A 72,089-nucleotide genomic window follows, 5' to 3' on the forward strand; every position below is an offset into this window, starting at 1 on the left:
TGTTGAGCATCTTTCAGAAACTGTAGCCTCACACCTCCTGTCATAACTTATTGTTGTCTTACTGTCTGTAAGTGAAATGTCAGAAAGTTCTATTTATGTCAATGTTTTGCCAAGAAACTTTTCAAGTTCTGGTTGTACACACAGTTTGTACTATTGTGTCATCATTGTTGTTGCCACAAACAGAAATGTACGTGGTGCAATTATATTTGGAATTGTATTTGGATACGCAACCCAATGGTGATAGTTTGCCCCAGCACAACTTCAACTTTGTCACTGATTCCTGGACATTGTTCTCCAGAATCTGCTGATATTGCAGACTTTCTGTAAATCATATAAACTTTATTTCACTTCGCAAATATCACTGTGTTTGTCTCCTTATGATATATTTAACTGAAATGTCTTATAACCAATGATTTATAAAGGAAAATCATGAAAATTTACAGGGGTGCACAAACTTTTGTATACCACTGTATTTCCATCATCTGTTTTTGTTGTTTCATATAAAAAAAATATACTATATATACTTAAAGGAATACTTCACTGATTAGCATGTGGCTTTGTATTGCTAGAATAGCATTATTTTTTAGAAAGTGTGCTTCCCTCCCTCATTTTTCCCCTGATTTCTAAAATCTTTTATTTTTGCTTCCGATGACATCGTAACGCGTCATATTGCGTCATCAGAGGGAACGCACAACGTCAAGATTAGAACTACAACACTAGTTCTGCACTTTTTGGACTCACGAGAGGGGACGAGACTTCCCAGAATGGATGAGACTTCATTCCCAGAATGTAAACACAGTGTCCGCCATCTTTGCTAAAAGTTACCTGCTACCTCTCTTTAATTTGGCCTTGTTAACTGAGAAGATAATGACAGAATGCAGTTTTCAAACTGATATGGCTGCGAGGGAAAATACCTACCTAATATCCACAGACTGGGGAAAGACAATCGTCTTGTTTTACCTGCCTTTGTTGTTCAGAAGAACATACGCAGCTCATGAAAACAGTACTGTGTCTATGAAGACTGTTGATAATAAGTCTGATTTGTCTTTTTATGACTATTAATATTAAAAATGTAAATTCACATATGTTGTGGTTTATTTTCTAGCCCATAGTGTTCCTCCATTACAGTATTATTAGATGAAAAGTGATTTAATTTGGAGAAAAGGGTTGATAAACACTTCAGAATTAGAGCTACTTTGTTTACTGATGACAACTACATCATTTTTATTGTGTAACTCTAACTTGTCTAGTATAATAATATAATAAAATCAGTAACTATTCAGCCTCCTTCCACAAGTCTTTACTTTACACAAGTGTACAAATGCATGCAGGGTGTGAAGGTGAAAAAATAACTTTATTATTCACAAATGTTTTACCATCATATTGAAGAGTACAAATTACCCACTGGTGCTCTGTGTGTGGGCCTCTGTGATCTGCCTGGGTGTGGGGTGGCTCGGCCTCTGTCAGTGGTTTTGTTGACGTCTGCCCCCTCAGGCTGACCCTGGGTGGGGCGGCTTCTACGGGACAGCCACGCATCTCTTCTGCCCTGTGCGGCCAATGGTGTGCCCCAGGAAAATGGATGAGAATATGTCTGGACTGGATTTACCTTTATCTAATGAGACTGATGAGTTGAGCTTTTAAAGTAAAACCTGCTGGTGGACAGCTGAACTGGGGAAAAGATTTGTGGATATGTAAGAACATATGATGCATATTAAACTGACATCGAAAATATCAGCTCTCATTCTCAGTGAAGAACGTGTTGGCCCTGTTTCCACAACCATTTTGTCTTTCTGACTAATTTTCTCTGCTTTTGTTTTACCAATAGTGCAACTTGTCACTATGTCAGTGCAGAAGATTGATTGTGTGAACATTTGCACTGTCCAATCTGACTGGCTCATCCTATGTAGCCCTGTTCAATCAGTATCTGTAGATTGATTTTAATGGACGTCCACACTTGCTGTGGTAGAGGTAAAGACTTCACTGTACCAGCACATGGAAACACTTTTATCAGACGGTCAGGACACAAAAAACATAAATCATGTTGCAGAATATCATATATATAAACCTATTTATAGATATATTCATTAGATCTGAGGACAGACAATGCCTCTGCAGAGAGAATACACACAGCATGATTGGCAGGCTGTATTTACTTCCACATGATTGAGCCACGATTGACGTTCGATCAATCAGACCGGAAATCCCCTGGCCATCATTCAGTCTAGCTTCTCACTGGCAGAACTGGCTCTGCTCATCCTGCATCATTACTATCAGCTGTCAGTGATTTAAACTGATGGATTCTTGTCTGGTTATGCAACTCTTTTATCATTATGTTGTTGACAGTCAGTCTATCTGGGGCCTGTTTCACAAAGCAGGTTTAGTGAAAACTCTGAGTTAACCCTGAAATGAGGGAAACTCTGGTTTTTCGGTTTCAAAAAGCCAGTTCAGCTTAACTCTGAGTCAGTTACCCTGGCAACAAACGCCTTGAACCTAACCTGCTCGCTGGCAGGTTTTCTTCAACAAACCTTTAGTTTCTCTCTGTCTCCGCCCTCTTTCAGACACACACGGTATTTGACTTCCTCATTCATTCAGTCAGCAGGCGAGTTTTGGCGTAGTATAATTCTGCCGTCTAAATTAGAAGTTATATTAGGTGGAGACTATTTTCACTACCGTGTGCTTTTGACAGTGATCCCGTGGATGAAGGTGCAGCATTACTGTGCAGATAATTAAATATTCGTCAGGAGATGATTATCAGACCGCACATAGATTTCACTTATCTTTTCGAGCGGTACAGTTTCACGTCACAGTTCATCATTTACATACACAACCTAATCCGTCCTTACATTTCAACATTACCAACTAAAGTCATGCTCTCACATCACAGCAGAAATTGTGTGTTGCGCTGCGGGGTTTTTTTTTGTTTGTTTTTTTTGCAAATGGGAGTTTTTTATAGAACATCGGAGATGCAAAGAACTTGACCATGATATAAATGAGAAGTCATTTATGTGTGTGAAAATATAATTATGTTAAGATAAGATAAGATAAGATAGCTTTATTTATCCCACAGTGGGGAGAGAACAGGGTTTCAGCAGCTCCGTATACAGATTAACAATTACACAATGTTATAAAAACTGTACAAAGAAAGAAATAAGATAAGAGTGAATGTAAATAAGGTGCGTATTTGGTTCAGGTAAAAATAAGACAAATCTAGGCAGACAAGACAAACAGGACAACAACTGTAAACAATAACTAAACAGACCAGCTAAAGACAAGGAACAAAAACTGTAAACAATAACTTAACAGACCAGTAAAAAAACAAAAACTGTAAACAATAACTTAACAGACCAGGTAAAACAAGAAACTGAACTGTAAACAATAAACTTAACAGACCAGTTAAACAACAAAAAAACAAAAACTGTAATAATAACTTAACAGACCCGTTCAAAACAAAAACAACAAAACTGTAAACAATAGCTTAACAGACCAGTTAAAAAACGAAAAACTGTAAACAATAACATAACAGACCAGCTAAAAACGAGGAACAAAAACTGTAAACAATAACAGACTAATACAGCAGTGACACAAACATAGTTATTTGGTTTGCACACTGTTGTACAGACGGACAGCAGTAGGGATGAACGACCTGCGGAGCCGCTCCGTCCTGCACTTAGGGTGCATCAGTCTCTGACTGAAGGAGCTTCTCAAGGCCCCAACAGTCTCGTGCAGTGGGTGAGAGGTGTTGTCCATGATGGCCGATAGTTTGGCCAGTACCCTCCTCTCTTGGATGACCTCGATGGAGTCCAGGGGACAGCCACAGACCGAGCCGGCTTTTTTAATTATCCGATCTAGTCTGTTTTTGTCCCGCACAGAACAGCCCCCTCCCCAGCACACCACAGCAAACAGGACCACTGACGCAACCACAGTGTCGTAGAAAGTCCTCAGCAGTGTCCTGCTCACCCCAAAAGAGTGCAGTCTCCGCAAAAGATAAAGGCGACTCTGACCCTTCTTGTAGAGCGAGTCAGTGTTGTCAGTCCAGTCCAGTTTATTATTTAGGTGAACACCCAGGTACTTGTATGTTGTCACCCTCTCGATGTCCAGTCCCTGGATGTTCACCGGTGCAGTGATTTGCTTCTTTTTACTGAAGGTTACCACCATTTCTCTCGTCTTGCTGGCGTTGACAAGAAGGTGATTCTTCTCACACCAGCTGACAAAGTCCATGATAGTCCTCCTGTATTCCTGGTCGCCATCTCCTGACACACACCCCACAATGGCAGTGTCATCAGAGAACTTTTGGAGATGGCAGCTGTCTGTGGAATACCTGAAGTCCGATGTATATAGGGTGAAGAGGAAGGGTGAGAGCACAGTGCCTTGGGGGGCTCCCGTGCTGCAGACTAACGTGTCTGACACACAGTCCTGCAGCCTCACAAACTGGGGTCTGTCTGTGAGGTAGTTGGTGGTCCATGCAGCCAGCTGGTCGCTGACACCTGCTCTCTCCAGCTTCACCCTAAGCAGCGATGGTTGTATGGTGTTAAAGGCACTGGAGAAGTCAAAAAAGGTAATCCTCACGCTGTTTCCAGTGCCCTCCAGATGAGACAGGGACCTCTGCAGCAGGTAGATGATGGCATCATCCACCCCGATGCCAGGCTGGTACGCGAACTGCAGAGGGTCCATGTTTGGGCTCACCAGGGGGCGGAGGTGTTTGAGGATTATCCTCTCCAGTGTCTTCATGAGATGTGATGTTAGGGCCACGGGTCTGAAGTGGTTGGGTTCCTTGGGGCATGATGTCTTGGGGACAGGGACCACACAAGAAGTCTTCCACAGGGTGGGTACTCTCTCCAAGCTCAGACTCAGGTTGAAGATATAACAAACCACCTGGCAGAGCTGGTCTGCACAGTCCCTGAGGAGTCTGGGGCTGATGCCATCAGGACCCGTAGCTTTCCTGGCTTTTGTCTTTCTCAGCTGTGCTCTCACCTGATCCACTGTGGTCGTGAAGGGAGGAGAGGAGGGCAGCAGAGGTGGGGGAGGTGGTGGTGAGGGTCCTTGAGGTGGTGGTTGAGGTGTGGGAGGGGTGGGGGGTGTGAGCCTGAGAGGTGTTAATGGTGGTAGAGAGGGGAGGGGGACAGGAAGAAAAGGGGAGCTGGAAGTAGACAGGCTGGAGGGGGGAGGGATGAGACTGGTGTCAAACCTGTTGAAAAAGACATTAAGGTTGTTGGCCCAGTCTCTGTCACCAGGAGCAGGGTCCCTCGTCCTTACTTTGCCCTGTCCTGACATGGTTTTGAGTCCCCTCCAGACCTCCCTGGCGTTGTTATGTTCCAGGTGGTTCTCCATCTTCCTCCTATAAGTTGCCTTGCACTCCCTGATCTTCCTCTTCAGGTCCCTCTGCACTCTCCTCAGCTCCTCACGGTCTCCAGATCTAAAAGCTCTCCTCTTCTCCAGCAGCAGAGCTCTCATCTCAGAAGTTACCCAGGGCTTGTTGTTTGAAAAGCACCGCACCATTTTGGTAGGCACGGTGGTCTCCACACAGAAGTTTATGTACTCCGTGATGCAGTCAGTGACACTGTTTATGTCCTGTCCGTGTGGCTCACAGAGCACATTCCAGTCTGTGGTGTGAAAACAGTCCCTGAGTGCTTCACTTGTCTCCTCAGACCACAGCTTCACACTCCTTTTGGTGGGGGGGTGTTGTTTCACCATGGGGGTGTAGACAGGGTGTAGGTGGACGAGGTTGTGATCTGAGCGACCCAGCGGGGGGAGGGGGGAGGAGGTGTAGGCACCCGCTGTGTTTGCATACAGCAGGTCCAGGGTTTTATTTTCTCTGGTGGGACAGTCCACGTATTGATGAAAGTTAGGGAGAGTGGCAGATAGGGAAACATGATTAAAATCCCCAGTGATGATGAAAGGGTTAGGGTTAGGGTTAGGGTTGACCCTACAGTTGTTGGGGATAAAACAACTGTAGGGTCAAACAGCCACTTAATATTTACTCATTAATACAATGTAAAACATGATGTAAAAATGAGGTAATCCCATGAGATTATACCGAGGTCTTACCTGTTTGAACAATGTTTTTATGTTTCATCTTAAACTGCTGCCAAGTGCGCTTCTCCCCTGCGGGATTACACCTAAATAAATAAATTAATAGTCTACAACTCAAGCAGTTTCCCCCTGTAATATTATTGTGATTGTGCAAAGGCGGACATTTAAACGACGCCGTCTCCCTCTCTTTTGCTGCTGTGTTACACTTCCTTCTAAAAAGTTTCTCAAACTCACCGTATGAGCCCATTATATTATTTTATTATTTCATATTTTCAACTCCAGTGGGTGAAGAACGTCACCCTCCTCTTCCCTGTTTGACTCGTCAAAACGGGGCTCCATTAATTCTGTCCTTTTTATACTTGTGGTGCACGCGCTTAACTCGAGGTGAAACTACTCCGAGTTGAACAAACTAACTCAAATCAGCTGTTGTGGAACCGAAAACTCAGAGTTTCCTATCTCAAAGTAGATCAACTCAGAGTTCAGGGTTAGACTCAGAGTTTGTTGAACCTGCTTTGTGAAACAGGCCCCTGGACTTGTTGTTTGTGCAACACTGTAAAATGTCTAGTGGTAGATGCATTGTGATCTGCACTTCTCAGCCACCGTATCTTCCCCATAGATGGCAAAGTAACACACATCTGTGGAATCTCCTGTTAGCTCAGCTCAGATGGGCAGTGCTATTTGTGTTGACCTCACTCGACAGTAAAAAATATCCAAATATCTTCAATAGAATAGTATGTTGTGTCAAAGTAATTCAAACTTGATTCTTTGAAAAAGCAACAGCCCTTATGGGGAAAAAAGAATTAGAATAACAAGAATTAGAAACAGTTCACATTAACACAAATTCCAAGTCAGTTACAGTAAAGCTGCATCATTATTAATATTAAGGTTCATGTATAATTGTATGCGCTGTGGGATTTTTATTTGAAATCATAGCCAAGACTAGGGCTGCAACAACGAATCGATAAAAATCGATTACTAAAAGCTTGGCAACTAATTTAATTATCGATTCGTTGAGTCGCGCGATTCGTACGTCACTCCTAGGCACGGAACTGTTTACAGATGCCGACTGTTTCATGGCGGTTCGTGCACCCCCACAGCGAGCCTTGTGTGCACGTGAATAGTCGAGCGGTTAAGCGGTGCGGGAAAGTTTTAGAGTGAGCGACAACTTATATTTTAGACTTGAAACATGGCGGAGGCGGAGAAAACCGTTCGGCCAAAATCTTCTAAGATGTGGGAACACTTTACCATTCATGACCCCAAAAAGTGTGTTAGCTGCAATCTTTGCAAGAGCGAAATGGCACGGGAGAACCACAGTGATTAACCAGCACTCAAAAGAAAACATGTCGGAGTCCTCCATGACAAGGAAGGGAGTAAGGAAGTAAAGACATGTAAGCATTAGTCTCTCCTGTTTCTGTTTAGTGGCTTAATTTATTCATTATACAGCTTTACAAACATGAACAGTTCATTAAACTAACGTTAACAGCTGGTTAATTCAAGTGAGGTAGAACATTTTGTCCTCAGACAGGGTCAAAATCAACATATTAAATTAATTAATATTATAAAAATGCGTCTCGTCTGTAAATGTATGTTTATCATACGTTGTATGTTTTTTTGTGTGTTTTTGTTTTTTGTGATATATTACTTTTGATAGCTCAGAGACGTTGGAGCAATAACCTGTTGTTTTTACACTGCACTGTCACTTTAGTCTGCACTGTGAATTTGAAATGTTCTGTTTTTGAATAAAGATGCAGCAATTACAGATGTTTCATTTTTTTTTTACCGATTCATCGAAAAAATAATCGACCGATTAATCGACTATTAAAATAATCGTTAGTTGCAGCCAAAGCTAGGACTTTGCACTGACTTTGGACTGTGTTCCTCTGGTTTTGTGTGCACGTTTCATCAGACATATCATCCATATAAACCTCTTGAAGACAAAGAACGATGAGCCTTTAAGATTATCCCTCAGCTGGAGCACAATCCTCTTTGGAGGTGCTGAGCACAGGGTGGTGGAGGCATTTCAAAGTCTGGGTGCTGTCTAGACACGGCTGCTGCTGCTGCTGCTCCTTTTGCTGCTGCTGCTTTTGCTGCTGCTGCTGCTGCTGCTGCTTTTGCTGCTGCTCTGTGTGCAGGAACATGCTGTGCTGACACACTGGCTCAGGGAGTCACTGCTGGATCACACTTGTCTCCTAGAAAGGCATTGTGTATTCTCATGTCAGAGCACACACACACACACACACACACACTTTCTAAAGCTATCCTGATAAATATTTGCACCACCTACGCCATCTACCAAAGTGCATCTCCTCATCCTTCATCTTTCACAGGCTGTTAAATCACTGTGGTTACTGCATCATTTCCACTCTGCCAAAACCAGCAGAGCAAGGACCCACATAGCTCACCATGCTCTGGAATGTGGTAACCGAGCAACAGCGCTTTAGAGACAGATCAATGGGTTGGGTCAGTGATGGGCAGCCGTGCCTCATGCTTTGAGATAAATCCTGCTTCTGAGGTGCACATGTGATGCCACCTTCTGTGCACATGTGATGCCACCTTCTTGTCTGTTATATAATTACTCCTCTGCATCGAAAATGGCTTGATTTCCAACTTTAATTGGCCAAAGAGGGTGAGACAAAAAATGCAGCAGAACAAAAATCTAAGCAGAGTGCTGTAGGTTAAGAGAGTCGTGTTGGGTGGGACACACTGGAGTAGTCGTCAAGATTCAGTGGCAAAATCAGGCACCAATCAAAGCAAATAGTGTTGGTATAATCAAGGATGTTTGTGTGAATTCATTATTATTACTAGTATTATTATTGTTATTGTTATGATTGTTATTATTAATATTAACCATAATAATAATAATTGTAACTAGAATGCATTTCTGGGGGAACTGCAGAGTGTGCTTGCTCGGGTTTGTATACCATAATATCTACAGTAATTATAATGATTTAACTGTATTTAGATGTGAAATGTAACACAAAAGTGCCACCTATTGTATAAATGCATTAACATTAAAAGTGTGAGATGAACCTCTTTTTTTGCTATTGACAGGTTCAACATGTAATCTGAAATGTTGCCCAAACCATGTCTATGTATATATATATATATGTATATATACATATGTCTGTTTTACCCAGTGGATGCAAAGCAACTAAATAATGTTTGTATGGGTAATAGTAAGTTACAGCTTCAGTGAAAAGGCCACTGCCTACCCAGAATGCATTGCAAGTCTTTAAACACTGCAAAGCAACACAATAATACATAATCTTACGTAAATATATTAATTTGTATGCATTTATAGATGGAAACATTGGAATATTACTATCATCACAATGAAACAAGTTAGATTTGAACACCATGACTGTGAAATGTATTGAATTTGCTGAGTATATACAACACATGGTTCTACATCACTGTTATATGTCAGCTCATACAACCCCATGGCATGATCTCGATGATGCATGGCAAGGCAGAGCTGCACTTGTGTCAGGAAACGGTTAGATAGTGTAGGGGCAGTGACCAAGGTGTACAGTTACCTTGGTGTGGTCATGTAAATAAGTCTGTGAAATATCCATAAGATTTGAATGATTTTTTATTTTCAGATGTTGTGCTTATATTGAAGTCCCGAGTATCTCAAAGGTCTTGGAGCAGGAGCTGACCAAAAATCTGGCTGACAGGAATAAGAAAACTTATAATAGTGTGCTGCCTTTCAGCAAGCACACTAATAATAAGTTTAAATAAATATTTAATGTTTATGGTGACGTCTGGGTATAGGAGACAAACACAGTGATATTTGAGAAGTGAAATAAAGTTTATATGATTTTCAGAAAGTGTGCAATAATTATTTAAACAAAATTAGGCATGTGCATACATTTAGACACCCTTGTCATTTTAATGATTTCAATACCTTTAGCACTAATTATTGGAACTCAAATAAGGTTTGGTAACCTTATTTGCCCTTGACCTCCATACACAGGTGAATCCAATCATGAGAAAGTGTATTTAAGGAGGCCAATTGTAAATGTTTCTCCTCTTTGCATCTTCTCTGAAGAGTGGCAACATGGGAGCCTCAAAACAACTCTCACATGACCTGAAAACAATGATTGTTTAACATCATGGTTTAGGGGAAGGATACAGAAAGCTATCTCAGAGATTTAAGCTCTCAGTTTCAACTGTGAGGAACATTGTTAAGGAACTGGAAAACCACAGGCTAGGGTGACCACCCGTCCCGCGTAGCGCGTGCGCGCACATCGTTTGAAGCCCAATTCATGCGTCCCGCAAATTGAGACTGTGTCACGCATAATCAATGCTTGCTCAAAAAAAAGTTGGTCGCTCTATATCCTGGAACATTACTTGACAGTTCAGTGCAGTGTCAGATGCAGCGACAAAAGCTTTAACAAACACAGACATGCTGCCCACAGAAAGGTCAGAAACTCAACTAAAAGCTCCTATAAACCATTCATATGTTTGTATGCTTATTTCACTCTGCTTTATTTCAGCAGCATCAGACTTTGCACAGCTCATCTCCACATGTTGTTCCATGACCTCCATGTGTTTTTAAGCTCCTACTGCATATTTTAAAGGTGATATTTGCTTTAAAATGCCATATTTTTTTAGGCGAGAGAAAAAAATCATTCAGTTATGCTGTGTTCCATGTACATTCAGACTCTAATTAGAAACTATAGGAAGCGTTTAGAGGCTGTTATTTCTGTAAAAGGAGGATGCACAAATGTTTTCTTTTGTGGTGCCTAAACTTATGCACATGCCTAATTTTGTTTACACAATTCTTGCACACTTTGTGTGAATCATATAAACTTTATTTCATTTCTCAAATATCACTGTGTTTGTCTCCTATATGATATATTTAACTGAAATATCTTATTCAAACAACCAATGATTTAAAGGAAAATCATGAAAATTTGCCCAAACTTTTGCATACCACTGTATGAGGCTGTAGAGTAATACAACATGAATCTACTGTAAAGTGGAAGGCAGAGTAGTGAATGTGAAAGGCTGGGACAGACAGGTTGGAGCAGGGAGGATGGAGTCAAACCCCTGCGTATTTGGGGGAGGAGGCAGAGGAGGAGGCCCCCTCGTCCTATTTATAGAAGGACTGGTGGAGTAGGCTGCAAGTCACCTCATCAGTATGTCTGCCCTCCTCTGAGTGGAAGAAGTCTGCTGATTTTTGTCATATATTTACTCAGCCCTTGTGACATAATGTTTTCAGGGAGGTTAATGGAAACTTAACACATACTTCAAGGTGTATTTGAGGCTTCAAACCACATCCTGCAGACAGTTAAAATGATGATGCTGCTGCTGCGATAGTCTCTGCACATTTGCTGCAACCATAGGTTGAGAAAAACTCAGTTGGAGCAGAAGTTTGTCCATTCTGAGATTTGTTGCTTTTGGCAAATCGACTCCCAAGCTTTGGTATTGTCAGACTCTATCTGTAGTCTGCAGGCTGCATGTAAAAATGCCATTTTGTGTGACTTGCTCTGCTGTATGAGCATGTGTATTTAATACGGATGGCCCCCAGCAGTATGCAAGCTGCATCTGCTGCTACAGACTTCCATGAAATGATGAGTACACATTTCTAGTAATCTATCATTTAAAAACACTGCTAAACAGTGAGGACAGAAAAGGATGATAACAATGATCTGCTTACTGGGAAACTCAAATTAAAGCTGAACGTGTGCAGTTAAAGCATATCTCGTTCGTTTCATTTCAAATCCATTGTAGTGGTGTAAAATTGTTATGCATATTAATTACTTCAAATTCAAATTCAAATTACTTCATGTTAGCTTGTTACCTGATGCCAAAAATGATATGGAGTGAGCATGGCAAATTCTTACTTCTTTTATCATTTGCTCGTTCCAGTCGCTCCTCCTGATGTCTTGCAACCAAAGACATTTCCGGTTAGCCTTGAAAGGGGTGTAACTCGGTATCCGGTAAAACTTCAGGCTTTGGTCTTGTTTGTTAAAACGATTAGTGCAACCGACAGCACAACACGACATGCTGTTGTGTGGGTCTATTAACGGAAGGTCTGCTGTCAGCACACGTCTGCAGGGCTCACATCAAGCATCTCAAGCTGACATGTTTGTAACCTTGTAGGCCATTTAATGAAGGTTCACAATCCCCTTCATTTTACTTTCAGCTTGAATTTTTTTTCTGTTTCAATATAACAGAGCCAGCCTCAAAGAGCTAATAATCCACAGAGCATCTGGAACAACCTTTATTACCTCCTCATAAAAAAATAGATGTATAAGACATACAGGGCAAGGGCATACATCAACGTGGGAATCTTACAGAGCTACAACAAAAATAAGCTCCCCAATAAATAAATACAAAAATAAATTAATTAATATAAAACTAAATATACATATATATATATATATATATATATATATAAAAGCACAATAGTTGACTGGAGAAAAACACTAATATTTCACTTGAGTGAACTAAAAATCTTCTATAACTCAACATACAGTTCTTGGGATTTTTAGTAGTGCTGAGCACGTCAACGTTCTCAGCACATCTGCTCTCAGAAGAGCAGCTCCCCCCTCTGGAACGGTGGATGCACTGCTACTCATTATCAAAACATTGTTTTAACAGTGTTTAAAAATAGCTTCTTCACGACTCCCAGCTGCAGTCCCTTTTATGACTTTGACCCGGAGTCAGACCCAGAGTCAGAAGACACTGTCGCCAGTGAAACACCTCCACAACGGACGTTATCCTTCTTCTGCGGTTCAGTGTACACAACCGGATGTTCCCGGACTAAATCAAATCAAATCAAATTTATAGAGCCCACAATTACAAAACACTGTTTGGCTCACGGGGCTTCACAGGGTTGGTAACATCCTCTGTCCTTAGGGCTTCATAAATGAGGTAATGACGCAGATACACGCCAAAACAGTGTTAATGGAAACTTCCGGTCTTTGGGTGCTTTAAGGTTAAACACAAAAAACTGGCTAGTTTGGCTAATGCATTTGAAATCTATTTGATACATATTTCAATTTCATGTATCACACAGAATCTCATTTCATTCTCCAAATACGGGACTCCCTGATTCAGAACCTAAGATTTAAAAGTAATAATAACAAAATACACCAGTATGATCCAGCACTTAGTAGTTGTTTTAAGAATAAAGCCTTGTCTGGAACAGAGAAGAAGAACTAGACAAACGTTGAGCAGAAGATATTACTTATGTGCTATTCTTCAATACATTTGTCAGGTTGATGCAAGAGTAGGGATGCAACGGTACAGTTTTCCCACGGTTCGGTATGCATCACAGTTTTTGGACCACGGTAACGGTAAGGTTTCAATATCTTATATGAAACTAATATGAAACTGCTCAGACAAGCAAAGGCAATATTGCATTGTAAAAATAATTAAACGCAAAGATATAATCAAACCACAAACATTATTTAAACAATTGTGCACTATCAGATCAAATTAAACAGCAAACAAAACCACACAAATTAAAAAAAAAAAAACTTTAGTGCTATCCATTTAAAATAAAAAACATTTTAACACACTCACAGAAACTACAACTACAAATACACCATGCTGAGTGGATCTAATCACGCAGCATTGTCTATTTTAATAAATTTTAATGGACTGAAACGTACCGAAATACCGTTTTTTGACGTTGTGTATTGAACCGAACAGGGTGCACCAAACTGTTCGGTAAATACCGAATACCGTTGCATCCCTATGCAAGAGTATAATTTACCATTTAACATGACCTTTTTGTCACATTGGTGTGTGATATTCTAGTGGTTATGTGAAGATCCCACTTCCTGTACTATCATTGCTTTGATTTTCCTCGTGTTGTTTCCGTGCTGCTCACTCTCCACTCTCTGCAGAAGCCATGGTTGACCTACTTCCACTGAGGACACTGGTGATAAGCAACACCTGCGGTTCGGCTCCTCCTCACCTGCTCCTGATGAGCAATCAGGAGCCTTGTTAAACCTCTGCCGCAAAGTCACCAGTGTCAGATCGTTTTTGCACTTCCAGTGGTAATGTCGTTAAATTAATGGTTGTTTTAAACTCGGACTCCTCGGATACTTACCCGCTGCTTGCTCTGCTTCAGGTCGCCAAGTCTCCTGCTTTCTCTGTGAGCCACAGATCCTACTCTGTCTCAGGAGCTTCCCCAGTGTCCCTACATCTTCATTGTGAGTTCGTTCCAATTCCATCTGGACTTCCCCTGCTTCGCTACCCCCTCCCTGGACTGCATCGGACACCTCCTCCACCCCGCTTTCCCTCACTGCACCTCAATTTTTGATTATTAGAAGCTGTTAAAATCTACCTCTCGTCTCGTCTACATTTCGGGTCCTATTACTCTAACACGATCGTAACACCAGATCGTAACAGGATATTATAGGTTTATTACCCACACAAGCATGACAGCTTGCATGCCTCAATAACTCCAAGAGCTATGCCAGCCATGGACAGGTCAAGGGATAGAGGCCAGACAAAATGTTACAGAAGCACCGATGATAAGAATCCGAATGGAGGAATATCATCGACTATGCTCCGACAGGGGCAAAGGGCCTAAAGACGGATTTCCACATCTAATGTTACTTCCAATGATGTGGTTATCTGATATAGATGTTGAACAATACATCTGTTTTGCTCTATTTACTATTCATTTTATGTTCTGTTTATTTTTTCCATTCCTTTTTTCTTCTAGTATTTCTTATAAGTATTACAATAATTATATACTAAAAAGTATTAGCATGATCCCTTTTAATCCTTTGGTTAAAACACATAAACCCATGTTGAACAATACATTTTATACAATTTACCAGTGTCATTTTACAGTATGTTTATGGCAACAGATGAGCGCTTCCAGACGCAAGCTTTTATTTTGAAAATTGTTTTCCTTGGGGGCGTGGATTCATTTGACATCAAAGGAGAGACGAGATTTATTGCCTGTCGCGTCTACACTAATAAAATATGCAGTTATTGTCTTGCAGAGCAGTGATAACATAGTATTAATTCATTTGGGGATTTCACTGTAAACTATGTGAGGCTAATCGTGTGCTCTACTACGGTAGTGTTTTACTGCCATATCAGCAAAATAAAAACAGTCTTCTCTGACAGGACAGGGAATTTTGTTCCACTCTGTAAACCACTCTCCCCTCCACTCTCAGTTTTACATCACAGCTCATGGGAATTGTCCAAATGTTATATTTGGTGACTCAAGTGTTTGAAACCCTTCATTCAGAAAAAGTGAGGCAAACTTACTGAACAGGCGTGAATTTTGTGCAGCAGAGTGAGCAACACAAATTTCAATTCCTGTCAGTGAAGGCTAAGATTTAGCAGTGAACTATCACGCACGTAAGTTGATGTAAATGTTATTCTTTTTCTTAGTGGTTAAACAAACCATTATTTATTTGTATAAATTATATATACACATTATTATTTGTACATTGTACATTAAACCTCCTATGACCATCAAGATAATGAGGCTGCCTGGATTTATATTGATTTTATGGCTGTGGTATTGTTGAATAAGTGAGTGCTTCTGCTCCTTTCTTCTCCTTTTTCCAAGATAACTTTCACTTAGGATATCTGGCAGAAATTCAACCATTTAGGAATAAGCTGACATCACAAACGTGTGACGTGCTGGTGACTCTTGCCTGTGATTGGAAGATCGTTTCCGTGGAAGTCCTGAGGTTCTACCATAATTACCAGTATATGGGCGCAAAGCTCTATTTCTCTGCTTTCCGGTATCCATCCATCTTTGACCACTTTATCCTCATAATCTACTAATCTCTGCTGACATAGGATGAAAAGTGGGGTCACGCCCTGGCCACTCCATAGTTTTTGTATTTTGTAGATATCACAAACGGTCTTGAGTTATGGTAATGAGAAGTATGCATGCCAAATGCTCTCGGTGATGACAGAATGGTCACAGAAGGTTTAACCTGTTTTTTTGTATCATGCACTGCTCACAAAGCATGGATTTGTTTGAGTAAGTAGTGGCTTACTTATTTTTCATTTAAAATAAAAAAAATTTTGTATTATTTTTTTCCTCCCTAGAAAACAGCTTAACAATTTACTAGCTGGCTAATGAAAGTGTGCATAAATAGGCCCTCATGCCCTCAATCAGGCGCTTCTGCTGTCTCACTCTCTTTCTCTGTCAGCATCATCAAACTGCTATAAACCCAGACTTGGTAAAGAAAATTGATTTTATGAACAATAACTGTATCCTTAAGCAGAAAAACAAGCTCTCTTTTTGCTAGTATTTGGATTGTCAGCATTAACTTTGAGTCAGCACATCATACAACCTTTGAAATGAACATGGTAATGTTGAGGGCTGCTGTGCCTCCAGATGTCACTTCCCCTCTGATCAGCATCAGTGTGATAAAAACAACAAAGTTTTTCCTCTTAACTATGTGTGAGTCATCTGGAGACCAGGCTGTAAATGTAAAGCTAAGAAAAGGGTGCCTGCCTCCCACAGCAGAGAGCTAATCAGTGCTTGGGTGTCATCTGAAGAGAAAACGTTGTGAAGTGATAGCCTTTAGCAGAGTGCAGGCCTGTTTGTTGCACTGTGAAGGCCAGCTTTTTTATTTAACCTCTTTCGTCTTCCAGACATTATATTATTTATTCTTATCGATCCACCAGTCAAATTTTATAGGCTAAAGGTTGAATGCGTTCAGGCTCTGTTTGCCTTTTGTGTTTTCCATCCATCTTCTACCGCTTATCCGGGGCCGGGTCGCAGGGGCAGCAGTCTGAGAAGGGACGCCCAGACCTCCCTCTCGCAGGATACATTCTCCAGCTCTTCTGGGGGGACCCCAAGGCATTCCCAGGCCAGCCGAGCGACGTAGTCCTCTGGGTCTCCTCCCGGTGGGACATGCCCAGAACACCTCCCGAGGGAGGCGTCCAGGGGGCAGCCAATACAGATGCCCGAGCCACCTCAGCTGGCTCCTCATCGATGTGGAGGAGCAGCGGCTCTACTCCGAGCTCCTCCCGGTTGACAGAGCTCCTCGCCCTATCGCTAAGGGATCGCCCTGCCACCCTGCGGAGAAAACTAATTTCAGCCGCTTGTATCCGGGATCTTGTTCTTTCGGTCATAACCCAAAGTTCATGACCGTAGGTGAGGGTAGGAACGTAGATTGACCGGTAAATCGAGAGCGTTGACTTTCGGCTCAGCTCCTTCTTCACCACAACAGACCGATAAAACAACCGCATCCTCAAAGTGTTCCTTTCACCGCCCGAGAATGTCCCCAGTCGATCTGGTCAAAGCTCTCCCGGAGGTGGGAGTTGAAGACCTCCCTGACAGGTGATTCCCCCAGGCGTTCCCAGCAGACTCTCACAACGCGTTTGGGTCTGCCAAGTCTGTCCAACTTCCTCCCCCGCCTGCGGATCCAACTCACCACCAGGTGGTGATCGGTTGACAGCTCAGCCCCTCTCTTCACCCGAGTGTCCAAGACATGCGGTCGGAGGCCAGATGACACGACCACAAAGTCGATCATTGACCTCCAGCCTAGGGTGCCCTGGTGCCGTGTGCACTGATGAACACCCTTATGCCTGAACATGGTGTTCGTTATGGACAAACCGCGACTAGGAAAGAAGTCCAATAACAGAACACCACTCGGGTTCAGATCGGGGAGGCCATTCCTCCCAGTCACGCCCCTCCAGGTCACACTGTCATTGCCCACGTGGACGTTGAAGTCTCCCAACAGAACTATGGAGTCCCTGGTTGGAGCACTTTCCAGTACTCCTTCCAGGGACTCCAAAAAGGCCAGGTACTCTGCACTGCCATTCGGCCCGTAAGCGAAACAACAGTGAGAGACCTACCCCCCACCCGAAGGCGGAGGGATGCGACCCTTTCGTTATGCGGGGAGAACTCCAACACATGGCGGCTGAGCTGGGGAGCTATGAGCAAGCCCACACCATCTCTCCGCCTCTCACCTTGGGCGACTCCAGAGTAATAGAGAGTCCAGCCTCTCTCAAGGAGTTGGGTTCCAGAGCCCAGACTGTGCGTGGAGGTGAGCCCGACTATTTCTAGTCAGTACAGCTCCACCTCCCGCACCAGCTCAGGCTCTTTCCCCCCCAGCGAGGTGACATTCCATGTCCCCATAGCTAGAGTTGTTGTCCCGTGATTGGGCTGTCGGGGCCCCTGCCCAAGACTGCCACCCAAATCACATCGCACCGGCCCCTTATGGCCCTTCATGTGGGTGGTGAGCCCACTTGAAGAGGCGCCCACGTTGCTCCTTTGGGCTGAGCCCGGCAGGGTCCCGCGGGCAAAGACCCGGCCACCTGGCGCTCGCCTGCGAGCCTCACTCCCGGGCGTGGCTCCAGGGTGAGGCCCCGGTAACGCCAATCCAGGCGACGTTCACGACTTCATGTTTTTTGATCTCATTAGGGGTTAGTGAACTGCTCTTAGTCTGATCCGTCACCTAGGACCTGTTTGTCATGGGAGAACCTACCAGGGGCATTAGCTCCTAGGATAGCTCCTAGGATCATACGGATACTAAAACCCCTCCACCACGATAAGGTGGCAGTTCAAGGAGGGGCTTTTGTGTTTTATTCCTCCATTTTATTCTTCATTCTTCCTTCATTTTATTCATTTCTCTTCCACACAATCAGTTAACAGTGTATGGTCCATTTCCTCAACCTGGTCTCTTTTGTAGAATGAATGTGCTGTGATTTTTCAAACCACTTTCTCTTCAAGTCCCTTTTTTCCTCAAAAACAACCTAATGTTTTTGATGTCTTTTTGTCCTTTCAGATTATAGATAATGGGCTGTGTGCAATGCAAGGATAAGGAAACAAACAAACTCACAGATGAGCAAGATACAAACATCTCTCATGGACCTGGCTACCGCTATGGAGCTGACCCCACACCGCAGCACTACCCCAACTTTGGGGTCACTGCCATTCCCAACTACAACAACTTCCATGCTCCCGTCGCACAAGGAATGACTGTCTTTGGAGGGGTCAGCTCTTCTTCTCACACTGGCACCCTGAGGACCCGCGGTGGGTCGGGTAAGGGATATGTGTTGTTCAAAAGAACAGTGTGAATACCTCTGATAGTCTGAGTTAAAGCTGCTAAAACACAACATTTAAAAAATATATGTTTCATAGACTACAATGTTATTCCTCCCCTACTTGCACTAAGTGGAGGAATGTTAAGATTTCCTCATCAGTTCACACATTCACTCTCTCATCCACTGTTTCCCACATTTTTGCATCCTACATCACTGATATATATTAATTGAATTGATATATTGATCCGAATCAATCATCACTAATTCACCACATAGCGTCACTAATTCACCACATAGCGTCACTTATTAATATCTGCTTATTTAATATGCTTGTGGTCCGTACTGCAATATTTGTTCCATGATCATCGATTCAGTTAAGTTCTTAATATATAATAATAATGCATTTTATTTGGAGGTGCCTTTCATGGCTCTCAAGGTCACCTTACAACAACAAAATAATAACAACAACGGGTAGAGAGTTAGAGGGAGTAGGCCTGTTTAAAAAGGTGGGTTTTCAGATGGGATTTGAAGATGGGGAATTAAACAATGTTCCTGATGCCGGGGGGGGAGGGAGTTCCAGAGGCAGGAAGGCTCTGGCCCCCATGGTGGTCAGACGGGCAGGAGGTTCAATGAGGCTGATGGATGAGGCAGATCTGAGTGTCCGGGAAGGGGTGTTGATTTGAAGGAGGTCATTAGTGATTTTGAGGAGGGCTGTTTCTGTGCTGTGACGTGGGCGGAATCCAGACTGGAACTGTTAGGTTATTGTTATAAATCAAGTTCAAATTAATATTTCAGAATCAGAATACTTTATTGGGTTTGCCACATTTGCGCCTCCAGAATTAACATTACAGCAGATAAAATATTATATTATACTGGCGAACTGTCAAGGTTGTGACCCCGCCTATCGCCCTATGTCAGCTGAGATTGGCATAGCACCCCCCGCGACCCTCACGGAGGATTAAACGGTAGAAAATCGATGGATGAACATGGCATGAAATTTAAACATGACAAAAATATGTACCTTTCAAGTTATGACAATGAATATAATGGAATAATGCATAGCATGTGTAAATGTAAGTTCAAAGTCAAATAATGTAAAGATTGTAAATAAGTAAGCCTGTCCATAGACTTACTTATTTACCTATAAGCAGAAGAGACATATCGCACATGACATATTGCAAGTGGATAATTGCACAAGTGAGTTGAAGTGGGTATAGTGACAGTTGGCTCATAGAATTAGTCCATTCCAGTCTATTGTCTGGAGTGTTTGACACTCTGAGAGAAGAGTTCAATAGTTTTAAAGACATTTTTACAACAAAATGGCATGACATTTTACTTTTCAAAAGGACACATTTAAAATGGTCTAAGGCTGAGCTGCCTTTATTTGTTCGACTGAATCCAGGCTGCTCTGTAGAGGAACTATGTAGTGTCCTCTGCCTCCAAGTGTGGATTATTTTGTGTGCTTCGCAATCCTAATCCAAGTGGCAGTGGAGGCGAGAGGTTTAGCTTTTTTAATTTTCTATCAGCACGGTCATTTTACCAGCCTTCGCAACCTCTCATACAACACAGATGCTCATCTGGTTTTCCTACAATTACAGCTAATCAATGATTAATTTGATTACTAAATTAAAAAAAAATAATAATAATATTTTTTTTTAAATAAACCATGTTACCTGATTTTGCAGCTTCTTAAATGTGAATATGTTTTAGTTTCTTTGCTCCATATTAACAGAAATATTTGAAACTGAACATTTGAAAACAACACAATTTCCAGGTAATTTATTAAACACAAGATGACTCGATTAATCAAGAAAATAATCGACAGATTCATTGATTTTGAAAATAATGCAGACCCACTCTACAGTCTCATTGCAACTGCCCAAATCATACGGAATTCTTTTATTACATCTATTATAATATAATATCAGCATCAGACAGACACAATAGTTGTCTGAGATGATGACGTGACACTAGCACCGCTCTATCTTCTTATGGGTGCGTTTTCATGAACGTGGTTAGTCTATGTAAAGCGTTAGTGTTCGTTGAGTGGCTGCATTGTTATTAACTAGCTCCACATGTGCTGATGTGCTTGAATCATGTGTGAATGACACAGCTTTGTGTATGAAATATTAACTGTGATACTAATGATTTAGCAACAAGCTGAGAGTTAGCACATCATCAGCTCATTCAGGAACAGACTGATCCATCCACACTACACCACAGAGCCACTTCAATGTATTTCATTAGTGTTTGATTTGATTTTAGAAATATGTGTCCGTCTTTGATCCTGTCTTTGAGTATATATAGTACATTTTGTTTTCATGAAACAACAAAAACAGATGATAGAAATACAGTGGTATGCAAAAGTTTGGGCACCCCTGTACATTTTCATGATTTTCCTTTATAAATCATTGGTTATTTGGATAATTTCAGTTAAATATATCATATAAGAGACAAACACAGTGATATTTGGGAAGGGAAATAAAGTTTATACGATTTACAGAAGGTCTGCAATATCAGCAGATTCTGGAGAACAATGTCCAGGAATCAGTGACAAAGTTGAAGTTGTGCCGGGGCAAACCATCAAACTGAACTGGAGATGTTTTGTAAAGAAGAATGGTCCAAAATAACTTCCTCCAGAATCCAGACTCTAATTAGAAGCTATAGGAAGCGTTTAGAGGCTGTTATTTCTGCAAAAGGAGGATGCACAAATGTTTTCTTTTGTGGTGCCTAAACGTATGCACATGCCTAATTTTCTTTAAATAATTCTTGCACACCTTCTGTAAATCATATAAACTTTATTTCACGCCTCAATTATCTCCTATATGATATATTTGACTGAAATTTCTTTTTCAAACAACCAATGATTTATAAAGGAAAATCATGAACATTTACAGGGGTGCCCAAACTTTTGCATACCACTGCATGACTACAGGAGTGTAAGGACAAGAAATGATAACAGAATAAGCTACCCCCCCTTCATATATTTTTTTAAGTTATTTCATTTCAAATCTTAAGAGGTTATTATGTCCAGTTGTTTTATGTATTGTATATATATTGTTCTGTGTAGCAGTGTAGCTCACAACAATAGTATCTGTGCTCATACAGAGAGGTGTGGTTTCACTGACAGCTTAGACCAGGAGGGGGTTGTTCTATGTAAATGTGATGATTCTGACTCTTGGCTCCAACAAGGTGTAAATCTTTGAGGCTAAAATTCTCCCTAAAGCAGTTTGAGGAGTGCCTACATTCAAATGACCACATCTTCTTCAAATATTATCAGATTTACATGTGTTGGACATTGTTGGAAAGCTTAGAATTCACACTTTCAGAATGTAAACAACGCAATGAGTTTTAATACAGCAGGTTTAAAATCCTGCTGCCTTCATTTTAGTTTGAGAACTCCAGGGCTAGTGGTATACTGGCTCATACTGAAAACCTGTATTATTTGTTTAGGATACGTATAAGACTGATATATGAAAAATTGAAAGACTCACATGCTTTGGGCTTAGCTGAAGAAGTAAATGTGGTAGTAATTGCAGGAATGATCAATTTACTCCACCACCTGAGCTAGAAAACAAGTCTGAAAGGACAGACACACACTCCGCTGTGCCACTCCCTCTCTGTTACTTGACCACTCATTGTGTGTGCTTGTATTTCACAAGCTCTAAAAAATTTCTAACTAAAAAATACCGTTGTATACTGGAAAACCATTGAAATGTCTACAAATACTGATATATCACTATCCAGGGCAAAACCATGGTCATTTGTAAGCAATTATGCAGTTAAAGGCAGATGCTTGATTGTTATCAGTCACAACTTGACAAACAGATGTCAAGGAAAAGCTCCATTGATGCATTTTTTTTATTTAACCTTTATTTAACCAGGAAAATCAGCACTTAGTAAAATTAAGGTAGACATGTAGTCCTTGCATCCCTGTTTATACAGAGAGTGTTTCTGCTGTGGAGCTGCTGCCATAGGATTAAGCTTTGGAAATGGCGATAGATAATATAATATAGATATGCATAAAGTCAAGACTAATTCATGCTTTAATTAATTGTAGACTGAATTTACTTAATTATCTTCTTTCTGCTCTCCCTAATAAGAACCTAGCTCAGCTGCACATGTGCTGACCAGGACCAGGCAGAGGGAAACACATTACATTTTAAAATTATTACACTGGCTTCCTGTTTCTCCTCAAAATCGATTTTAATATTTGTTTACTAGTTTTTAAAGCTCTTAATGGTCCCCACTTTCAGATTTCCATTTAAGGTATGAACCAAAAAGAATACTGAGGTCTTCAAGTTGAAGCTTTTTAACTCAATCTTAAAGGGACACTGTGTAGTATTTATGGGTTTATATAACCAAAAATCCAATTTTTTATACATATTATGTGCTCCTGCATTGTCTAGTCGCTGTATAATAGTTTTTGTTTAATTTTCGTAGTGTTTCAAAAAGTCATGTAAAATAGCATGGTCGCGGGCCGTGGTTGCATTGCCACTGTTAGCAGCGAGACGCCATGTTTCTACTGCAGCCCGTAAGGACAAACGCGAGAGAACAAATCAATCGTCTCTTGACTTGTAGCGGAAGTCCCGCCTCCACTCTCTCCACTTCGTCTGCTACGGCCGTGGTAGCTCGCCCTCTCCCTCGCCTCACGAACCTCATCTGCTGACACGGAGAAAGACAACGAGGACGACATTTGACCTGCTGAGGATACCGTAGCGCTCAGGGAAGGGAGGGGGTGAGCAGATTTTTGTAAATTTCAGCCTCTCCTCTAGATGGCACAATAAACTACTTACTTCACCTTTAAGTTAGAAGGCCTCTTTCAGTTATTATGATCCTGGTCTTTAGAACAGCCTCCTTTAAGACCTGAGGGCAACAGAGAATGTTCATATTTAAAAAATAAACTTAAGACCCAACTTTTTTTAACCTGGCCCTTACCAGAGATTTATTAATTATTTGTACTCTTTATTTATTATTATTATTATTATTATTATTATTATTATTATTATTATTATCTAATTACTTATTTTAAGTTCTGATTCACTTATCTATTTCATTGTACATTGTACATATACATTGTATGTATGTTATTAGTGTGCTTACTGAAAGGCAGCACACTATTGTCCTTCTTAAGTTTTCTTATTCCTGTCAGCCAGATGTTTGGTCAGATCCTGCTCCTAGACCTTTTGAGATATCTCCACCAGTCCAAATCTGGAACGCCCGGCCGGAACCGGTGTTGTGTGGAAATTGAAGATAGTGTCACTGACGATTGTCGTTCTTCCGCCATATTTGGATGGAATAGAAAATGAAACTAAACTTTCACAGGTCACACATTTTTACTGCTCTTCACGAAACTTGACGTACATGATCCTTGGACCAAGCCTCACGAAAGTTGCCAGAGGGATTTTTGATTTTCTGAAGCATTTACCCGTCACAGCCAGATGAAATCAGAAAGTTAACAGGAAGTTAACATTTTCACGTATCAAAACCAAACTTTGTACATGAACTCGGGACTCCAATATGAGGAAGCACAAGATCTGAAAAAAAATTACCACACCAAGACAACTGTACACCTTCGTCACCGCCTCTACATTAACCGTTTAATGACACCAGTGGAACTCTCATCATTGAGATCATGCCATGGGGTTGTATGGGCTGACATAAAAGTGATGTAGAACCATGTGTTGTATATACTCAGCAAATTCAATACATTTCACAGTCATGGTGTTCAAATCTAACTTGTTTCATTGTGATGATAGTAATATTTCAATGTTTACATCTATAAATGCATACAAATTAATATATTTACGGAAGATTATGTATTATTGTGTTGCTTTGCAGTGTTTAAAGACTTGCAATGCATTCTGGGTAGGCAGTGGCCTTTTCACTGAAGCTGTAACTTACTATTACCCGTACAAACATTAAGTTGCTTTGCATCCACTGGGTAAACCAGGCATATTTATATATCCATAGACATACTTTTGTGTTGGTCAACATTTCAGATTACATGTTGAACCTGTCAATAGCGAAGAAAGAGGTTCATCTCACACATGTTAATGCATTTATACAATAGGTGGCACTGTTGTGTTACATTTCACATCTTAATACAGTTAAATCATTACAATTACTGTAGATATTATGGTATACAAATATGTTCTCCATCCAGCCATCCATCCATCCATCTTCTACTGCTTATCCGAGGTCAGGTTGTGGGGGTAGTAGCTTGAGTAGAGAATCCCAGACTTCCCTCTCCTCAGCCACTTCGTCCAGCTCTTCCGGGGGAATCCCAAGGTGTTCCCAGGCCAACCGAGAGACATAGTTTCTCCAGCGAGTCCTGGGTCTTCCCCTAACCCAAACAGGACTACATCATCCGCAAAGAGCAGAGACCCAATCCTGAGCTAACTAAACCGGACTCCCTCAATGCCCTGGCTGCATCTAGAAATGCTGTCCATAAAGGTTATGAACAGAATCGGTGACAAAAGGCAACCTTGCAGGGAGTCCAACTCCGGACTTACTGCCTGCAATGCGGCCCAAGCTCTGGCACCGGTCGTACAGGGACTGAATGGCCCTTACCAAGGGTTCCGGAACCCCATACTCCCTTTGCTGTGTCATAAGACTGAAAATCACTCAATATCCTCTCAGTTCCTGCTGTGTGTGATATCATGCACAGTTTAGATATACATGATAGTGTGTCTGTGCCGTCACTGGTGTCTGAACAAGAGGAAATGAAAGTGGAAATCATATGATGAAAATATACTGGATGCTTCTTTCACTGTTTTTATTAATTTTTCATTATTTACAAAGTCCCTCATTGTGAGCCCCTATAGTTTCTGCAGCAGCAGCTCCTCAGGTCACAATGTTACAGACAGGTCAAGTCCACACGTGGTTCAAATATAACTGCAGGTGGGAAGTCACTTTTGGTGCTGAGCTTTGCAGGTTTACAAAATTGGAAAATGAAGGTGTAAAATGTCCTCTTGTTCTGCAGTGTTGAAACATTTGAGATCTATTTCTTATGTTTTCACTGTATATAGACCAGATAGGCTTTTTAGCACTGCCCACAGCATATGACCCCCTGTTTGCACTCTGCTGAGAAGTAAAAAGTATTTTTACAAAAGAAATAGTGATTCGATGAAGTGCAATGAAGACATTTTTATTAATCTGTGTATGCATGCTGGACTTTCATTATCCATCCCATCCATCCATTATCTACCGCTTTTTCCTCCACCAGAGGGTCACGGGGGGTGCTGTGCCTATCTCAGCAGACATTGGGCGATAGGCAGGGTACGCCCTGGACAGTTCGCCAGTCCATCGCAGGGCCACATAGAGACAAACAACCATTCACTCACACTCTCACACCTACGGTCAATTTAGAGTGACCAATTCACCTAATCCCCATATCGCATGTTTTTGGACTGTGGGAGGAAGCCGGAGAACCCGGAGAAAACCCACGCACACACGGGGAGAACATGCAAACTCCTTGCAGAAAGGCCCTTGTTCCGAAGTTGTTCCAAACGGGGCTCGAACCCAGGAACCCGGGTCTTCTTGCTGCAAAGGCAAGAGTGCTAACCACTACACCAACCGTGGGACTTTCATTATAAGTTGCAAAATATAGCATGACCAGGGCAAAGATCATGGATCAATAGAGAACATATAAAAGGACATGTCACTTTACGTGTGTGCGTCAAGTTAACTGAGGTGAAAAAAGGAAAGTAAATTGCTATTGCAACCATCAAGGAGGTTATGTTTTTTCTGGAGAGGTTTTTTATTTGTTTTCTGATAAGAGTCAAATGGTGTTTTCCCATTGAACAGTTCTAGCACTACTTGGTGTGGTATCAGTCACGTTGTTTTCATTGCTATAATACAGGCATGCCCAAAGTCCGGCCCGGGGGCCAATTGTAGCCCATGTTCAAATTTTCACCGGCCCGCAGCCTCTGTTATAAAATCAATGATATGTGGCCCACCAGCACTGTTGACCTGAGTATTAAATGCATGTGTACAAATACAACTATTTTATATTTCACCAGAAGATGGCAGTAGCCCTATGGCTGCACCCTTGCTGCCGTGACACTTGGCCTTTTGTGATCATTTCAACCCAGCCCATTTCTGGCGAATGTACATAAAAAAAGGAAAGTTGAGAGCGAGGGGCGCCGTTTCCAGGCTTTTTTCTGGATTTTGAAGCTATGCAGCCTTATCTGCTCTACTTTGGTATGGTTCCTCTGGTGTGAGAGCAACAAAACGATATAGTTTAATACATTATGGATATGAGATGAGACACGGGATTACCCCAAATTTCCACCAGGAGCGTCGGCGCCGCGGTTTTGCACTGTCCTCTGCCCAGCGTCAGTCCCCACGGGGTGCGTCACGGCAGAGCTGCCTTGCGAACCAGCCAGCAAGACAGCGATCAGCTCCGGTGATCACGGGGCTGATGTTCCGCCGCTGTGACGCGCAGGGGGGAAATCGGGGGTTAGTCTGTTTCCGGTGCCGATGGTCTTCTTGGTCAATTTGGTTTTTTTATGCATGTGAAAGCAAATCGTACCCACGTCTGTTTGCTACATTGTAACATTTTTCTTACCGGTGCAGACCAAAGCAATTGAACTATAGGTATGAAAGCGCCCTAAGTGATTGTCACCTGTGTGACGTCTTTGCATTAAAACCACTGTTTTTGAGCCAGAACTGGATTACATACTGCGGTCAAGATCTCAGTATCACACTTCACACAGTTGTTTAGGCCTCTGAGGTGAATAAATTGTAAAATCTTAATTAATTGATTTTTTGTAATGATCAAAAACACTGTTTTGAATGTAGAAGTTTACAGTGAGCATTTAATAGTGGATAATATGTTTTCACGTTTTCACCTTACCAAATTTGGCCCTCTTAGCAAATTATAGTATTATAGCAGGACACCCCTGCTATAATACCTACTCAACATGGGATAGCATGGCTGTAATAAGCAACACAAACAGACAATCTAGTGACAGTCAAAGCAGTTGTATTCAGTGTGCTGAATCAGTAGAATAATTTCATAAAAAGATTAGTTCAGTACTTCACTTTTTATAGTCGGCTAAGCAAAATAAGATATTGATCATATGCTGTGGTGAACTGTTTTGGTGTCATTGCTCCATTATGACAATAAACTGAATATCTTTGGTTTGTGGACAAAACAAGACATTTATAGTTTGCCTTTCTTCGTAAAAGTGTTGAAGAATAACCAACACAGTACTCCAATATTACCAAATGTCTTTACAATGCTAAAGAGTTTCAAAATAGCTAAAGACATAAGGTCTTAGCAGATACAACATTTGATGAGTTCAAATTAAATTCAACAGAGCACACACAATTCATCCAGAGATTGGTTCTTTTTTTATTTAATGTGCTGGAACTTCGGGCCTCTGTCAGTCCCATGTGTTGTTCTGAATTCTGAGGCTCATTTTACCTTATTAATCTGCTTTGTGCTGACACTGTGTTTTGATTGCACCTGCAGGAGTCACCCTCTTTGTGGCACTTTACGACTACGAGGCACGGACAGAAGACGACCTCAGCTTCAGGAAAGGAGAGAGGTTCCAGATTATCAACAGCACGTAAGTAGCTGCAGCTGCTTATCAGACTGTGCTCAGGAGGAATGCAACATTTCCCTGTTTATCACGGTCTTTCAGGGAGATGGTGCTAGCAGGAAATCAGCAGGTCTTTGAAATTCTGGGGACATAAAATGGCTGCTTGTACACAAACATGAAGTTTATTGGTTTCATAATCTGGAGCAAGCTATAGCCCTTCTTATACAACAAGGCTGGAATCCAATAAAAATGTTTTAGAAAGTTAGGATTGGCAGCAGATTTACGTTTGGCAAAATATTAAACGTCTAAATGGTGGCATGAACATGAAATATGACAGTCAGCAGTTAAGAGTTTATTTAAAGTTTACGGAGGGTGGAGGAGCTGTTCAGCCAACAGGGAAGAGTGTATGGCTAGTATTTCTTCTAGTCAGTACTGTAGACAACCTTAGTGTGTCTGTATCTTTGTGAGGTCCAGTTTGAGAGTTTTTTGTGAGATTACATACAAAGTCAATGCACCGAAGCAAGAAGACATGAATGTTGTTTGGTCGGTCCTTGTGATCTGACACAACTTCAGAGGACTGTCAAGAGGGAGCCACTCCCTGGACGGACAGATGTGCAGTATGATGTTGGTGATGTTCTTGTATTAATCGGGGACATAAAAACAAGATACAGTATTTTGCAAATGCCCCCATTTTCAGATCAGCGATATTCAAGTTATTGAGGTGATGGTCTATCTCAGGGGTTTGTGAGGCAGTCTTAGTCTCTTAGACAGTCATATTTGGCATAATATGAGAGAATTTGACCTGATCACCAAATTTCAGGATAAACAGTGAAGGTGAAGGTTGCATTTTGTCCTTCTGTCAGAGTGACAGTCTTGGCAGGTTTGTAGCATCATCCAACATGATAAGACGAGGATCAGGTGGTGTATGGTGTAGTTTATTGGGAAAAAGGTTTGCGTTGTTTGTGTTGTTGTCCTGACGTCCAGTTGGTAGTTGAATTTATGGAGTTATTCCTTGCTTCGTCCTCTCCTTGCACTTCTTCGTCTTCGCATCGTCTATCCTCACGTCGTTCAGGCTGGCAGATGAATCCCTCTGTTGGTCGTCTGTTCCAGCGTCGTCCGTCCTCACATATTTCAGGCTGGCAGCTGAATCCCTCTGTTGGTTAAGGGACCTGGAATGGACCATGCCACCATTTGGAGTCCCAGTGCTTCCTTCTGAGGTCCTTTATCACCATCCAGTCGCCTGTCACCTGCGTACATGATTGACAAGACTTCTGCGCATTAACTGAAAAAAAACTAGCCTACGCTGTCGGGGGGCGACAGCAAGGGGTATATCCGCGAACTTGTCCAATCCTCAACTTTCCAATATACCCAAAGTATACGCACTCGCACCTGCCACTAACTGTTTTAATTAATTATTAATAAATTCAACAAAATAACTGTTAAATATTATGATATAATGCTGACTACACTTTATACATGTTCAAAGTATCCATATAAACTCGATATTGAACACAGAATACCTGAACTCATAAATTTCTCTTTAGTTTTTAATACAACTAGTTAACCTATTATACCTTGTTAAATATTATGAATATTAAAATGCTAACCACACCTGCCATATCTTCAAAGTGTCCAAATGTCATGAAAAAGCATACACTATGTTTATTAAATTTCATGAAAAAGCATACAATATGTTCAAACTTTCCATTCAATGCATTAATAAAGAAAAGGAGGCTTAACTATTTTTTATATGATAATTAATACATTTATATTATAATGTAATAAATATTATGAATAAGTGCTAAATAAACCCATGATATCCTCAATGTGTCCAAATGAGCTCAATAATAAAGAAAAAATGCCTTAACTATTTTTTCTGTGTTCACTAATAAGTTAACCAGTTAACTTATTATGTAACTATTACCAATCATAGCCAAAGTAATAATGATTGTACTTGTAGATAGTTGTTACATGAATCATTGTACAACATTTGAAGGCAATATCTCCATCAGTCTGGAAGATAAAGCCGAAAATGTGTTCTTAGCATAATAAATTAATTAATTTGCTAATTAATAATAAAGCTACAAAGATAGGGATAATTCTCAGGTGGTATGTGATGCCCATGCGAAATTTGAAGTCAATACCTGCAATACTTTGGAAGATACAGGCGAAAATATGGTTTTTATAGCATTAATTAATTAACTAATTAATAATAATGGTAGACAGCTCAAAATCAATAGGGATCATCTACAGGGGGTATGTGACCCATAAAAAAAAATTAATCTCAAACGCCTTTCCATTTTATACAATATATAGATGTGACACTGAACATATGTATTATTTTCTTCTCTCTTAAAGGAAAAGAAGCTCTGAGAATGCTTAATTTCTGTGACATAAGTTCAGATTTGAGTGGGTGTGTTTGGTCAAAAATGTTGTGTTTGGTCTCATAGTGGCGTTTCACGTTGGCACTTTTTACAAGTGCCACTTTCTCTGAACATATGAGACAGTCTGGTTTCGTGCTTCCAGGGGGAAGATTGAACATGAATGACTCTGTCCATTCTGGGTTGAAAGCTCTATTTTCGCTGTCCACTTTTCTCTTCTTATAGAGCGCCATGTTAATTATTTTTCTCTGGCACACTCTTCTCTACCTGTATTGCTCTCACGTCTCTGTCTTCTCTTACTGTAAACGCACTTTTCTCTCCGCCTTCTCTCGCTGTATCGCTCACTCGTCTCTGTCTTCTCTTGCTGTAAACGCACTTTACTCTCTGTCTTCTCTCGATGTAGCACTCTTTTCGCTCAGTCTTCTCTGACTGTATCGCTCACTAGTCTCCCTGTCTGTCAATCGCTATTTAGCGGGATGCACAGATTTAGTTGGCTTTTAGTGGCGTCACGTGGGATGACTTGAGTTGAATGCAATTGGTCAGTGGATTTCCGGATTCGCTCAACCAGTACCGCAAAGTCTAGAGAAGCTGCGCCGGTCAAAATAGAAGCACCTCGTCAACATTTAAAATTCTTAAATAATTTATTCACTGTGGGTCCAGGTCCGTACAGGATGGCGTCTGCGTCCGGACTCAGACCATGGTCCGCCTGTTAGTGACCTCTGACCTACATCATTCACCTCCATCTAAGGACACACAAGTCACATTGATAGTGGAATATCTGATCTCCACATTCACTATCTGAAAAAAGTGCTTTATATTACAATAAATATTAAAATACACATTAAAGTACAATGAATAAAACATAGACACAAAAACACAGATTCAAACTAACTAAATTATTTGTATCTTATTTATTTCCACATACAAATGAAGCCAGAATCTGTTCCAAATACATGTGAATGTGCTTTTTACCTGCTTGTCTTTTTTATGGGTCACATCTGATTTGTGCCACATGGGAAGAAAAGATCAAATTTGGGTCACTTGCACCATGCATTCTAAATGCAACCTGAAGGTTGGAGGTTGTGTTGTGTTTGATTTTCTCTTGTCAAGCAGACACAGCATCAAATGGGACTGAAGAGACCTATTCATTTCAAGAAAGTTGTGGTTTTGTGCTATTTAATAAAAAAAACAGATGCAACAGCGAGAGGTATGATCATACAGAAGGGAGAAGATTGAAGTATGAGGGAGATCAGCAGCTGAGTGTCTAGACCAGGGATGTCAAACTCAATAACAGTGGGGGCCCGGACCTGTCCAGGCCAGAGCAGTTTTCTGGTGAGTTCGGTGGCTGCAGAGTGTTCCTCGCTCAATGTGAGTTACATTTTGAATTTCAAGCTGCATCATTCTCTTCTGACCGCTCCAAGATTGCTTACATCATTTCTCACCTGTCTGGTCGAGCTGAGGACTGGGCCACAGCTGAGTGGAGCAGGAGGTCTGCTGTTTGTAACTCTCTGGACTTGTTCACAAAGACATTTAAACAGATTTTCCAGACTACCTCCCCTGGTCGAGAGACTGCTAGGTCCCTTGTTTCTCTTCGCCAAGGGAGACGAGTCTCAGATTATGCCATTGACTTTCGAACCTTGGCAGTTGAGAGTGGTTGGAGTAATGCTGCTTTGACTGATGCCTTTTTAAATGGACTGTCTGATAGATTAAAGGACCACTTGGCCCCTCTGGAGTTGCCCACGGAACTCGACGCCCTTATCGCTCTTGCTTCCAAGGTGGATAAAAGACTGTTTGAGCGAGAGAGGGCAAGGTCGCAAACCAGTTAACTCCGTTCCTGACCCATCAGAGACGGATTTCCCTGACCTCTCTAATGTTCCCACCTGCTATATGGACCTCAAAGACATTTTTAATAAGTCAAAGGCCACTTCCCTACCACCTCATTTTCTCCTGAATCTGAGCCTAAGGCTGTTTCCTCCATTCTGCATCCTCCATGTTTTGTTGGCCCTGTTACCTGGGAGATCGAGAAAAAAGTCAAGGAGGCCAATAATCATAATAAGAGATGTCGGATTTGTTTGTTCGTTTGTTCCTCCTGTTCTCCGTTCTCAGGTCATCCACTGGGCGAATTCTTCACTCCTCTCCTGTCATCCAGGGATTCAGAGAACAATCTTTGTCATCCGACAACGATTTTGGTGGTCATCGCTCAGGAAAGATGTAACGGAGTATGTATCTGCCTGTGCGGTATGCTCCAGGAACAAGACCTCTCGGAGGCCCACTTTTGGCCTTCTACGCCCGCAATCGGTGCCTTATCGCCCCTGGTCAGACATCTCCCTTGACTTTGTTAAGACAGCCGAGGTGGTTTTGCACCATATTTTCCGTCTTCATGGTTTCCCCAGGGATATCCTGTCTGACCGAGGGCCACAGTTTGTGGCGAGGTACTGGAATGCTTTTTGCAACCTCGGGGCCATTGTCAGTCTATCCTCAGGCCACCTCCCTCAGACCAATGGACAGACAGAGAGACTGAACCAGGAACTGGAGACTGGGTTGTGGTGCCTCGCTTCTCAGAACCCCTCATCCTGGAGCAAGCATGTGATCTGGGTGGAGTATGCTCATAACACATCTGGCATGTCTCCATTCCAGTGTGCATATGGCTACCAGCCTCCTCTGTTCCCTTCACTGGAAAGGGAGGCCAGTGTCACCTCTGCACTGGGTCTGGTCCGTCGGTGTCACCAGATATGGACTAGAGTCCGGCAGGCCCTCTTAAGGAACTCGGCCCACTACAAGAAAGCGGCGGACCGGCACTGGCTTCCTGCTCCATCCTACCAGAGCGTTGAGTCCCGTAAGTTGGCACCTCGCTTCCCACTCGCATCCCACCTTCCATGTCAGTCGCCAGTGAAGGAAAGCACATTGGTCCCAGCCTCCAGCCCTCCCCTCCCGGTTCATTGACGCCAGCCCAGTCTACACTGTAAAGAAATTCTTGGCAGTGCGCCTCCGGGGCCGTGGTCGGCAGTACCTTGTGGACTGGGAGGGTTATGGCCTGGAGGAGCGATTGTGGGGCTCAGCAAGGAACATTATGGACCCTGTCCTCATCCGGGATTTCCACCGGCTCTATCCTGAAGTGCCTGGGCCATCGGGTGCCGGCCGTTGAGGGTACTGTCATGTCCCGTTCTGCCATTTAAGTTATGTTATTTCTTTTTCTATTCATTTATTGGTTCCGGTTTTATTTTGGTACCCATGTGTCTCATTTCAAATCCAGTGTGCTTAGACCGTGATTGATTTTTGACTTCTCTTTTGCCTGCCGTTTTGGATACTGGATAACGTGACTTCAATCAGCAATTTAAATTTCATTTTAATTTCATTTTTTAAATTTTCATTTCGAGAAAACAGATTTAATTGATTTACTTTTTTTTTATTGAATGCATTAGACCATAGATAAGAGTTACTCAATCTTAGGCCGAAACCCTTTAACACCAAGTGTAACGCAGACGACACGTTTGTGCAAGTGCACTTTGCATAACCATCATTTTGTGATGGTCAAAGCCAACATATGATTATTGCGGTAATTTCACTTGCATTGTTGCAGGAAGCTGGTGAATCAGCTACTTTGTCACCAGAGAGGAGAGAGTTGGAAAATGCCTGTACATACAGTTCTGTGCAGAAATCTTAAGCCGCCATTAGATTTGTTGTTTTAGCAATGCTATAACAATGAAATAGAGGCTAATTATTTATATTTCACTTTACTGGAACACATCCAGAAACTATGTATGCAGTTTTTTGTTGTTTAAAAAAAAAAAATCTCTGCAGGTGTCAAGTATTTAGCGTGCTCTACCCTTACACGAACAAGAACAAGAAGAGTTAAACTCATTGACAGCTTGCTAATATATAAGAGCAGCTTTAAGTCGCATCACTTCATCCCAAATTCCAATGATCACAGAATTTGACAGACAGAAAAAACAACAAATCTGGTGTTGCCTGAAATGTTTGCAAGCTACTGTAGTTTCCATTCGTGGTGTTCATGTTCAACTATGTTTTGTTGTTTTTTGTTTTTTTTAAATAAAATTCAAAATTGGGGTGGTGTTTAGCTCAGATGGTAGAGCACCCCACCTGCCCCATGTGTTGAGGCTACAGTCCTCTCTGCTCTTTCTTGAATCCTGCATCGAGCAGCCCTATCCTTAACGTCCACTCGGAAATACAGTAGACTTTCCCAAAATGATGAAATATTCTTAGACAGCACACTGACCTCTTACCATGCAGTGTTTGCATGTGTAGGCACATTCTATCATTTTATCATGGTTCATCATGTTTTGTCTTTTCTTTCTTCTCTCTCTCTTTCAGTGAAGGGGACTGGTGGGATGCTCGCTCGCTCACCACAGGGGGCAGCGGTTACATTCCCAGTAACTACGTGGCCCCAGTGGACTCTATCCAGGCGGAGGAGTAAGTATTGTGTGTTTGTGTGTGTGTGTGTGTGTGTTTGGGTTTTTAGGATTTTAACACCTCATTCACACACATCATTTCTTCACACTCCTCCATTGTCTGAATGGCTTGTAGTCCCAGACAGTCTTTCAGGTAGTAGTAGGGATTGTCACCAAACTACTTAGTAAACAAACAGTCTATTGAAACACAATTCAATGTTTTTGATACCACCAACAATCACCAACCTATTCCTCAGAAAAAGCTGATGTTTCTGTTAAAACAGCATAGCAATGATGGGGAGGAAGTGCCAGTGCACCTGGAATGTAATGTGAATGAGAGATAACACTGGGACTGTTTTAATACGTTACACTCAAAACAAAAAGAAAGAAAAAAATCATGATATTTCACCTGACTCAGTATATCTCACTATATTCATGAATGACTTTACAATAAATGCACTCACATTGGCCGGGTTGGGCAGTGGGTTACTACCCTTCACTTAATATCCGTGCTGTGGCCTATACTGTATGCTGTCAGATACAGCTGTTGATAAGATAGAGTACTGGGAGTTGTTATAGGCGAGTCCCCTCTTTGTTAGTACAGAAAAACACAGATACAGCCCTATTTTATAACACCAACAATCACAAACCTATCCCTCAGCAAAAGTTGATGCTTCTGTTAAAACAGAATAGCAATGATGGGGAGAAAGTGCCAGTGCACCTGGAATGTTAGGCTGGGACTGTTTTAATGCATGTTACACTCAAAACAAAGAAAAAAGAAGACATTTCAGCTGACCTCAGTATATTCATGAATGACTTTACAATAAATGCCCTCACATTGGCCAAAGCGAAACAAAGTGTAGTTGACACATGATTCAAAACATAAAGAAAGATAAAGAAATGCTTGATCTCCTGACTCCAATATTAAGATAAAATACAAACTAGTTCCACGACGTGATGCGAGTCCTCTTTCAAGTCCCTTCTTTGTTAAGACTGGATGACACACAATCTCTTGTAATGAACAACACTCACACTCCTGTGTAAAAAACACACACAAGACACATACACAGCCCTTCCTTATACAACCAACAAGCCAACAACCCATTACATTTTAATCAAGTTATAAAAATGTAACTGTGATAATTATTTTTAATTATTATAAATCCCAGATAAAAGTCAATGTTGCTGCAAATACCGCAGTACTTGAGATTTCTGAGATCAGCCAAGTAATCTAATTTGAAAATAAACATAAACGTTTTTTTTTCTTATAATTCCAGTGGCCATGATTGTTTAATATTTGTATCATAGAGACAGGTTAAAATGTTGATAACATTAAATGCTCACTTATTTAGAGACTCAAAGAAAGGCTTGGCAGGAAACAGACACTCATTAGGTGAAACAATGTCTGCAGACACTATCACTGTAACAGTGGGAGGTCCCCTGTTTGATAGGTAGACATTAATGTAATTCTGCCTTTCGTATATGGAGTATGGAATTAGATTTGTTTCAATATTTTCAAACAACACTTTTCACAAAGCAAGCAACAGCAGCAGGTGACACAGACTGAACTGATACAGATACAGTTCATATGTTTAAAATACATAACTGTTATGATCTTGTTAAACGACAGGTTTAATGAGTGTTGGACTCGAAAATGTAGGAGGAGACAAAGTAAGATAATAACAATATTTATGGTTATCAAAGAATGACATGATGCTACAAGGGGAGCTAGCATGGGGGCTCGGGAAGAAGGCTGATGCAGCTGTGCCGGGAAGGGCTAGAGCTCAGCTCAAAAGCTGTAGAAGTGGCATCTAAAAATCGGAATCGCCTGAATCCCAAAACATCTCATTTTCTTGAATAAAAATGTATTTTAAAAAAAGTACATAAGCATACATGCAACACTTTCATTTTATTTTGTTATGTTATGACCTTAAAGATATCAAAGATATTTAAACTTTGATTAAAAAATGAAATAGTACAATATAAAACACAATACCTTAAATGATATTATTCTATAGCCGATACTAGGTCATTAAATTAGTATGTCAGCTGAGTCTGTCATTGGGTTGCCGGTAATGATTTTTAAGATCCAGGAGGTGTCAGTATTGAGCAACACAGTGACACAGTATCAATACAGTTTGGGTAACGCTCAAGGCTTCATCTACCCATCACTACTCAGGAGGCAGGAGACATGGCGACCAGAGGCAGAGCAATCGTGGGTCAAGAGTTAAACCAAAGACAAGAGAATCACAGAGACATTACCACTGGAGAGTAGAGAACAAGCTGACGCTGGTGACCGGGCGGCTCAGGCGTAAGAAGCCTCCTGATTGCTAATCAGCAGGGGAGGAGCTGCCGCAGGTGTAGCTGATCAACCATCCTCAGTGGAAGTAGGTCAGCCACGCCTCTTGCAGAGAGGGGAGAGAGAGCAGCAGGGAAACACACCAAAGCCAAAATAATGATAATATAGTAGTGAGGGAGAGTGCGAGACAGCAGGAGAAATCGTGTGTGAGTTGATATATTTATTAAAATGGAAATGTACTTTTAATCTCATAAATGAGTATCATAAATCATCGGTGGCAAACGCAAATAATATTTTTTAGAAATCAGGGGAAAACTGAGGGAGGGAAGCACAATTTAAAAAATAATACTCTTCTAGCAAAACAAGCCACACACAAATCAGTAAAGTATTCCTTTTTAATGCCAGTTCTGAACAGGATCTATGTATCAATGTAGTGATAGATGTAGAACAGTCCAAACTGGGAGGGAGGGAACTACTCTACATAAGAAATTATTTTTCCTCTTTTCGAAATCTAACCGCTAATGCCCACTAATGAAAAAAGAATAACCCAATATGCATCCATTGTTCAGGTCATCTGTTTGCATCTCCAGATAGAATAAATTCTTTCTTCTTGTGGAAGAAATAATTTATAAGAATGGTCAGTGGGCCAGTGCCAAAATTCTCTTAAGAGTGGTTTAGACACTGCCAGTCTGTTGTACTGAAGTACACACAGTATCAGTCTAAGCAAAAGTGCCTGCAAGAGTACATTATGGTGTTGTTCCTGAACAGTTTGAGTGATCTTGTTCTGTCATCTGCATTTGCAGCTGGTACTTTGGTAAACTGGGCCGTAAAGATGCAGAGAGGCAGCTGCTGTCCACAGGCAACCCAAGAGGCACCTATCTCATTCGAGAGAGTGAAACTACCAAGGGTAAAACCACAGACACTCAGACATACAGTCAAGTGTGGGAGTAAGTGCATGTGTGTTTAATGCACAGATTGCTATGCAGAAATATGGTTCAACACCAGCCTTTGGGAACCTGTCATATTTACAGTATGTGCGTTGAATACTTGATCCTGATAGATGGTCATTATACATTATTTTTATGTGAAGAAGTTGTGCGTATAGTCACTCGTTCCTGCTCTGTATCCTCCAGGTGCCTTCTCCTTATCCATACGAGACTGGGACGATGTGAAAGGCGACCATGTCAAACATTATAAGATCCGCAAACTGGACAGCGGCGGCTACTACATCACCACCAGAGCTCAGTTTGACATGTTGCAGCAGCTCGTTCAGCACTACTCAGGTATAAAACCTCAGTGTACTTTTTGTGATGGAATGTATTCTCTATTTTGATATATTATCATGTGCTCTACTTCAGTTTCAGACGTAGTACATATTGTCGGTCAATTTACGATGCATGTTGGTTTGTCGTAGAGCATATTTGTTATGTTCTAATAACATGAGTCATACTGTGATATGGGGTTTGCTGTTTGGATGTTGATGTCGGATCTGTGACAGAAAACAGAAGTATAGGCAGTTTTGGTTCAGACATCAAAATGTGTGTACATGTTAATCTTGAACACAACAATATTCATATGTAGTTCAGTTCAGTACGCATTTTAGAGCAACTGTGTCTCATTTTAGGACACAGGATGTTTTTTGTGGTACATTTTAAGAAGATGGTCTGGTTAAATTTAGCGTGTAGGATGTATTCTACTTATATTAAGGACATATAATGTAAGTGGCTTCATTTCAGGGTGTAATGAAAAGGACTAGACCCAAATGCAGGACGGTGGTAAGAAACAGTCTCTATTAAAACACGAAGAAACAATGCAGGCAGACAGGAACGAAGATCTTCATATTGCGTTTTCAACGCAGGCGCGGGAAAATCTTGTCACACTCGACTGGAACAGAAAAGCAGAGTTCAACAGCTGCACAGAAGCACACACGATAATCGAATAAAAACTCAAAACAAGACAGGAAAAGGGTGTGGTTAAATACACTGAGGAATCAAGGAGACGATGAACAAGACACAGGTGAAACAGGTTGGGGTAATCACAGAGGGGAAAAGTAAAGTGCACACAGACAGGGACAAGAAAATAACCGCCCCCCCCCCCCCCCAAAAAAAAAAAAAACCTATTACATGAAACATGCAAACTATTTTCTGAGAAGACAAACATCCCGGGATCTTGGGAACAAAACATGAAGGGAGGGGGGAAGTGCGAGGTTAAGAAGCCGACCGAGAGAGATTAAAGTCCCTGATGAAAGAGGGGTTGAGGATGATGGACCCATGACGTCTTATCAGGACCATAACCCTGCCACTCGACCAGGTATAGGACCCCGCATCCCCAGCGTTGAGAGTCTAAAATCCTTCCACAGAAGGAGGAAGTTTTAGGTGGACAGCAACTTGGTTTATGACCTTACTGATGGGGAAAGGGACCAATGAAACAATGAGAAAGCTTCTTACAGGGATGACGCAGACGGAGATCCTGGGTGGACAACCACACCATCTGGCCGGACTTGTAGGGAGGGGCCACGGAGCAACAGCCCTCTTGAATGCTTCACACGTGAAAAGCAGCTTCCTCTGCGCTTGGGCCCAGACACAGTGACACCACCCTACCAGAACCTGCACAGAAGTGACACAAACCCCACGGTTAAGTGAGGGGAACAGTGGGGGTTGATAACCATAACAACAACAAGGAACAGACCAATGAGTTGTGGGCATAATCTACCCAGGGAAGTGCTTTAACCATGCTGGAGGCTGGAGTGTTAGAAACTAGGCAACGAGTGACGTCTCCAGTTCCTGGTTGTGACGTTCAGACTGCCCGTTGGACTGCGGATGGTAACCAGAAGACAGACTGGACCAGGCCCAGATGAGAAGGCAGAATTCAGCCCAGAAGCATGAGATGAACTGGGGGCCACGGTCCGAAACGATGTCCAGGGGCAGTCCATGGAGGTTAAACACCTCGTTGAGGATCACCTCTGCAGTCTGTTTGGCGGACAGAATCTTGGCCAGGGGAATGAAGTGCCCTGTGTGGGACAAAGAGACAATTAGGCGGACAGGACGCCGGGGGCGGGTCAGAGCGATGAGATCGCTTAACCTCTTCTTCACGGTTGCCCCCGGTACCGGGGACAGCGTCAGACGCAGCGACAAAAGCGTCATAAAACCATGTCTAACATTAACAAACAGACATGCTGCATACCCACATAAAGGTCAGAAACTCAGCTAAACGCTCATATAATCCATTCGTATGTTCACGAAACACAGTTAAAACCGATGATCCGATGGATCAAACCAGCAGGAGCAAAAAAACTTTACAGCGCACACATTGAAAAGCGGCACCGGAGCGTCAGCATGATTATGTAAACAAAAAAAACATGTCGACTGGACAGCGGAAGACCCACAGATTCCAGCGGTACCATTTTTATCACTCTACGACCAAGATTTACGGATCCAGCCCCAAAATAAGAGCAAAACAACAACTGACTTTCAAGAAATACAAGCAGAAATGTTGTCTTACCTTTGCTGTTTATCAAAACAAGTTATTTCCACCGGAACAAAACCACTTCTAATGAAGAACTACACTTCCCAGCATGCTTTGGGAACAAATCCCGGTCTGATTGATCATTACAGAGCGACATTAGATCGTTCTGAGTAGAGAAGGGCGAATGTCCGCACAAATGCGTCATATGTATTTATGTCCTTTTGACTCGCTAATGAAGTGATTCACACACATTTGGAGACCGGGGTCTGATTCTACCAGTTTAGAGGTTTAAAACGAGCTGTCAATCACCCTAATTGACCATTGTAAGCCAGAGCAATGACGCTGCGTAACTGAAGACGCTGCAGAGCCACAGAGTTGTTATTACACACCGCACAGGGAGCATCGATTTACAGCCATTATCATACTTTTTTTTCTTTTTTTAAACAAGTTCTTTTTAGATCAATAGTGAAATAAAATTAAATGGGTTTTTCATAATTTGGTACCTAAGAAATCTCAAATGGCACAGATGGTGCCAAGCTGTGCCAAAAGTGAGGACGCTTAGACATCTTTTTACTAAAACCTCTGTAATTATTTTACAGACTTTGCACAGCTCATGTCCACATGTTACATGACCTCCATGTGTTTTTAAGCTCCTACTGCATATTTTAAAGGTGATATTTGCTTTAAAATGCAATATTTTTTTTAGGCGAGAGAAAAAAATCAGACAGTTATGCTGTGTTCCATGTACATTTACTCTGACACAGTGGCATCTACAGTGAAACTTACACCTGACAAGTGTTATCTGTAGTTTGATACCATGATAATCCACATAGAGCTTGTAAATGTAGAGATTTACTCTATTTAGTTTGGGCATGCCATTTTCGAGCAGGGACTCCAAAAAGTGTCATGGAAGAAGTGGTTAACCCATTCCTCGACGTCCCAGATGACAGAGCCTACCACCAGGTTAGGAAGGAGAATGGAGACAGGAGAATCAATCGTGTCAGGAGAATCTGGGCATCAGCCTTAATATTGCGAGAACCAGGATGATATGAAACAACAAAGTGAAAACGGGTAAAGAAAAGTGACCACCTGGACTACCTGGGGTTGAGGCACTTAGCTGCCCGGAGATACTCGAGGTCTGGACTGATCACAGCAAGCTCTGACCCTTCCAGCCAGTGCCTCCATTCCTCGAGTGCAGACTTGATCGCGAGCAGTTCACTGTCCCCCACACTATAATTCTTCTCTGCACAAGATAATTTTCTTGAGTACAAGGCACAGGGGTGAAGCTTCTGGTCTGAACCCGACCTCTGGGAGAGAATGGCCCCCACCCCGGTTAATGTATGTAGACCTTCCGTATGAAACGATGAATGGAATTTGTTTCAGGTTCAGAAAGGGAGAACAGACGAAGATGGAGCATCTGAAGGATGTGTTGACCATGGTGTGCAGTGATGGAGACACTGAACATGGGACAAGTGAGGCTTTCAGCGATGATGGTGGGGCTCACCAGTGCTCTCTTTAATGGTGAGCCCTGTCTTTTACGGGATAATGTGCCCTTTGGTGTCCTTTGACACATCAATACAGACAAAGCCCCTCAAAGAGGTGGTGACTGCATTCAGCTGGGCTGAGATGTGTCTGTTCTGCATGGGTTCTTCTGAGATGGGGGGGGGGGGTCTCCAGTGCAGTGCATGCGTTGTGTACCGTTTTGCGGAGTCTCTAGACACTGGCCATAGTCGGAGATTTGACGTGTCGTGATCGTGTTCAAGGAGGCCGTTGTCGAGTCAGCTGAGCATTGCGATGAGGGAGTTGAGGTCATCAGGAATGTCCAGGGGGATGAGACGGTCTCATCGGCGAGGGTTGAGAGCATGTAGGAAGGTGTCAATGAGAGCAGGTTAATTCCAGCCCAAGTCCACTGCCAGGGTCTAGGGCTGGCAATCCTCCCCTCAAATCATATTCGAATTTCTAATGCTTCTCATGTTAAATATTAGAATAATGTTCAAATTCATTTTTTTTATTACATCATTACACCGATACAGCTTATAATTAGGCAATACCTTTCTTAGGACTTATGTTTTCCAGCTCTGCGTCTGTTGGAGCACTGTTCCCCACCATCTTGTAAACACAATGCCGAACCTCAGATCAATCAACAACGTTGATTTGCGTCGTTTCCACACTCGAATCTTCTAATTTTTTAAATGTAGCACTTTCTAAGTATCTTGGCTTAAAGATACAGCACTAAGGGTTCTTTTACTTTGTTATGTCTGATACTATTAACTATAAGGTTGCTTTAATTGTTATGACCTATAACCCCGCTTACCTGGCAACTCCTCAGATACCATGAACTGAAAATGACACAGGAGTTTAGTATTTTTACTCTTTACACCTCTGATTTTAAACCACTTTTAAATACTATTTATTACCTTTTAATCACTTTTTATTGACTTGACACAAGTTCTCAAGTACTCATTAATTAAAATAAATGAACTATTTATTCACACAATCAAAGTATTTATGTAATGGTTGAATAAGGCTAATTTGTAAACACACGTTACTCTCTTTTAGAGTATCAATAACCCAAGTTGAAGTATCTCAATAAAATCAAATATTTGACCTTTAATCTCAGAAATTTAAATAAAAACACGAAATATTACATTTCAAATTTAGTGTGGGCCCACATAAGAAAATAAGAAAATAACAAACCCCCCGTTGCAGGCCTGTTTGTGGATGATTTGTGAGGTGATGTGAAACTTTGGTGACACTGTGTCGGATACCGTGCTCACTCACCCACGCTGAACCAGTCTCTCAGTCTCTGTACCTGCAGCCGCTGATGCAGAAAAAAGTCCCAGTCTCGTCCGAGACTCACTGAAGCCACTCGTTAACCTTCTTGTTGCCGCGACGACGTCCGCTGACGTTGGAGGAGAGACACTCCAGGTCTCCCTCAACCACCACAGCTCACTCGAGTTGGTCCGATCCCACACGTACTGTCTTTGACTCTGTCCAAGTGTCACAGTCTGTCCATTAAGCACTAGCACAACTTTAGCATGTGTGCAATACCCCTTAGCAGTCTGGAGAGTTGCTCGTTAACTCCGTAACTCACAGTCTTTCAACACAGTGTACATCAATCAACCCTTTACTTAACGTAAGCGTAAGATTTCACTCATTACACTCTAATCACTAATCGCTATGTCAAGGAAGAAAAACACACAGCGGCCATGCTTAGGAGCACACCTCCATCCTCTCTCCTCTCTCCTTTCCTCTCTCTTATCCCCTTGGCCAATCCCCACAGAGAAAACCTGACGTCTCTACTAGCTGACCAATAGTAGCAGGGCAAATACCAACACCAAAACAAACAAATTAGTCTGATATACCTGAGGGAACTACTTTTCACACAAACTATAACATGGTTTCAGTTTTAAAGGAACATTGCAAACTATTTTAAGGCTGGGATTTATTCCCTGGCTACATAAAACCCGGTGGGTGGTGGAACGGGCGACAGAGAGTCTCCGGATGTGCTCCAAACGCTGATGGCGGACATGGCGGTGTGGTGGACAGCCATCTGCTCCAGGCTACGACCCATATACCCCAAAATGGCCGGCAGTCTGAGTGCTGCATTCCTCCTGCCACTGGATGACCGTTGCCATCCTACCACCGTCTGCTGGGTCCATTGCTGGTGAGTTTGTTCTGTAACGAACAGGACTTGACAGTCTTTATTAAAACATGAAAAAACAAGGCAGGCAGACAGGAATGAAGATCCTCAGAGTTCCTCGAAGTTCAACACCTGCACAGTGTCCAAAGACAAACTCACAACAAGACAAAGGAAAAGGGTGTGGTTTGAGGAATCAAGGAGACGACGAACAGCTGTGACGACCAAGACACAGCTGAAACAGGTTGGGGTAATCACAGCCATGGACAAGAAAACTTCAAAATTGGGACTGTCACAATAAAATGACATGGACAAACGAAACATGACACAGAGCCTATTGTTGTTCATTTCAGGATGTAGGATGCAGTGATAAGTAACACTTATCTGCAGTAACTCACAACCAAGACAAAGAGGGAGAAGGCGTTTTCTCAACTCTGAAGAAAAATATATTATTGTGATGTAATTTTTAGTACTTTTGTCACGTGTACCCAAGCTCATTTAAAAACAGATTCTGGAAAGACTCAAAGTTAAACAATAGCAGAAACAGATGTAAAATATAGTTGTACAAATGTAAAAATGGTCCAGACATACAGTACATCTGCATCAAGCAGCTTTACATTTACGGTTGAGGGTTCTACATTAACCCAAGAGTAGATGACATCATATGTGAAGTGTTAGCAGCTATGTTGCACATCTTTTAAAAGAGCTTAATCCTTTAACACCTAAGCATCAAAATGTCTGTGTGGAATTTTTTGCTCATTTTAATCATAAAAGGGCCAGAAAATTATCCTGTGAGTAAGTGCTTTTGCCCATTTTCCATGATAATGTTCAATATCTACAATTAAATGCATGTTAAAATAATGTATTAACAATTTAAAATGAAGAAAAACAAAAACACACTAGTTGTACTGTCCATGAACACCAGATTTTGCATGTTAAATTTTAAATGTGAACACACCGTTGGAATTTTTCCGATAGCACAAACCTTTATGTAATTATGGCAATGCAAAGTGCGCTCATACAAACGTGTCGTCTGAGGTACACATAATGTAGAGGTGCACTCGCTGTTAAAGGGTTAAAAACCTTTCAAGGCTGCCTGTCAGTGGTGTGACTTTTTTTTTTAATTCAGTCAACAGGTAGTGAGAAGGGGAGGGCAGGAAGAGCTACAAAGACACTTAGGGTTTCAGTTTGCGTCACTGTGAGCTCAAACATCCAGGTGTACGGGTATTAAACATGTTCTTATCTGTGCTGCTCACACACATGCTATCTGTTCATCTGAGTCTGCTCTGGTTTGTATGTCTGTAACAGTATTGACGACAGACAGAGAGTAGATCTGATTTCATGACGTTTGTCCTCTGACACTGATACTGTGGCGTCACACACATTGTGATGTGTAGGATGTTATTGCTGTCACACTCGAATTGGCACATTGATATTTTTGAAAGTTTAAGCTCTAAGATCAACATGATTGATTTCTGTATCTGTATGTGTTTGTGACATGGAACATTAAGCATCACTTTACATTTTATCACCTCTCCAGATGACACAGAGGAATCAACATCCCTCCACAAATAACCTTGACTCCCTTTCAGGGCTTGTGCTTTTATGGCTTTCTTGCTTTCTTCTGTTCGTCATGTTTTTAATGGGCTAAATTGTTTGTCTTATATTTATTTATGTCTTATAGTTATTATATTGTGAAAGGTTAATCTTCACTTGAGGATGGAAAGGTTAGAGAGTAGTACATGTAATTTAGTTGGGCTGCACACACTTACAGTAGAGTGAATTTATGGAAGCTGAAAGGCCATGATTTATTCTTCTGCCCATAAAGGGTTGAATTCTATAGCACTCAAACATTCAACTTAACCAATGTGTTTGGATTTATTAAGTATTTCTCTTTAACTTGCATTACATACTTTATTTGATAATGTAAAGAGGCACAGACTCACAGGTCCTAGTCCTATTTGGTCTTTGTTATAAAGACGCAGCAGTGCCTGTTACTCCAAAATTATGAAATCAATGCATTAATAATATTGCATTTTATGGGGGGGCAGGGAGTTCCAGAGGCGAGGGGCAGAGCGGCTGAAGGCTCTGGCCCTCATGGTGGTCACACGGGCAGGAGGCACAATGAGGCTGATAGATGAGGCAGATCTGAGTGTCCGGGAGGGGGTGTTGATGTGGAGGAGGTCAGAGCGGTATGGGGGAGAGGTTATAGATGGCCTTGAAGGTGTGAAGCAGAATTTTGAAATCCATGCGGAATTTAACCGGAAGCCAGTGAAGCTGTTGCAGAACAGGTGTGATGTGATTGATAGATGGGATCCTGGTGATGATGCGGACAGCAGAGTTCTGAACCAATTGGAGTTTATAGATGGACTTGTGGGGAAGACCAATTTATAAACATGAGTAAAGCTAGTGCTGTTTGATTATGCAAAAATAAAAATCACAATTATTTCAAATGATTACTCATCGACCTGAAATTGAAACAAATGGAATTCATTGCATGTAAAAAGTGTCTTTGAACATGAAATTCCGAATGAACCTTATAGTATAGTATAGTATAGTATAGTAGTGATGGGAACATGGTCATGAAGCATTGAAGCCTTTCATCCAATTGGTTCACTCCAGTGCAAAGCTTCTTGAAGCTTCAATTGCTCTAGTAGGACATCTACTGGACACAAAAATATCAGTTGGCATGGAGTTGAAGTATGTGGCATTTTGCAGAAAGCATGTGAATAAAACTGACAGCAAAATAAAGAAGTATGCAAAACATGTCAAAGTGACAGCAGTATACTGTGTGTATACAGTGGTATGCAAACGTTTGGGCACCCCTGTAAATTTCCATGATTTTCCTTTATAAATCATTGGTTGTTTGGATAAGAAATTTCAGTTAAATATATCATATAGGAGACAAACACAGTGATATTTGAGAAGTGAAATAAAGTTTATATCATTTACAGAAAGTGTGCAATTATTTAAACAAAATTAGGCATGTGCATGAATTTAGGCACCCTTGTCATTTTATTGATTTCAATACCTTTAGCACTAATTATAGGAACTCAAAATTGGTTTGGTAACCTCAGTGACCCTTGACCTTCATACACAGGTAACTCCAATCATGAGAAGGTATTAAAGGAGGCCAATTGTAAATGTTTCCCCTCTTTGCATCTTCTCTGAAGAGTGGCAACATGGGAGCCTCAAAACAACTCTCAAATGACCTGAAAACAATGATTGTTTAACATCATGGTTTAGGGGAAGGATACAGAAAGCTATCTCAGAGATTTAAGCCACAGGCACAGTTCTAGTTAAGGCCCGAAGTGGCAGACCAAGAAAAATCTCAGATAAGCAGAGGCAAAGGATGATGAGAACAGTCACAACCCACATACCAGCTCCAAAGACCTACAACATCATCTTGCTGCAGATGGTGTCACTGTGCATCGTTCAACTATTCAGCGCACTTTACACAAGGAGATGCTGTATGGAAGAGTAATGCAGAAAAAGCCTTTTCTCTGCACCCGTCACAAACAGAGTGGCTTGAGGTATGCTAAAGCACATTTGGAATAAGGTACTGTGGACTGACAAAACTAAAATAGAGTTATTTGGGCAAAACAAGGGGCGTTATGCATGGCGGAGCACAGCATTCCAAGAAAAACACTTGCTACCTACAGTAAAATTTGGTGGTGGTTCCATCATCATGCTAGGGGGCTGTGGGGCTGTGTGGCCAGTGCATGGACTGGAAAGCTTGTTAAAGTTGAGGGTCGCATGGATTCCACTCAATATCAGCAGATTCTGGAGAACAGTGTCCAGGAATCAGTGACAAAGCTGAAGTTGCGCCTAGTCACTTCTATCACTGTGTTTGTCTCCTATATGATATATTTAACTGAAATTTCTTATCCAAACAACCAATGATTTATAAAGGGAAATCGTGAAAATGTACAGGGGTGCCCAACCGTTTGCCTACCACTGTATATATACTGGCAGTATGGAAATTATTTGTCAAAACTCGCTGCAAAATCCGAACCACTTCCTGAATAAAGAAATTGCCTCACATAATGAAAGCGTTCACAGATAAAAAACAAAACATACCAATGCCTTTATTCCTAATATTTGAAATGTATAATGTCATTGACACTTTTATGTCAGTTATAGCCCCTATAGATAGGTGGTCGTGTTGCTTTAAGCCCCTTCATTCATAGTTTAGTGTCAGTTGTGTTTTTAACTACTGCATGGCAGTGGGCCACATATTGACAGCTTCAGTGACAGCCATCAGAGTGAACCTATTGAGCTGTATTGATGTGTTAGTGAAGTGTGGCGGGAAGGCCAGATGGGCTTTAATGGTCGATTTGAAGGTGGAACACGGGCCATTATCTTTACTGCCCCTCGCAAACACCCTCAGTGACCGTTCCCTTCCAGCCTCCACTGCCACGACCAGATACCAGGCCCTTTACATATCAGTGTGGCTGCATCAACGGAAACTCTGTCCAAATTCACTGCTTTAATCAATGACTGGCAAACACTCCAGACTTCTAGACTTCCTCTAGAGATGGCTGATTTCATGACACAGACAACATAGTGTCATCAAGCTACAACCTAACTAGGCACAGTGGAACAGAGTGGAGAAAAATGCAAGCAGCTGAAGAGACACTCCAGTGCAGCTGCTAATGTTTCCCATGGTGCATCATGAAGTCTGTATGTTTAACCATAACTGTGGATGGAAATGTACCTGGTTACTGAGCGATGCCCGCAGCTATCTCCTCATATAATTTACCCTCATTATCGTAAAATGAAAAGTCATAGATGCCATTCGCCAAAATGAGCCATCACAGAGAGCCTGTAACTTTACAATGAGCTGCTGCCATATGACTGTTTATTCACTCGTTAGACTCGTTAAAAGTTCTACAATGACTGTGACAGACTGATATTGGTATGGCTAGATAATCCAGTTTGCACTCAGGTGGATTTGATGATCTGTAAGAATCAGGCAGATTATATTAGACTGATTACTGGCTCTTTAATGTTTACTCCTCCTCATGTTTGTTTCTCGTCTCCATGTGTTGCTTTGATGCTAATTCTCTATTCATCTCTCTTGTTTATGCTTCGGTGGGTGTCGCTGTGCAGACCGTGCTGCTGGCCTCTGCTGTCGCTTAGTGGTTCCCTGCCACAAAGGGATGCCCCGCCTCGCTGACCTGTCTGTCAAAACCAAAGATGTGTGGGAGATCCCACGCGAGTCGCTGCAACTTATCAAGCGTCTTGGGAACGGGCAGTTTGGGGAGGTCTGGATGGGTACGGATCCACTCGACTCTGGGTGGCAGGGTCACAAGGAAATGGGCCATGCTGGTCAGCAGAGACACTAGACTAAGTTCTAAAAACAGAGCAAATTCTTTGAACCTAGGCTTTGAAATGACAAAATAATGCAAGACAGTTAAGTCATTTTGTACACCCCATTCAGACCATCTATCCTGAGTGATACAATCACACAGATATGATGTCTGTGTATATTTGAAAAATAGACAGGAGGCACATCCAGGACACATCCACATTTGAACAGAAATACTTTATTACATTATCTCCTGTACATGTGATGGCATCACTAAGGATGGAAGTTAATTCTATGTTTGAAATGGGGGCTTAGTCTGGGGCTTTTGCCACATTTGTAAGCCCTTCCTCCCAAAATCATCTGGAAAATCATCCAGCTTGTCCGGAGTCTCTACTGTCTCAGTTTAAAGATGGTTCGCTTCCATGTCCCTTATTGCATGGTCCTCTCCCTGGTAGTTAACCCCTTGTGCCTTGCCTTCCCACCCTTCCTCCCCCTGTAGAACATGCGGATGGTTTGTGCTTTAATTTAACGGGCGTTTGTGTGAACTACATCCCTGATACTGTGGGCTTGGGTCATGATGCCTGGGAGATCAGCAGAAATGCACTTGAGTTGGAAGTAAAGCTGGGAACAGGATGTTTTGCTGATGTGTTCTATGGTAAGAACAAGTCTTTTTCACAGTGAGGCTTCATGAAGTTTTTTCTATTGATATTTTTCTTCTTTTCTTAAGTGCACAGAAAAACAATTTGGAATTCAATGAACTAATTAAAGTTAAAAGCAAATGCTGTTATGTTACAGCGCTCCAATGCTTCCACAGGATGTTTGGCTTGGTGTATTGTATCACATCAACCGTAAACAATAATATAGTATCAATCATCCCCTGTTCTCAAAGACATGCAGATTTTTTCACTGATATGTTCTGCAGTATCTGGTTAGCATTAAATATTTAGTTTAATCTGTCAATACGTTCTTGAGTCCACAAAATGTCAGAATATTGTTAAACTGCCCAAAATGTCTTGTTTTGTTCCTGATTTCTTTAGTATAGAAGAACAAAGACAGTAGCAGTAGAGAGAGTAGTTTGTTAATCATCCTGGAGGATATCGACGACAGTGTTGGTTTTGCTCTGCTGCATTTTAAAAGCCATTTTAAATCTGACGTTCATTTAATTTTCTTTCAGCATAACGTGTGCATGTAAGAATAATACATGACTAGCCCCTAATCTCTGTGTTGCATGGTTAACACATTGTCATTTCAAAGCAAGACTTTAAGCCAGGGTCCCAAATTCACAGCCTGCGGGCCACATGTGGCTCCCCCAGTCGGTATCCTGCGACCAACACTTTCTTTCATTGTTACATTGTAATTATGTCTGTTTTTGTTATTTACAGATTCATTTTGCATCATAAATAGGCTTTTTTGTTATGACCTAGGGCTGCAACTAATGATTTTTTCACAATTGATTAATCTGTTGATAATTTTCTAATCTTAATCAAGTAAAAATAAAAAATAAATCACATTTAAGAAGCTAAAAACGTGAAACGTGTTTTAATTATTTAAAAAACACTCAATCAACACTGATCGATTTATCAGTTATCAAAATAGTTGGGAATTCATTCAGTCATCGATTAATAATTGATCAAGCTAATGTTTCAGCCCTATTGTGAATCAAAACACGTTTACTTTTAAACATCATGAAAGATATAATTTGGATTTCTAATGATAAACAATAAATTTAATTTTTAATTTTTAATAATTTTTCCTGAACTTGACTGGCCCCCGGGCCCCTCCTGATCAGACTAGAAGTTCACTGGCCCTCAGGTCATTTTGAGTTTGAGGCCCCTGCTTTAAGCCCTTGTTTTTAACTAGAGATATATGGCTCCATTCATCTCATGTCATGTTATGTCTTGACTTTGAAATAGCATGGTTTGATGACTCCATGTTTGCATTGCACTGATGCATGTTTGTGTGTGTGGGGGGGGATGCAGGAACATGGAACGGCACCACTCAGGTGGCGGTGAAGACTCTCAAGCCTGGCACCATGTCTCCGGAGTCATTCCTGGAGGAGGCTCAGATCATGAAGAAGCTTCGCCATGACAAACTAGTGCAGCTGTATGCTGTGGTTTCTGAGGAGCCTATTTACATCGTCACAGAGTACATGGGCAAAGGTAGAGGCACACACGTGCAAACACCAGCATAATTTGTGTATACACACAGCACTCACTCGCCATCATTCTTTTCCAAACTGACGAAGTTCTGGAGATATCAAATTCTGTGATATCTTAAGAACATATCTGACACTTTTTCTCGACGTTACACAAACTTTTCTGGGTGGAAAATGATGTTTTCTAAACCACTATCCTCTTTTTCACTTCAGTCATTGAATCCCTTTGTTCAGATAAACTCAGTGACAAAAACTTACCACATGAGGCAGCAGTAGACCAGTATTTTGTGTGTCCAATTTAAACATTTCTATATTCTTTGTGTATTTTTTTTATGGAAAACACACTTAAACACAGAAGGGAGGTAGGAGGCTGCTGCTACTGGCTGCCTCATGCGGCACCATTTTACATCTTATCAAACAGCATGCCATTTTACAAATCACAGGTCAAAGATTAGAGTGTCCAGATTTTTACCAAAATTCGACCCTGCATACTAAAAACAAGACAGCTGAACAATGCAAAAAATGTCCTGCACATTTCCATTTACACATCTGGGGTCTGTTTCACAAAGCATGTTTAGTGCAAACTCTGAGTCTGTTAACCCTGAAATGAGGGAAACTCACTCAAGTTTTCCGTTTCACAAAGGGAGGTAAGTCAAACCATAGAAAGAGGAGTAACTCGAGCCTGTTTCACAGAGAGAGGTAACTTAAGCTCTCGGTCAGTTACCATGGTAACATGCTCTATGAACCTAACCTGGTTGGGACCAGGTTTTTCTCCGCAAAACTGGAGTTTCTCTCTGTCTCCGCCCTCTTTCAGCCACACACAGTATTTGATTTGATTTGATTTCCTCATTCATTCAGTCATCAGGCGAGTTTTAGTATAGTATAGTTCTGCCGTACATTAGAAGTTATATTAGGTGGCGACTATTTTCACTACCATGTACTTTTGACAATGATCCCGTGGATGAAGGTGCAGCATTACTGCGCAGAGATTAAAATATTCGTCGGAAGATGATTATCAGACTGCACATAGTATGTTCTTGCATTTCCAGACACTTCTCTTTTTGAGAGGTACCATTTCATATCACAGTCATTTACATACACAACCTAATCAGTCCTTACATTTCCAACATTACCAACCAAACTCATGCTCTCACATCCCAGCAGATATTGTGTTGCGCTGCGTCTTTTTGCAAATGGGATTCTTTATAGAACGTCAGAGATGCAGAGCACTTGAACGTAATATAAGAAGTTTATGTGTGTGAAAACATCATTATGTTGGGGATAAAACAACTGTAAAGTCAAACAGCCACTTCATATTTACTTTACAATGTAAAACATGATCAAAATGAGGTAATCCATGAGATTATACCGAGGTCTTACCTGTTTGAACAATGTTTTTATCTTTCATCTTAAACTGCTGCCAAGTGTGTTTCTACCCCTCAGGATTACACATAAATGAAATAAATTAAAAGTCTACCATTCAAGCAGTTTCCCTCTGTAATATTATTGTGATTGTGCAAAGGACGACATTTAAACTTCTGTATCAGCAGCAGTGTTCTCCCACACCGTCTCCCTCTCTTTTGCTGCTGCAGCGGTGTTACACTCGCCCTCCTCTTCCCCGTTGTCATGGTGACTCGACAAAACGGGGCTCCATTCATGCTGTCTTTTTATACTTGTGGAGCACGCGCTTAACTCGAGGTGAAACTACTCTGAGAACAAACTAACTCAAATCAGCTGTTGTGGAACCGAAAACTCAGAGTTTCCTCTCTCAGAGTAGATCAACTCAGGGTTAGACTCAGAGTTTGTTGAACCTGCTTTGTGAAACGGACCCCAGATAGAGGGCCACATACTGAAGACACACAAATCTGATGTGAAAATCAGTCATGCTGAATCCAGATCTTAATCTGTCCATAGCTTTTCAGTCAGTTGTCCCATTACTGGCAGGCACATATAGAAAGTGTTGTAATTCCTACACTGTTCACCTGATTTGGATGTAAATACCCTCAAATTAAAGCAAGTAAAGTAAAGTGAAAGTATGCAGTTAAACCACATCTTGTTCATTTCATTTCCATTCAAATCCATTGTAGTGGTGTATAGAGCCAAAAAGAAGAGAATTTTGTCAATGTCCCAATATTGATGACTGTAGATCCTCCACATGAGGGACGAGGGTGTTTGGAATCATAGTTTGTTTTGATCAGTGCAAAATTTTAAGACATAGAAGAAAACATGTGCTAAAATATGTTGATCTAAATCACTGGTTTCCATTCTGTCATAATTACAGGAACAGTTGTTGTGCATGGTGTGCTTCTGTTTAAAAAAACAAAAAACAAAATTGAAACGCCCACAAGAAAGAGCTGTGGTTACACGCGCAACAGGGCAGAGCACAACAATGGAAACTTTGATTGTGTGTGTGTGTTGTTTGCACAAGCTGCCACATTGTGCAAATGATGTCTTAATGATCTGACCGCAAAGGAGAAGCAGTTTCTGCCTGTGTCATATCTGCTGATCTTCAGTATAGATGTACTTGCAACTTGAGATGTTGACCGATGCAGGATATAGAGCAGGAAGTACTGTCTTCTAACACAAGTGTATGTGTTTGTGTGAACTGTAGGAAGCCTGCTGGAGTTCTTGAAGGATGGAGAAGGACGAGAGTTGAAGCTGCCAAACCTTGTGGACATGGCTGCTCAGGTATCAGAGCATTTGCTATTTTATTCTGGGCGCAAATTATGTGATTATGTTATATAACCTAGACTATGGCTACATCCATAGTAAGGCTGTGCACTGGCAAGTATGAGGTGAATCCTGTGGTAACAATATAATGTATTGTAACATAATTTGGTATACTATAAACAAGTAGATAAATATATTTTTCCTCCAAAATTGTCTGTTTTAACTAAAATTCTGTTGTTTAGTAAGAGAAGTGTAAGGAGGAAGAGAGTCAAACTGTCAAAAATTGCTTCCAATTAGTGGTTGAAGGCTTAAATACAGCTGAAAACCACAGTCAAACCCTCTATCCATTTTCTCCTGCTTCATTAGTCTGCTTTTGTGCAGAATCACTTTGCTCCAAATAAGAGCTGATATCTTTTGTAAAGATATGGATCAGTTAACCTCTACATGTTTCCATGTAGCCTGAGGCAACTCGATGCCTCTGGGTACACTTTTCAGTGAGTGTTGATGCAGCATGCTGTCTTGGCTCCAGGTGGCAGCAGGCATGGCCTACATCGAGAGGATGAACTACATCCATCGAGACCTGCGCTCCGCCAATATCCTCGTAGGAGACAATCTGGTGTGCAAGATCGCTGACTTTGGCCTGGCCAGGCTCATTGAAGACAATGAATACACTGCTCGGCAAGGTGGGGCTCTGCACCCTTCAATCACAAACACATACATTATGTTATAATGCACCCTAGTGGTGCTGCCACATACACACTCACATGATTACATGAGTGAGTACATCAGGTCGGGGAGGAAACACATTTACACTATTAGCAGCTGCAACTGGTTTTGATTACATTTGCACAAGCACACTTTGCATAACCAAATTTAACCAACGGTTTTTGGTATCAGAAAAAATTGAATGGCTTCTAAAAGCTGAGTTGCACATCAAAGCCAACATTGTGGTTATTACGGTAATTTCACTGGTGTCTTTGTCACCAGAAAGGGAAAAAGTTGGAAAAACGGTTGTTTGCGTTTTTTTGGCCTGTTTTGGGACATTGAGTCAAAAACAAAAACTAATTATCTGGCCCTTTTATAGTTAGAATAAGCAAATAAAGTCCAGACGGACATTATGAGGCTAAGGTGTTAAGTAACATCTACTCTGTGTTAGTGAATTTTATGACTGGAACCTAGAATCGTCCACTCGATGCCTCCTTCTCATCTGAAACACACAGCGTAGTCGTGCAGTTCATGTTTGGACAGGCATAGCTTTAATCTCTTCATGAATAGTGAACTGATTGTGATGTGGTAGCTGGACCAGTGATGAACAGCAGACCGCAGCAGAAAAAAAAAAACCTGCAATATCAGCTACAAAAGAAAAAGTCAAGCACCACACAAAAAATATCATCCGTGAATGATATGGTTATTCAACTCATAGGCCTTGTTCATCACGCCTCTCTCCTGCAGGTGCAAAGTTTCCCATCAAGTGGACCGCCCCAGAGGCTGCACTGTACGGGAAGTTCACCATTAAGTCCGATGTGTGGTCATTTGGCATCTTGCTCACGGAGCTGGTCACCAAGGGTCGGGTGCCTTATCCAGGTGAGGGGACGAGCAGATGACACTCACATGGATTATCCACAGCTGTCTGAAAAGAAGAATAAACCAAAACTTATTACGAAAGCACTCATTAATACAAGCGTGTCTCTGAACCTTCTACTGTTTTTTTTCTGCCATGTGAGAAAGCCACACTAGTGCTACATTTCAGACTGAAACAAAGAGACAAAGCAAGAGAGGAAGGTGAACATGTGTGCAGCAGCATCGTGCTGAATAACATGTTTCTGACTTCCGATATTATAGTTTTTGTTTTGACAAGTGTGGATGTATGACGTCCTAACACAAATGGTGCTTTTCCATTATACAGTTCTACTCAGCTATACTTGGCTCAACTTGGTACAACTCTACTCGGTTTGGTATCAGTCACGTGTTGTGACTTCGTTTTATATGCAAAACAAACACTCAAACTAGTGACGAGCAAAGCAGTTGTTTCCGCTGTAACTGGAAAGGAAAAGGAAAATCTGATTTTGGCCACCTGACAAAAGGGTCATCTTATAAATTCTATGCCCACTGAAGTCTGCAACTTCTTAAGAATATGTCTGTTTATCCACAGAGAAAACATAGAGAGTTGTCAATCATGTGGAGCTGCTTATGCTGCCTTGTTTGTGTCACTAAGGTAAAACCGAACAAAGGACATTTGAACATACTGACTGAGGCACTGGTTTGCGTTGTAAATTGGCTGGTTCAGGGAGTGAGTGGTTTTAAAAAGTGACAAAGTGATACACAGTGACTCTGTCAATACAGGGAAAAATTGGCTGTTTTAAGATATCATAGATTTTATTATGGTGAACTTACTAACTGAAAATTATTTTTTTTCTCTTTTCTTAATTCAAACTTTGGCAGATGTCAGATAATGTTTGTTGCCACATGTGTTTGTGGTCTCCATTTTTATTTTTACTTCTTCTTCCCTTAGGGATGAACAACCGCGAGGTGTTAGAGCAGGTGGAGCGTGGCTACAGGATGCCATGTTCCCAGGATTGTCCCACCTCTCTGCATGAGCTGATGCTGCAGTGCTGGAAGAAAGATGCAGAGGAGCGGCCCACCTTTGAGTACCTGCAGGCCTTCTTGGAGGACTACTTCACAGCCACTGAGCCTCAGTACCAGCCCGGGGACAACCTCTAATCCCCCTTCAAAAAAACCTTGGCCATTAATATGATGGTATGGGATAGGCAGGTGGGGTATGTGGTGGGGGGGGGGGGGAGTTGAGGCTGGGACTACACAGTACTGTTCAAAAAAACTCTGGAGCCTTCGCAGCTTGGCCTTAATTTTTAGAGATCTGCACAGCTCCCGTAACTCAACTCAGTATTTCAGTTCCAGCCCTGGTTTTCTGACTTGCTCCCTTCTGTCTGAACTCTGCAAATGGTGATACATGTGGAAGCTGAGAGATGGAAGACGGACGAAACAACTGGCATTGGCATAATGCAATGAAATACCTGTATTTTCAATGTAAATTTGAAAAAATCTTGTTTTATTTTATTTGTTTGCTTCCATTTAAGATTGTATTTTCTCCTGCACAAACAGGTAATAATAATAATAATGATAATAATAAAATAGTAAAGGCAAAGGAAGATGAACCTGAGCGGGCACAGTTAATGTGTACACGTATTATTCTATAGTTCCTGTATAATTTTCTAGAGATTGAATTGGAAGCCTAAATTTTCTATTCCTTTTTCCCATAATGTTAAAATGAAATTGTTTTGTTCTTGACTTTTCTGTTAATAGTATTACTGAGGCTTTTCATAATGAGCATGATGCAGTCCTCTGTCTGTCTTTTCTGTCAAACCTTGCTTATCGTCTCCACTTATATTCTGTATGTCACATTTTTATTGAAGTAAATATGTGTCCAGCCATGGCAAAACCGGTCACAAGTCTACCGAGCGACATTTCGAAATATTTAAAGATTCTGATTTCCAACAATGTCCAGCACATGTAAATCAGATAATATTTGAAGAAGATATGGCCATTTGAATGTAGGCACTCCTCAAACTGCTTTAGGGAGAATTTTAGCCTCAAAGATTCACACCTTCTGAGAGCCAAGAGACAGAATCATCACATTTACACAGAACAACCCCCTCCTGGTCTAAGCTGTCAGTGAAACCACACCTCTCTGAGCACAGATACCAGCACAGTCCCTGAAAAAAGTCTTGTCACTTATCCATTTTGTAGAAACAACAGTTTATAACCTGACTTTTAATTAATCCATTGGTTTAACAAATGGCTCATATGAAAGCTAAAACCCTCCCAAATTATGTCTAATATACTAAAATAAATTTGCTTCATGCTCATGGAAGTCATACAAGATATTAAAGGTCACATAGAGTGGTCCTGTTGCACATATATGTGAGTTATGGAGGTCTACTTACATATATTAAGTTGTTTTTATGGTCAAAATCCTCCTAGTTGATGTAAACGAGCCGATTGAAATCTGTCCTTTTCGAAGCGCTCGTCAGTCGCGCTATTTCAGCCATAAATCTCGCCCGAGAAGACAGAGTGTGTTGTGATTGGCCAGCCAGCGTAGAGCCTTCCCACCTGTGTTGTGATTGGCCAGGTATCTGGAAGTGACGTAATCAAAACATTGTTTTAACAGTGTTTAAAAATAGCTTCGTCACGACTCCCCGCCGCAGTCCCTTTATGACTTTAAACCGGAGTCAGACCCAGAGTCAGAAGACACTGTTGCTCGTGAAACACCTCCACAACGGACGTTATTCTTCTTCTGCGGTTCAATGTACGCAACCGGATGTGCCCGGACTACCGCCCGGAGCAGGACGATCGGTTGTTCAGGAGAACCGCTGCTTACGTAACTATAACGGGATTTTAAGTGATCTCGTTGAGCCCCGAGATTACAATAAAACACAACGTTCTCAGCAATGGCTGAACTGTTTGTTTTGAACCGTAAGGCTTCATAAACAAGGTAATGACGCAGATACACACCAAAAAAAACAGCGATAATAGGAACTTCCGGTCTAGTTCCGCTTTAGATATGGATCTTACAGCACCATTATTTAATTCACTGATGTTATGCAACATATTTTTGTATTTGAAGTAAATTATTTGTTAAATTTTTACATTACTCTCTGTAGACAACAAAACTTTTGTCTTCCCAAAATCGGACCTTTCTGTTTTCATTAAATGATCAATCTTTCTACCGTGAAGCAAATTAATTTTAATATATTAAACATAATTTGGGAGGGTTTTAGCTTTCATATGAGCCATTTGTAAAACCAATGGATTAATTAAAAGTCAGGTTATAAGCTGTTGTTTCTACAAAATGGATAAGTGACAAGACTTTTGTCAGGGACTGTACTATTGTTGTGAGCTACACTGCTACACAGAACAATTCATATACAATACATAAAAACTGGACATAATATCCTCTTAAGATTTGAAATGAAATAACTTAAAAAATATATAAAGGAAGGGGGATGGCTTATTCTGTTATTGTCCTTACACTCATGTAGTCATATTTCCATCATCTGTTTTGTTGTTTCAGGATCAAACATAGACACATATTTCTAATATTAAATCAAACTGCCTTGCCACCACAGGCACTAATGTAATAGATTTAAGTGGCTCCTCTGTGGTGTAGTGTGGATGGATCAGTCTGTTACTGAATGAGCTGATGATGTGCTAACTCTCAGCCTGTTTCTAAATCATTAGCATCACAGTCAATACTTCATACACAAAACTGTGTCATTCACACATGATTAAGGCACGTTTGTGCCAGCCCTGGAGCTTAGCTGAACCTTTATAATTTGTTTCAAAAACAATGAATTGTGTTTCAATGGACTGTTTCTTCACTGAGTAGTTTGGTGACTATCCCTACTACTATCTGAAAGACTGCCTGGGGCTGCGAGCCATACAGACAATGAAGGAGTGTGAAGAAACAACGTGTGTGAATGAAGTGTGAAAATCCCTGCTCCAGCCTGCAGGGGCAGTGCTGAGTATAGGCTTTTACACTCACACACTTCCAAGTCCCCACTTTGCTTAATATAACAAAAAAATGACATGATTTTAGCTTGATTTAAGGCATGACAAAGTGGGGACCTGAAAAATGCCCCATGGTCCAGTTGAGTCCCCTCTTTGTGAGTGTGTAACGACACTGAAGTCCCTTATTCTACTGGTTGACGAGTGCATGCACAAACACACACACACACACACTTCAGCAGCAGCTCCTGCCGGCTCTGTGCATATTAATTAGCCATGTGTATTCTCCGTGATCGTCAGCTGATAGTCTGAAAAAACAACAAAAGCTCTGGAATGTGAGATCGCCACACCCAAACTAGGAATGATTCACAGCGATAAAACAACCTTAAGGCCACATTATACTTCTCCGACTGCGTATGCGTTATCCGTCTGCGTCACCACGGAGACGCCTCGAGCATTTATACTTCTGCGTCGTGGTGACGGACACTCGCTGCAATTTCCCGCCCGATCAGTAGGGGTCGCTGCGCAAGGTTGTTGTGCTTCTGGCTACAGTGAGCAATGGCGGCCGAGAAAGAAAGAGAGAGAAAGACTGTTGTTGTTGAAAAAGTGGCCGTTTCTCACTTTTCTGTGTCACGGAACGCAGTTTTAAGATAATTTGAGGCGAGAAATTGGCCATTTAGAGTCTAAACATGTGCTGTGTGTGTTAAGATATGACGTATTTATAGTTCGGCAGCGGCGTTATCGGCGGGGATCAGCTCCGCCTCTGTCAGGACGCCCGGAGCGCACTGTGAGCCGGCACAGAGCAGCTTAGCTCAGCCTGTCCTGAGGACCAATCGCAGCTCTTGCCGTCTCCGTAGTCCCTTGACGGAGTGACGGACACTTAAAAAATATTCCGTGCACCCGGAGACGACGCAGAGGCTCTTCGACAGGTTCTGCGTCGACGCAGAGTCTCTACGTAGCCTACGCAGAGCACTTTACGCAGAAGTATAAATTGGGCTTTAATTCAAATACAAAGTTTATGGTTTTAAGACCCACAATACTGTGATTTGAAGCATGTAGTGGCTTCTTACAAACTTCAACTTGAACAATTTTGAAAAAACCGAAAAACCCTCATTTTGAAAAAAAATAATTATGACACTTTTCTTTCACTCATGGTTAGTGGTTGGCTGAAGCCATTTATTACAACTGTTTTTACTCTTTTTAAATCATAATCACAACACATACGACCCAAATGACCCTGATCAAAAGTTTACATACCCTAGTTCTTAATAGCGTGTATTTACGCCTTTAACATCAATATTTTAAAGGGGGAAAGCTTGAAGTCTTATGTGGTAGTTGTGGATGAGGCTCTTTATCTTGTCAGATGGTAAAGCTGCCCATTTTTCCTGGCAAAAAGCCTCCAGTTCCTGTAAATTGTCTTGCTGTCTTGCATGAACTGTAATGAACTTTGAGGTCTCCCTAGAGTGGCTCAATGATATTGAGGTCAGGAGACCATAGGCGGATTTCCACTGGGCGCGTTACAGCCGTCACCGTTGCTGATTGCTTCCATTCTAAACAATGTGAGCATTTCCACCGAACGTGCTGTGGCGCGTCTCAGCAGCGGCCCACAACGATATCGTTAGGTAGCAGTTCTATTTTTACCGTTGCCGCTGCTGAGTCGCGCCAAGCTCAACAGAGCAGATCGCACCAGACAGGAAGTCCGGCACAGAATCAAAGTAAAACACTTCCGCCCCCCTTTCAAAATAAAACACAATACGCAGGTAATATCGCCTGTCACAACTTCACATCAACATTACGTCGTGACCGGTGCTACCAGGTCAACAGGCAAATAATCAGAGCGTCTCGTAGAGTCATGATGTACGACGAGAGACTGGTTATTGAAGTGGAGAAACATAAAATAATTTATGACACCAGATCAACCGTTCTTCCACGTCAAAGAATGAAAGAAGCTGTGTTGTTTTTGTTTCCTTTATACACAGTCTATCGCGGGATCTCGCAAACTCGCGTCCGTTGAGAATTATCGCGTGATCTTCCGTGAATACCGCTGGCTCCCAGGCACCGCTGCGCTGCTGTAACGCGCCCTGTGGGGATTGACGTTGGGCAGAGGACGGTGCAAAACTGTGCCGCTGATGTGCTGCGGCTGTAATGCGTCATCGTCTTGGCCTTGTGTTTTGGATCATTGTCATGTTGGAATGTCCAAGTACGTGTTCCAGAAGCCCATGCGCAGCTTCCTAGAAATTCTGATTCAAATCTGGTAAATACATACTTTTTTGATTCTAGTTGTTATGACAAAGTTGTATTTCAGTTTTTTAAGAAGATTTTTACAGATTATTATCTTTTACCTTGTATGTTTAGAGGAGCTTTGAGGATACTTTATACTGAGGCTGATGAGTTTAAGGTTTTAATTTATGAATTAAACCACTGAGTTGAAAATGGATTGAAATGTGATTTCCGATTTGTTTCATGGCCAATGAAGACCTCTTGTTTTTTGTTTGTTTGTTTGTTTGTTTTAAGTTGTATAGCTGAATGGGGTAACACTTTAGATTAGGGAGCACATATTCTCCATTAACTAGGTGCTTACTAACATGCATAAAAGTAGCATACTCGCCCTTAATGACTAAATATTAAGCACGTATTAACACCTTATGTTGAAAAAATCTTAACTAATGTCGTAATAGAGGTATAATAAGGTGTTAATACGTGCTTAATGATTACTAATAAAGGGCTAGTATGCTACTCATACTAGCTAGTGAGCACCTAATTAATGGTGAATATGTGTTCCCTAATCTATTTTTTTTCTCTCTTTTTTTTAACCTGTCCTGTCCCGTACCTTGGGCATGCACTATGGTTGAATACATGTCTGTTGGTGTTAAGCAGATTTTGCTGTTTGGAGGACAAGTAATTACAGGACTGTAATACCCGTCTTGCTATTTATGCATGTTTATTATTTTTTATTGATTTATATATTTACTTATTCGGTTGTGTAGGAGGACCGGGCCGGACAGGGGGGTGGGGGCGAGGGGGGTAGACAGACAAGGGGGCAGGAGGCGACAGCACCACGGGCACAGACCAATCCACCACACGCCCAGGCATGTCCTGAGGCCCCAAGGCCCCCACACCCAGACCCACCTAGGCCCCCAGGGGAGCCCAACCCACCACCAGAGGTAGTGGAGCCTCCCCCAGATCGCCCCCCAGGAGGTAGGCCGGAGCCCACCACAGCTACCACCGACGCCTACCCTGGAGCCAACCACACGACTTTTCCCACGGAGGGAAGCAGGCTGAGGCTCACATAGGGATCCCAGCCAAGGGACCCCAAGAAACAGGAGACGGCAGGATTCTGGACCCGCCCAGGGCAAGCCCCCCAGCACAGGCATGGGTCAGAGGCTGAAAGATCCGCCACGGCACCCATCTGGTACAGGTACCCACCATCCATCCAGGGGCCAAGACGTCCAGAGCCGGCCCCCGCCGAGCGACCAGCTCGCCGCCCATCATCACCCCTCCCACGGCCAGGTCCCCCTGGGTTCCCTCCGACAGACAGACAGCCAACCCATAAAGTGTTCGAAATTTACGACGATGGGACGCGGGCGCTGACCGTCCTGTCGCCTCCCTCTTATGCGGTGTGCCCGGTGGAAGGTGATGTTCCTGACGGTGTCAGCCGGGACTTTGAGTTGTTTTTGTAAAAAGTCTCTCACCGTCACTTCTGGGTCCTCTTCAGTTTTCTCCGGAATCCCAGAGAAAACCAGGTCGTCCCTCATACTCCTCGCCTGGAAAAGCTACATAAGCTCTGTGTCATGCTTTAGTCAAAATATCATAAGGATGAAGCACAATAGCAGTTCAATAACCCTGCCAAAATAGCCTTTTTCAGAACGCTCGGTTTTGTGCCTGGTCATTTACATGTGAATGGGACCCAGATAAACACACATCCACTGCTTCCAGGGGAGTGTCGATCTAACTTACTATCCACAGCCATACTGTCGCCACTTATCACATATTGTCATGCAGTGTCGTCACAACCCCTGCTCCATATACCCCATAGTAATGTCCGTTTACCCGTTGTTACTGAGTTTCACCGTAATGCATAGAGTGACCACGATTTTGGCTTCTCGCGATCATAAAAACATTAAAATCAAAGAAAAAAACGATTAATGCGCGGCGTGTATGTAAATTCCCATGCTAGAAAAATACCCTGAACGCACCAGTGTTACTGCGGCTGAAAGTGACGTGTGTGGATCAACAACACGAGGAGAGAACGTGAAAACACGACAGAAAGGTAGCCTTTGCTTGAGAAGAAATGTAGGACATCTACATCTTTCTGCAGTGCTTTCAAACACGTGCTCCTGATATCACCGATCCACACATGTCACTCACTAACTGCAGGCATGTAACTGGTGCGTTCAAGCTGTCCCTCCAGCATAGGAATTTAAACACACGATCAACAACAAAGGGCTTGTGAAGCTTGTGAACATTTTTTTCATAAATAAAATAGATCCACTGGACACACAAGTCCTCTGAGGCTAGAAGTTTGTGTAAAACACTGTGCTCCGCTGTGCAGCCACTCTTCCTCCCTCGCCTGCACTCTCGTATTTCACAGGGACAAGGAGGAGCTACGGTGGAGCTGTGAAGTACTCTGCCTGGCGGGGTGCCAACATTCACGGTGAAATGTCCGCACTGTCGTCACTTGGTCGGGAGGTGTAAACATCGCGTGTTTTATCGCCTATACTTACACAAAGTGGAACCACTAAAACATGACTGAGTCTTGTTTTTTCACATTTTGGGGACTGGTATGGCCCACTGAGTCCCAAATATAAGTACTTAAAGGATAAAAAGTTGATTTTGCACAATAGGGGACGTTTAAAATCCTTCACCTTGTCGGTCACGGGTGTCAAACAGTGGAATAATTTAGATGAGGATGTATGTATACATACGTATAAAGCTGAGTTCTGTTAACTGACTCACTACGGAACAACTATCGCTTCACGATGGAACTGCTGAACTGGTCACTGAACGCAATCGACAGAGTGTTCTCTACAAGGAGAGCGGGCTCTGATAAACCTGAATGCCCGGGCGGGACCTTCCCTGCCGGCTACAGCAGTGATGCCTGGGGAAAATGGCAAGTCTTATGCCTTGCTGCACTGGACATAGAGGATGTCGAGGATGTGTACATATTCACATTCATGACAATTGGAATGCTCTCCTTGGCATGGGGACTCTGAGTGCTGTGGTGGTGATGCGCTCTGACTCCGCAATACGCGACTATGTGGTGAGAATGGGAGTGGACGCAGCTAAACGAGAAGAAATGGCGAAGCTATGGAAGAGAGGGATGAATGAATCTGCAGAAATGTGCTCTCTCACCATCCAAGTTAATATTCACACTACTGAAAGGAACTCTGTCGATTGGACCACTTTGTGACGAGGTTACATCCTAGGCTATGAGTCGAGACTGTGATGATCGCTCATGACGGTTCAATAAGGACACATGTACGGACATACACGTAGACTGTTGACTGTCCTTAGATGAACTGCAGCCCTGATGACACTCAAGTGAAAAGTTTCCCTCTTGATGCTGCTGTATGTTTTTCAAAAAATCCAAAAGTGGTTCTAAATAAAAACGAATAGCTGAGGGTGTAAGTGCTTGTCTGATATGTAAATGCGACGTAGCCAACGGTGTATTGATCCGGCGTTGTTTCAGCACGGCGGACAGTGCTTTATCCATCATACCCATCATGCGTTCACACCGGTGTGTGTGTGTGGATGGCGGGGGGGCGGGGTTGCAGACAGCCGTGCATGTTAAATTTGGGGTCGCGACTCAAAAAGGTTGAGAACCACTGCTTTACAGTGTAATGTATTTTTTACTCAGTTTATATAGTTTTTTAAAAGCTACTTTTTAATTACAAGGATTTTCCATGTTATTTCATTCATTTTGGAAAAAAAACATTCTGAATACATACATTGATTCATTTTTCATTGGTGTCAGATTATTTGTAACATAATGGTGATGAACACTGGTTGGAAGGAATGGCCCCCTGGGAATGTTTGCTTAGGGCCCCTACAGACTTTATATCGCCTCTGCCGGTCAGGTTCTCCAGGTGGTGGTTCGTGGTTTTCAGAATCTGTCGAGGTGTGTGTGGTACCTTCTGTCGACAACATTGATGGATTTTGACCCAGCTTATGAGTTAAAATAATCAAGTTTTGACGTTTTTTGGCACATAAAAAGTACATGTGCCAAAACATGTACTTTTTTCTCTTTTTTCCAAACCAATCACTTTTTTGTGGAGTATTGATGTGTCACTAATATATAAACTGTGAAACAAAATCCATCCATCCATCCATCCATCTTCTTCCGCTTATCCGGGGCCGGGTCGCGGGGGCAGCAGTCTGAGAAGGGACGCCCAGACCTCCCTCTCGCAGGACACTTCCTCCAGCTCTTCCGGGGGGACCCCAAGGCGTTCCCAGGCATATGTGGAAATATTTTGTATTGCTCTTCGTGGTTTGAATTGATCACAGGTATTAGGACAGTCCATGTAAATCCTCTAAAACCTATAATTTCATGAATTCATTTTCTCAACCTGCCTTTGCCTCTTCATGGGAAAGAGGGACTATTATTGTTTTGATATGTTTTTGTAGAGCAAACACGATAGACCTCTTGTAGGTTTTAGCCATAACTTTTAATCTACTAACCAGCGCCACCTTCTGGCTTCTACATTACATACAGTTAGGCCCATAAATATTTGGACATCGACACAGTTCTCTTTATTTTGGCTCTATACACCACTACAATGGATTTGAAATGAAACAAACAAGATGTGCTTTAACTGCACACTTTCCTGCGTCGTAGGTGGGGGGGGGGCCCTGGGCCTCCGTATGTTGGGGCCCGTTGGGCCCCTGGGGGTGGGCTTGGCCCCTGCCGGTGGCGGGGGGGCCCCGCTAGAGTCGCTCCCTAGTGAGGTGGGGGGATGCTCGCTGCGGCGCCCAGGCGGTGCCCTGGGGCGGACCGGCGTGTCTGTTTTTCCCTGGGCGGATAAAACGGTAGAGGCGGGTGGGCTTCCTGGCATGGGGGACCCCGGGGACTGGGGGGGGCGGGGCCTGGCCCGGCCTGGGCCAATATCTTATGGCATAGTAGACACTAGGTGTCTGTTGTAGGTTTTAGCCATAACTTTTAATCTACTAACCAGCGCCGCCTTCTGGCTTCTACATTACATACAGTTAGGCCCATAAATATTTGGACATCGACACAGTTCTCTTTATTTTGGCTCTATACACCACTTCAATGGATTTGAAATGAAACAAACAAGATGTGCTTTAACTGCACACTTTCCTGCGTCGTAGGTGGGGGGGGGCCCTGGGCCTCCGTATGTTGGGGCCCGTTGGGCCCCTGGGGGTGGGCTAGGCCCCTGCCGGTGGCGGGGGGGCCCCGCTAGAGTCGCTCCCTAGTGAGGTGGGGGGATGCTCGCTGCGGCGCCCAGGCGGTGCCCTGGGGCGGACCGGCGTGTCTGTTTTTCCCTGGGCGGATAAAACGGTAGAGGCGGGTGGGCTTCCTGGCATGGGGGACCCCGGGGACTGGGGGGGGCGGAGCCTGGCCCGGCCTGGGCCAATATCTTATGGCATAGTAGACACTAGGGCTTGGGGGTGGGGTGGGGCATATCGACAACCCCGCTGTCAGCAAGCAGCTGGGTGTTGTCGCCTCATCCTCCCCCCTCATTTTTAATGCATACTAGATACCAACATCCCACATACACACATCCCACAGCACACATACATACACACCACACCAGATCCTGGTGGGGGGGGATGGGTGTGGGGGACCTCCCGGGTACCTGTGTCCCGCCCGCCTCCCGGCTGGGCTGGGATCGGCGGTTTGGGCTGGGGGGCGGCTGTGGGGCTCCGGGGCGCTGGCGGCTGCGGTGGGTAGTTGGGTCGGCTGTCGGTCTGTCAGGGGGAGCCCCGGGGGACCTGGCCGTAGCTTGCCAAGACTCCTGGGAAGGGTGATGGTGGGCGGCGAGCTGGTCGCTCGGCGAGCTGGTCGCTCGGCGGGTGCTGACTTTGGGCGCCTTGGCCCTGAGTGGACGGTGGGTCCCTATGCCGGGTGGGCGTGGGGTCCGCCGTGGCAGATCTTTCGACCTATGACCCAAACCTGTGCGGGGGGGCTTGCCCGGGGCGGATCTGGGACCCTACTGTCTCCTGTTCCTTGGGGACCCCAGCTGGGATCCCTACGTGAGCCTCTGCCTGCTCTCCTCTGGGGGGGAAGTCGTGTGGTTGGCTCCGGGGTAGGCGTCGGGGATAGCTGTGGCGGGCTCCGGCCTGCCTCCTGGGGTGCGGTCTGGGGGAGGCTCTGCTGTCCCTGGTGGTGGGCTGGGCTGCCCTGGGGGCATGGGTGTGCCCCGGGTGTGGGGACCTGGGGCCTCAGTGCCTGCCTCGGCGTGTGGTGGGCTAGTCTCTGCCCATGGTGCTGTCACCTCCTGACCCCTCGGGGCGGGCTCTAGGCGGGGGGGGCTCCAGCTCTGCGGCTCCCTGCCCTGGTCTTGTGCGGGGTGGACTTGCAGCTGGCCCTGGGTCGGGCGGCTGCGGGTCTCTCCTGGCCCAGGGGGCTGGTGGACGCTCCATGTGCCTGGGTAACTGCCGATCTTCTTCCGGGGGGCCGGGGGGCGGCGACGCGGTTTTCACCACGGATTCCCGACCACACCAAGTGACAACCTCCGCACATACATATACATGGATGCGCGAATGCACAGACATACAGATACACACACAGACAAACTCTGGTTCATGATAGAACCAATATAAACTGATACAGCCGTTATAAACAAGATCACCTTTTCTATATGTGGTTGTCAACAAATTCTAATGGTACTGTACTTATACAAATGCATATCAGTGTTATCAATGTTGTAATGTTATCATTATTTCCTTAGTGTGTTACGCTACTAATTTCTATCTAGTGTCTCTCTCTCCCTCTCTCCCTCCCTCCCTCTCTCTTTCTCTCCCTCTTTTTCCCCATCTCTCTCACACCTCCCTTGTCTGTCTACCCACCCTCACCCCCACCCCCCTGTCCGGCCCAGTCCTCCCACACAACCTAAGAAATATATAAATCAATAAAAAAAAATACATAAATAGCAGGACGGGCATTACAGCTCCGTAATTACTCGCCTTGCAAACAGCAAAATCTGTTCAACACCAACAGACATGCAGTCAACCATAGTGCATGCCCAAGGTACTGGACAGGGCGGAAAAAAAAATGCACACGTTCAGCTTTAATTTGAGGGCATTTACATCCAAATCAAGTGAACGGTGTAGGAATTACAACACTTTCTATATGTGCCTCCCACTTTTTAGGGGACCAAAAGTAATTGGACAAACTAAACAATCATAAATCAAGCTTTCATTGTTTAATACTTGGTTACAAATCCTTTGCAGTCAATTCCAGCCTGAAGTCTTGAAGGCATAGACATCACCAGACGCTGGGTTTCATCCCTGGTGATGCTCTGTCAGGCCTCTACTGACACGCTCTTCAGTTCCTGCTTGATCTTGGCGCATTTTCCCTTCAGTTTGGTCTTCAACAAGTGAAATGCATGCTCAATCAGATTCAGGTCAGGTGATTGACTGATAACATTTCATATTTGCCTTAAAAAAACTCTTAGGTTGCTTTTACAGTATTCTTTGGGTCATTGTCCATCTGCACTGTGAAGCTCCGTCCAATGAGTTCTGAAGCATTTGGCTGTGGAACAATTTAGATGACGAGATCAAAAATTCAGCTACACTGAGAGTGTTTAAAAAGAAGTATGTAAACATGATTGTGGCTGGGTACAGGGCGACCCAGAGAGATTGTGGATGAGGTCATAGTCAGATGTCTGTTGACACTATACTGAGATGATATGATGGTATGCCTTATGTAACATGTAAACGTATAAAGCTATGTTCCACAACCGAACCATTACAACACTGCTCTAACTCGCAATGGAACTGGTGAGCAGGGGCCTCATGTACGAAGGTTGCATACGCACAAAAACGTGGCGTACGTCCTTTTCCACGCATACGTTCAGATGTATGAAACGTGAAATGACCGTGGAAATGTGCGGTGCCCACGCCAACTTCATGGCTGGCGTACGCCCGTTTCTCCAGCTATTGTTCCTTTGGCGACACTTAGTGGTGATGCTGGGAAACTGTTAATAATGTGAAAACATGTAGTCATCAGAGTGATGTGCACATCAGAGACACATTTATGAACAATCTGACGTAAGCGAGTATTTAGGGAACTCGAGGATTTACTTGCAAACTATGATAATTGGCTCATAAGCCGATGCGGTCAGGAGTGTGCCAGTCAACCCTGAGCCGAGCCATGCTAGCTGTGTGGGATGGAATCATCCGAAAGTCATCCAGGTACATCACACTCCCATACAATGCTGTTGAACAGGCCAACATTAAAGCGCAATTTTCAGCGAGAGCCGGTTTCCATAATGTAATCGGAGCTATTGACCGCACACACATCGCTATAAAAGCGCCGTCACAGAATGTGTTTACGTTAATAGGAAACATTTTCATTCCATCAATGTTCAAATCATATGTGATGCGCAAATTGAACAGGCTGGAGGCTGGAACAGTGCGCGATGGGTGGCTTCTGGGTGAGTAAATAGTTTATTATTTTAATTGTCCCGTATGATGAAAACCAGCGCCATGCACATTTGGGCATGTGCGCATTCACATATCATGTTTTTGGTTTACTTTGCTTTTTTTCGGCTGGTGAAATTAGAGCTACAGAGCTTTCTAACAAGCCCCTGATTGTCTCTCTGTGTGCAGTATTCATGTCAGTAAAAGCGGGCGTAAAGTTGCAAATGTCAGCCGCGGCGCACTTCTGCATTCATTAATTGTGAGAAATAATAAAAAAAAATTAAACATGAGTCAAAGTGTTTAATGTCAGGACATTAAACACTTTGACTCATGTTTAATTTTTTATTATTATTGGCAGGCCATCTTTACGCACGAGCGATGTGTATTGTGAGTGTATTGTGTGTGTGTGCGTGCGTGCGTGCGTGTGTGTGTGTGTGCGCGCTGCTCTGATCCCACAGACTCAAACACACTCCCACTCACGTCTTTTTTGTCATATTTATACCTGTTGACAGGGTGTCAAACAAAATCTTCCTGCGCGTTTTCATTCATTCACTAGAATCTCTTGCTCAGACTGTGTGAAATTCCTTTACTTTACTTTGTTCAGTGCGTTATTTGATCAAAGAGGTGAATCTCAGGGTCTATTTAAATTGATTTGCATATGTAAATGGGGCGTGGACAGGGAGGAGTTTGGCACCTCTGCACGTGCGCTCAATTCCACGTTGATTTGGGATGTACAAAGGAAACGTGCTTGGATCCATGCGTACGCACACTTTGATACATCTGAATTTATTTGTGCGTACGACCGTTTCTGGGTTTTGGCGTACGCCAAGATTTAGTAGGAAATCTACGCAAGTCTTTGTACATGAGGCCCCTGGTCACTGAACGCAATCGACCGGATCTTCTCTACGAGGAAAGCGGGCTCTGATGAACCTGAATGTCCTGGAGGGACATTCCCTGCTGGCTACACCAGAGATGCCTGGGGAAAATGGTAAGTCTCGTGCCTGGCTGCACTGGACATAGAGGATGTCGAAGATGTGTACATATTCACATTCAT

General features: G+C 42.6%; 1 protein-coding gene across 3 annotated transcripts; it reads left to right on the forward strand.

Moving 5' to 3' along the window:
• Window positions 1–18,780: 18,780 nt before the first annotated feature.
• fynb (FYN proto-oncogene, Src family tyrosine kinase b) lies at window positions 18,781–57,631 on the forward strand (the record flags this gene model as incomplete). Of its 3 annotated transcripts, none has more annotated exons than XM_083905985.1 (11): window positions 18,781–19,027; window positions 28,511–28,607; window positions 35,294–35,392; window positions 38,473–38,576; window positions 38,803–38,952; window positions 49,887–50,051; window positions 52,065–52,244; window positions 54,852–54,928; window positions 55,440–55,593; window positions 56,363–56,494; window positions 57,423–57,631. In XM_083905985.1, the coding sequence occupies 11 exons, from the start codon at window positions 18,781–18,783 to the stop codon at window positions 57,629–57,631; spliced, it is 1,614 nt and encodes a 537-aa protein (XP_083762111.1). The 3 variants fall into 3 exon arrangements, with proteins under 3 accessions (XP_083762111.1, XP_083762112.1, XP_083762113.1); XM_083905986.1 differs by lacking the exon at window positions 49,887–50,051 and adding an exon at window positions 50,585–50,740; XM_083905987.1 differs by lacking the exon at window positions 49,887–50,051.
• Between the last annotated feature and the right edge of the window lie 14,458 nt (window positions 57,632–72,089).

This window comes from Microchirus variegatus (genome assembly GCF_963457635.1).
Source record: "Microchirus variegatus genome assembly, chromosome: 19".
Lineage (NCBI taxonomy): Eukaryota > Metazoa > Chordata > Actinopteri > Pleuronectiformes > Soleidae > Microchirus > Microchirus variegatus.